The following is a 72,089-nucleotide window of genomic DNA, read 5'->3' on the forward strand; positions in this document are numbered from 1 at the left end:
GGTTGCGATCAGTACACCACGTGTCATGGCGCAATCTCACGATAAATAACGCACGCATACACTAGTACTTACACATTCACTTGTATATAGTTCTTAATTATAATAGTTCCAATCCACAGTTGTTTATGAGCAGATGTTATTTGGTTTATAGGTAAATATTAAAGGTTATATGTACACATTAGTGAGATCTAAGGTTCAGTCACAGGAAACATGTCATGTCTGGTATCATTCTAATGCCCTATTCATTCGCAGACGTTCGGTTCATTCGCCTAAAGGATCGCACCTTGCGTATGCTAGTTATGGATGATAGGGAATAAATGATTAGAATAATATTGTCTGTCTACTGCTAATAAACCGGTTTAAACTAGTTCTTGGCGAGAACGTTAGTATTCATCATCTGGAGAGTTGACCCCCACCCTTGGAAAGTTGAACCTCACCCTAGGAGGGAGTTGTTCGAACTGACCTATGGACTGCATTACACTGGAACTTCCTAAAGCCTGAACCTATGTAAACTTGCCAAGTCATCTGTATTGTATTTACTGTAACACCAAATGTATATATATTGCTCCCTGGAATCAACTAGTCAGTCCCTCTGACCACAGTCTTCAGGACTGAAGGTCTGTCTAGCTGGATCGAGCAGAGCACAGCAGAGCGCAGCACCGTGCAGCGTATGTATCATGTATCGGTTGTACTTATTTATTGAACTGTAATACTTTTGCTTTTGATAAATAAATTGCTTGTACATTGGAACCACACAAATCGCATAGACAATAATTATTGGAAAACGATGAAATTACTTTAATATTAGCTACTATCATACTATTTTTAATAAATACATTTTCCGTATATGATAATATTACTACATAGAATCTACTTTGTGCTACTTTCTCTTTTTTCTTTTATTTAATCCACAATAGAAGATGCTACACAACAGCTTTTATAAAGAAGCTGCATAAAACCTATCTAAAGTTATTTATGGTGGTTTAATATTGTTTTAGTAGGAAAATCTTTCTTCTACGTTCCATGAGTTCTGGTTTATTTAAGGTCAGCGCTAGGTTTATTCCTATTGGATATAGGATTGTAAATACATTTTCGATGGGCTCCATTAATGCTGGCATTCCAAAAAATTGTAATAAGATATAATCCTGCTGGTACTTGATCCTGGAGAGACTCAGTAGCATGTATCCCAGGTGACGGATCATTGTTGGAGACTTTGTGGAGCTAAAGGCACTGTTCTCCACATGTGATGGAAATGCCAAATAATATTTGGCTTTTGGAATCTCACCTTAGATGTTATCCACCAGGCTACTGGAGTATGCGTCCCCAGAGACTCTTTGATATTTTTCCTCAATCAACCTGTCCTGCAGCTCAGAAAACCCACTGATAGATTGCTCATGCAAATCTGCCAAACCTCCAAATTCTCATAGCCAGATCCTGGATGCAATCCACTTGAAAACTGAGTTTCTCAACCATATTTGGTACATCTCCTCCACGGAATATATTACAGCCCTTCTCAACAACACCTTAGCTAAATACCACTCAACCTGGAACCCCTTGTTTAACCTCTACTAATCACGCAGAATCCAACAGGACAAAACACAATAATATATATGGAACGGAAATGCACACTACTGTCCATGCCCAAGAATTCCAAGATGGCACCCACCACCATTGCAACTTGGACAGTGCCAGTGGACCAGAATTTCCCCAGCACCACTAGAAGCAAATGAAGGAGTGCACCGGATCCAGGTATGTGATACGTAGAGTCCAGTGCATGACACTGACTTGTAACTTTTTAATTTCTTTAGATAAGTTCTTTATTGATATTCTCAGACACTTAATAGTACATGAAAATATGTTTATATATGAATACAAACCTTATTGTGAAATATATGGAAATTAGAAGCCCTTGAAAAATTTGTGCTCATAGGAGTACATAGCCACAGGCTAGACCATGGAAATCCAAGGCGATGTCTATTATTCCTATATTTCATTGCAGGAGGTATACTATGTTATACCTCCTGGGAAATTATTGGAGTGCAATAATACAATATGGAAGACGGGGTGTCCGAGGTGATGGCCAGAAGTAGAGACCCTGCACTCTAAGGCGCCACAAGATTTCCATAGTGCCATATAGATTGCAAACAGAAACTAGACCATAAAAGTTATAACAGCACAGAACAATAAACAAGTACTACTAAGACTTCAAAAGCTCAAAGCAAAGCCAGTATCAGTGTAACTGGAGTAGAAGAAATTAGTAATGAGACAGAAGGGAAGAGGATCCTGCTCCTAAGAGCTTATGACCTAAAGGGAGTGAAAACATACAACAGGCACAAGAGGGGATCAAGGCAGGGGAATTGCATAGGAGGGATGAGAGAGGATGAGGTGAGAAAGCATAGAGAGATGGTTAGGCAGATGGTTTAAAGGCTTTTAAGAATAGGTGGGTCTTCAGTGCCCCTTTGAAGGTGCACAGACTAGGGAAGAGTCGGATATGACAAGGGAGGTTATTCCAGTGGAAGGAGGCAGCCAAGGAAAAGTCTTGGATTCGGGAGTGGGATGTGGTGATGAGAGTGGAGGAGAGGTGAAGTTTGTTGGCCAATTGCAGGGGAAGAAAGGGAGTGTATATGGAGAGGAGGTTAGAGATGTAAGAAGCAGTGGAGTGAGAGAGGGCCTTGTAGGTGAGAGTGAGGAGTTTGAAGAGGATTCTGTAGGGGAAAGGGAGCCCACACAGTAAATACCCAGGGCCTGATTCATTAAGGATCATAAATGAAGAGGTATCTTATTTCAGTCTCCTGGACAAAACCATGCTACAATGCAAGTGGTGCAAATTAGTATTCTCTTTTGCACATAAGTTAAATCCTGACTGTTTTTTTCATGTAGCACACAGATACTTGATAGCTTATTTGTACACTGAAATTTTAAGTTGATATCTGTGTGCTACATGAAAAAACAGTCAGTATTTAACTTATGTGTAAAACAGAAAACTAGTTTGCACTCCTTGCATTGTAACATGGTTATGTCCAGGAAACTGAAATAAGATACCTCTTCATTTAAGATCCTTAATGAATCAGGCCCCCAGTTATTGACTTGTACAATTGAGCATGCTAGTTAGCTAGTTGGCACAGTGGAATAGCACTTATATAGGAATAGCACTTATATATAAGAGACTTAGAATATTATTTCAAATTCTACAACAGAATTAGCTTTTTGAAAAAGGGAAAAAATTAAAACATTAAACTAGGGAAGATTAAGAGGATGTAACATCCAGCTGTTTGCTTCTATTGAAGCACTAGGGAAGCAAACACAATTTTGAAATTCAGGAAACTGGAAAAATCATAGCTAATGTGATTGTGGAGTTAGCTGTTTTAAACCCTTGGATTGAAGAGGAAGTTGCAATAACCAGCTATTTGCTTTCCTATCAGCACTAACACATATATACACAGCACACTGACAAATAATTCTTAAATGTAAGAGAGTTAGAAAACCATACCTATTGTCAGAGGAGAATTAGCTTTTCGGAAAACTAAAAAAAGATGACAAAGAATAAGGATATTGAAAATCTAGATGTTTGCTTAAATGGTAGATTTAAGTCAGGCAGATCTCAACAAACACAATATTGAATTTTATGATATTTGGAAAACCATGGCTATAGTGGCATAGATAATGGTGCTGGTGACTCAAGCGGGCCCCATATTTTGGATTCCCTCCTGCAGACAGAGAACTACATATCCTAGCATGCAGTGGGAAGGAGGAGCTTGTGAAGAAGCAGTTATAAACAGCAGTTGGAATTCAGAGGTGGACTCAGAGGGACAGACATCCTGGGAGTGGCAAGTAGGGCACGGAGAGACCCCCTGTATGTCAGCCAGAGTGAAGATCCTGAGGAAGCCTGAGAGGTCTGGAGGAGAATGGAAGAGAGCTGGAAATGGAGAGATAAAGCATTACTGGCCATGTGTGTAGAAAGGAGCCATTCTGGAATACAGAGGCTGGAACAAATACTGATAAGTAACCCATGATTATGTCACTTTTGATGTGACTGGACTGAGCCATTCTTTATTAGTAAGGTAGGGAACAGGTGGGGAGACCTGAAGAATATTGTGTTCTGCCCTATTGCTGGACTGATATATAATAACAAGGGTGAAGAGCAGGGACAATCAGCTAGGGGAAAGAGAGTTATATTGGTGAGGACCTGCATAAAATTATTTTCTACTATCTACTGCATGTGAAAAGCCCCATGTATCCAAACGTTGTGGAACCTGTGTTATCGAAGTGACTACATAATCTTGTACAGGTGAGAGAGGATGTAACAAAAGTGTAAAAAAAATGCCACCGTAATTGTGGAATAATGACAGTCTATAGCAACCAAGTGTTGTTTGAGGAGAACGATATAAGGAGGAGCATAAGAGGTCCAGGACTGTGCTTTGTTCTAACTGGCTGCTAAAAGTCTGATCAAATTAAGAAAGAGAAGAAGAGAATTGTGTTGACACTAACTTGTAGCAGAAACAGCATAATTACCGTTATTTGCCTGACTTCCAAATGTATTTTCATGCTATGCGTTTAGAAAGTTCAAGTAGCTGTGATAGAACTGTGAGTGTAGTTCTGGCATTAAAGACCAACCTGGTGTGATAATTTTTACTTACTGTGTGACTGTGATCTAGTGTAGGGGGCAGAGGATTCCTTGATCTCTCTCTGGAGTTGTTAGCTCCAAGACACTACCCCACGAAGAGCTGACAGTACTTGAATCAAGGTGGAGACACTGCACGATACTGAATAAAAGGTAAAGAGTCCATTTGCAGACAGGAAACACAAAGACTACTACACACATAATAGCCATGAAAGGAGGTGTTACAAATTAAAGTAACCTTAGGAATTAGAATAAAACTTGCTGAGTAATTAAGTTGTTATATTTTATATATAAATGTATACTTATTTATTATATAAGCACCACCACTGTTAATTTTCCAGCTCCTCCACATGAACCTCTGCATCAAATCTCTCTTTCAGTGGCTCTAAACTAAATTATCATGTCAGCCAGGGAGATATGAAATCAGCTTTTCCAGTTTTGCCAATCACTGTACAATGGCACTTTGTCTCAGAACAATCCAATTCACAAATTATATAATTAGTTCTGCTTGCAAATACTTTTTTGAGGATGTAGAACTATTCTGGATGTATATCTATTCTGATATTATTATTATTATTATTATTATTATTATTATTATTATTATTATTATTATTATTATTATTTATTAAGTAATATTATACAGATGTCACTGCTAAAACTTAATTTTTGTCCCTGTGCTAGGTCTACCACTGCCAGACAATATTATGTTTAGAATGTTCCAATCACCAGTTCACATTCACTAGTTTACATCAAGTTATCAAAATGCTTTTAATATTTAAAGCAATAATTTATAGCACCTCTCTCTCTTCCTATCTCACGTACTCTTATATTTTGCTTTATTTTCTAATCCAGGAAGTGCAGGTAATCCAATTCAATCTGAGGCACAAATTGGATTTGTAAAACTCAGGTGTGTCAGATGAACCTGAATCTAAACATCTTTACTTAGTTTTGTATCCAGTCACAAAGTTGTGTCTTGACAGAGTACACAGGTCTGCAACCAAAAAGCTGTTTTCATAATTTTATCTGATTCTTATGTTTTTTGGTGCGCTGAATTCGAAAATGACCACCGTTTTTTTCCTGGGACGTCAGGTTTTTTCACAATTGAAATGTGCCTTGGTCAAACAGGTAGCTGGAAATCGCTAAATTTCAAATTCATCATACTTGGGGAAAAAAAACTGAACATGGAAAAACAAATTTATTTTCACTGCCAGTGCTCCCAAAAACATGAAAATACATGTTTATTGGTCCTGATGGTGATCACTGCATTGTTGAGTGTGTTTGCTAGAGGGGTTGATGGCTCAGTTCCACATTCAGTATGATTCTTCTGAATGGAGGCTTTTCATTGACTCTTCAAAAAGAAGCTTAAAAGCAGTTTTACTTCACAATGGTTGCCGTTATGCGTCCATTCCTGTTGCTCATTCGGTGTACTTGAAGGAGACTTATGAGAACTTGGCGTTGGTACTCAAGAAAGTGGGTTATCAAAACCAAAACTGGTTGGTATGTGGGGATTTAAAAGTATTGTGTATGCTGCTGGGACAACAGGCTGGGTACACCAAATACCCTTGTTTTCTATGTTTATGGGACAGTAGAGACTGACAAAATAACTGGAAGCAAAAAAATTGGCCACCAAGAAGTCTAGTTGTTGGTGAAAAGAATGTTCTCAGAGATACATTGGTACCCCCTGAGAAGGTTTTATTACCACCACTCCATATAAAATTAGGATTAATGAAGCAATTTGTTAAGGCACTTCCCAAATATAGCGAATGCTTCAAGTACTTGGGATCCAAGTTTCCAGGTTTAACGGAGGCAAAACTGAAAGAGGGAGTTTTTGTTGGCCCTGAAATTAGAAAACTCATATCCGACAAAGACTTCATCAGTTCAAGGACTCCAACTCAAAAATAAGCATGGGTTGCCTTTACTGTGGTCATAAAAAACTTTTTGGGAAACCAAAGGGACCCAAATTACAAGAAAATGGTGGAATTTTGTCAATATTCAGCAGCATGGTGGGTTAATTGGGGCCAAAAACAGTGGTAGCTGTGTATATTGTGAGGAGTTTAATGTCTGACTGAGGAAAATTTGATGGAGGAAGAGAACAATAATGCTAGCATTCATGTATTTTAAATATATTAGACATAATTCTAGTCACACAACTTGAAACATGCATACAAAACAAAAAGAAAGTTGTCAGCGCTTATCCTTTAAACTGCATATCTCTGTGTGTCTAGCAAAATGAAAACATGAGGTATTAGTTCATATTTTGATCAAAAGACTTAAGCCTGCATCCCAACATCAAGGGTACCTCATTATATGCAGGTCCTACACTGACCTATATGCTTTAAACACTATTAAAATGCAGTTAAAATCAGATGCACTTACCTCCCAGTTATAGGGGTTTACATGTAGCAAAGGCTGGCTTGTGAGCCACACCCAAATGTGCCTTAAATAGGCTTGATGGACAGCTGCTATGACAAAAAGGCAATATTTTGAAACAAAACCAGAGTCCTTTGATCAAAATATGAACTAATACCTCATGTTTTCATTTTGCTAGACACACACAGATATGCAGTTTAAAGGATAAGCGCTGACAACTTTCTTTTTGTATTGTATACATATATGGGCATTTATATTGCCACGCAGCTGGTCCAACATACAATATGGGATATACCGAGCGCGGGCTTATTGCCAAGCAGCTGGTACCATATATAATGTGGGATATACCGAGCGCTGGCTTATTTTTCTCTGGTTTTGTTTGAAACATGCATGTAGTGTACTCATTTATAGTAAAAGTAAATTAGGCTGGGTCACTTTAATTTACTGAAAACCCTCCTCCAGTCCTCAGCAAACCCATATAGAGAAAAATAAGGAATATAGAAATAGTTACAGTGAAGTATCTAAAGTACTGCCAATATCATCAGATAGACATTTAAAAGTTGAATTGTAGCTCCTCAAAACTATATATTATATAGTGCAATTACAATGGTTCATGAGTAAATTGTGATACATTTAAAAATGATATTTTATGATATTTAAATAAAAAATTGTATTAATGGGTATTGTGTTTACCTTAAATAAGTATAAATATATGGTACCATTAGCTAAAAAATTCTAAATTTATCTTTCTGTCCTAAAATGTTATTTATATACTTTTAAATAGCATATAGCATGCAAATCTTCTAGTTTAATTGAATGGAACAAACTCTTTGTGAATACTTTTTTTTTTGATCATGCTAACAGGAATAGACATTTTTAGACAAGAAAATTAATGGAGAATTGGATGCACTTTCAGCTGTAAAATTCCAATCATCCATGACATTAAAAATAGTTTCTTATGAAACACAGTTTGCAATTACATTTTCTTTACTTAGCTATTTACTAATATATTTGCTTATTTCAAAACAGGAATTATGTCAGTTCCTTCTTAAAAATAATTACATACAAGACACCTTACTTAAAATATTAATATGTTCATGCATAAAAAATGCTGGCATGATTGAAACCCAAAAGATTTGAAAGAGTAATTAAAAAGGAAATCAAGCCTCCACGTTGTGCATCAAAACTGCTTTCACCCAAAACTGGAAAAGTAGCATCAATGTACAGAAACACAAATTATTCTAGATTCTAGAATACCTCAAATACTGATACAAATGTATGGAAAACTGTTTACAATGATAAAAAGCCATTAGAAAAATAATTGAAATAAAAATATGGATTTCACTTGTATTTAGTTATACATTACAAAAAAACACATTATATGTACAAATTATAACACACAGATATAAAAATAAAGAAATATAAGTATAAATGTCACAACAATCGGATTCTTCAACAATAACCTTACAATATATCACAAGCTTACATCATGTATCCAGATGTTCTTATTCCTATTTTGCGGTTTTTATCCCACCTAGTCCTTCACTGTTTATTATTCTCTAAAACTTACATTGAGGAATATTAGCCCAAGTTCAATAGCCAATTTAAAATAATCTCATTATCATCAGTAAGCAGAATCCGGACATAAGCAAGAGACAATCCTGCAATATGAAATTCACAATCCATTCACTGCTTGTATTAAGATTCAATCAGCAGATGTCAAAATAATCTTGTTACCATTGACCATCAATAACTGGACATTAGTAGAGTATACCCTGTAGGCTAAACATCCTGTCCATGCAGCACTGATGTTGGAAAGTAAGCAGGATGAGTTTATCAATTTATTGCTTATGATATGACTTATTAGACAGGCCAAAAGGTGATCTTTTTAACCTTCTCTTTACAGTTCATGCTATTTCAAATATAGATCCCACAATATGAATTTCTCATCCCTGTATCCATCCAAAATTATAAGGGGAGACTTGAAAAAGCAAATGCAAAGGTACGTATGGTACATGTACCCAAACTAGAGAGGTTCCCAGTATTAACAAAGCAACTTTAGTAGATTAGGGTAAAAATTATACTGAGAAGTGGGCAAACTTCAATGTGATATTTAGACAGCACAGTAACAAGTTTCAATATAGTTGGAAAGATATGAAAAAGATAGGCAGCGTAAATGAACTAGCTATACAAAGTCTAATGTAAATTAATAATTGATATGCAGTTGCATGGTAAATAATGTTGCACGACAATTGATGGTTTCTGTGCAATAACATTATATAGAAATACATGCAGCAGACTGCCACCCTGGGAACATAGAAGGTAAAACAAAGGCCAGATAATTAATTAAACCAATATCTTCTCACAAAAAGAGATAAAAATAATAATAATAATAATATAACAACAAAAATAATATATACTATTTTGTGAAGTTTGATCTCCCAATGACAAGTGTTAATTTAGCTTAGAATAGTTCTGCCTGCTTCTGAAATATACATTATGTCATGGACTGTAAATGACAAATATAAGAGATCACTAATTTTAAAGTTCTTTAAGACATACTCCACTGGGAAACCTACATGACAAGCCCCAAAATCAGTTATTTAAGTGTCACTTTGTGGGATATGCTTTTTTAACTCCAATCGACACACACCGAACACCTCAAGTTTTGCAGATTTCTGTCTGTGGAATCAGATAGGATTATTACTGATATAGCCAAATACATTAAGTAACCTGTGCATAGAAATACTGAAAACATGGGCTGTTGGAGGTGCATGAGGGCTGGAGTTAAGAAACACTAGCTTCCATTACATTCCACTTACTCAGGAGGAGTACCACATCTAGTTAGACCCCTTAGGCAGATTTAATTTTGCATTCAGTCCATGCAAAACATCCAGTATCAACATCCATTAAGCAGATGTTACTCATGTATTCAGTTACTCATTGCAATTTTTATAGTATAGACATTGGGCCTCATTTACTCTTGAATAAACTAGCTAATACAGCAGGAACATCTGCTCCACAGGTGTACTAAGAAAATAAATACAATGTTTTGCCTTAGCTTTAACATGCTCAACAAATGATATCTATGGAAAACTATTAAAGTCTCTATAAGTGTCTATGAATCACTCTAAATACAAGCAGTTCACTAGTTGGGGTGTTTGTAATCATCATTCGCTACTTACACATGCCCCTAGCCACCCCCAAATACAAACTTTTTTTTTCCAACAGTATCTGCGTCCCAGTCTGAATCCATACACAATTGCTCAAACACACCCTTACTGTACATTGTATACATTAGAACATTTCCCCTCCTCAGTCTTGACTTTTTGGGTGTAAGGAATAGTTAGTAGCAAACTTTTACATTATATTATCCGAATTTAGGGGCATGTGAATCACTTCACGCTCAAACTATCAGAAAGAAAATTCTCTACATACAGTTATTTATATTTTATTTTAATAGATAAAATTAATTCAGCCTACATCCATGCAATATGGGAAACAGCTAATGCCGTGGTGAGAGGGTCAGTTATCTGGCCAAAGCTGTGTTTGATACAGAATCTCTTTGCATTGCCAATAAACCACTTGAATCTAAATAAAACTGTCAGCAGGCCATATGTAGACAGATACAATGGTTTCAAGATGATACTGAAAAATAACTAGCTTACAATAAGATTTTTTTGGGGAGAGAAAGCTGACAGGTAGCTGGTGCGAATCTGCATGGAAACTTCTACAGATACACTTATTTTATCCATCAAAGACACTAATGGTTATCCCTTGCTTGATTCCTTTTAATATCAGGTATTTTGGACTTTGCTGCAGGAGACACGCAGGTTGCAGTCCTCAAAGAGAGTAAACAGCAAAGCAATTAGATGAATGGGTGAGTCAGACAATCTGTGTAAAACCGGGTAAAACCGTGCTGGCAGGAAAGCTACCAAAGGGAGAACTTAGTCAGGCAGTCAAAGTCAGTTACAGGAACAGATCATCAAAACCAGAAGGAAGAACCAGAAGCAAGTCAGGATACAGCCAAGGTCATACACAGGAGCAACAGGATACAATAGGACACAGGAAGCGCAAAGTAAAGGGACCCAATACTCTGGCACCCTAATGATGCCAGAGCCGAGTAAAAACAGAGGGAGGAAGGAACTTAATTACCGGTGATGGGAATCACTGCCGCCGAGACCAGAAATAGTGTGCGCAAAGCCATCCAGCGGGTGGCTGGAGGATGCGCATCTGGTTGCTGCAGAAGCAAAAGCACAGGGACGGTGCCTGACAAAAAATAACCTTTTCACCCAGGTGTTATATGTGTTACAACAGTCTCCAAGCAGTACCCCAAAGTAGATAATTTCAAATTTTAATATCTTGGTTAGCTCTTTCAGTGTTGCAGACACCCTGTAAAGATGGCAGGCGGCCAGTTCCTTATTTTTCAATATTTAACCTCATAACTTGTGCAGTCAATTCATATTTAACTTAGAAAATCTCCAATACAACATATGTCTTAGACAGAGCCTGCTATAGGAGCCTTGGATATATTAAATCCATAATTGTAGGATCTCAATAAGCGGTTCCATAGCATAACTTGTGGGATTCTGGTCTTGCGCTTGCCCACCAGGGGCCTGAGCCATTAAGGAGAGCAAGGCAAAAAGAGGAGCAAATGTCCTCCCTTTATTATTTTGCACATAGGGAAAATACTGGCAGTTTTTTTCAAGTAGCACACAAATACTTGATAGCTTTATTTTTACATTGAAATTTAAAGTTGACCTCAGACATGTCCTATCCTAACTAAAAATCTGTCCTCCTTCCAATGCAAAATGGTTTTGCCCAGGTGAAAACTTACTGCTTTATTATGTTTTACTCTTCTTAATGACTCAGGCCCCAAGAGAGCAAATGCATATGTGTGCATAAAGACTTGAGCGCATCTGACACTTGCAACTATTTATGGTGAAAAGGCTACGAAAGGCAGATAGAAACATGGAGGTGGGGGTGGGTAGTCTGACTTAGGCAGAGTATGGGAAAGGTGTGTATACGAAAATGTGGTTCATTCAGACCAGCAATTTTGTGTATCTATGCCTATAACGAGGCGCATCTTTTGAACCTGCTACAGGGCAGTTGTAAATACACAATGGTTATCTGTCTAATCTAAATCTAAACATTGTGTAATCACTTTTGATTGTTTGATTGTGAAATCACCTCCACAGCTGAACTAACTTCCTTTATTGATCATGGCAATTTTACATGATTAAGCAAATGCTTTGTGGTAGTATTAGGAATAGTCTCAAATAATTTCACTTCCTGGAAACCAGAGGTAGCTATTGTTTTTGAACTTGCCCTTAACATTGCCCTCATAAAAGATGACCTGTACTATCTCTGAGGAATCCATCTTGGATCCTGTTTTCTGTTTGGGTCTATAAAAACACTCCCTGATTGAAACTTTGTCTGAGTATTCTGCCTGCTATACTCCTGCTACCTGCTCTTGTACCTTGTGAGATATTGATAAACCACCTTTGTACTGACATGGGCATATGTCAAACAATGTGCTTGTGTAACAATCTAGGCCAAGATCTTATTACCCTCATTGCTTACTGACCTTGGCTTATGACTGTCTGCCATTGAACAAACACACCAGTATCATGACCGGGAGTTTGTGTGGTCTGAAAGTGGTTCTGTTAATGTATGTATATGGCCTTAATTTTGTTTATACTGATTATTGCAGGAGTGTCTTTCTAGAAAAACAATGGTGCACATTATTTATGCATAGTAATTTTGTTTGGGTAGGCTTATGCATTTCTGTATTCTTACTCTACAGCTATTGACACTTTTAAATTTTGTACTTTAAAAACATATATCTATCTTGTAAATATTGTGGCAAGAGCCCGCTACTGCAGAAGCACACGCAAACAACTTCTTTCTTTTTATGGTGCTTTATTGTCAGGATGGTAAATGTTTGACACCGTATACTTGCACAGCAATACTTGGAGACCCTAAACGCTAGCTATAAATAGTCCAACTCTCTCTCAGGATCAGCCAGCTTACCCAGCGTTGATCTCCCTGCACAAATGATATAAACAAGCTTTTATACCTGATACTCCTCCCCCAGCCTTAGCTTGATGGACAGGTGACACACCCACCTTCTCTTTAAAAGGAAACGCCCATCACTGCCTCTGTAATTCTGACAGACACACATCCTGTCTGTTTGCTGAGAGGAAGGATTTCAAGTCATGTAAGTTAAACCAAACTTAAACCATTGCTTTGCATACATAGGTCTTTAATCTACTTCCCTGCTTTCTTTGCATATTGCCAGCTAAATGCCTCTTTTTGTTGCAATATGTAATTCTCTTTTTCCACCCCACAACATTTTTGTGATTTCTAAAATCAACATGCCTGGATTACTCCCAGCAGTAAGTTGATAAAGTCTCAGATTTATTTTTGTGATTTCTTTCTCACTTCAAATTGGGTTGTCACATAACATTTGTAATGGTGACTATATAGAGGAACTGGTGTAAGAAATATAAGAAATCTTACAATTGCCAAATAAACATATTTAATAAATATATTCCAAACTGTACTTTAAGGTTACTTTTAGAACAACCAACAATATAATCATTGGACAAAATCAACTACAGTAATGTAGTGTTCCATGAGAATAAGGCTTACATAGCAAGGAGTGAATCAGGGTTCATATAAAAGAGTGTGGTGTTATAACATAGTTCGGTACACCGTAAAAACACAGTTTTCGTGTAGCAAAAAGTTAATTGGTAATTGAGAATAGTGTTTATTCACAATTGAGTGTAACTGACACCATGCACCTACTTTCTTTATGGGTTGGCTTTAGTTTAAATACGCCTTCCATAAACATAACACATTTGCTTATAATGCAGAGCTGGACAGCCTTCACACAATGGAATGCTGAAGGACTTATTCTCTGCCCTTCGACACTAGAGTTTAGACTCTCTGGGAATCATGAAATTAAACTACTTATACAGTATGTTTCAGACCTCAGTAAATCCTCACATTAATAAAACATTTTAATAAATAATTGACAACATTGGTTTGAGATATTTTTGGCAATGTCTGGAAAGCAGCCTTAAAAGCTCCCTATAATATCTCAATTCAAGCTAGAAATACATTTATGCAAACCTTGATCCTACATAGAGAATATATGTGCCCTGTTCTATAGAAGCATTTTTGACATTGGTAATTGTCCTAGGTGTGATAAATATGAGCGTTCATCAATACATCTTATTTGAGGTTATAATCATATAAAACTTCTTTCATCAACATTATTACATATATTAATTCCCTGGTCTCCACTGCTAATGAGCTAAATTCTCTTGATTGTTAACTGGTTTTTCTCAACCTGGAGATACTAACCGTCTTCAATACACCATTGGTAATCCTTACACTCTACACCTTGCTCTATTTTACACTCATAAATGTATAATGTTTAGATGGATATCTTCTGAAAAGATGTGTAATGGAATACTTGATTCCGACCTTCCCACTATTGCCGCTTTAATTTACATACAGGTACTGTGACTGGATCACTGATAAATAACTTTTGGTATGAACTTATTTAAGGAAATAGTGCAGGGCGCATATTTATATAATTGCATATTTTTTGTATTATATATATTCTGAGATAGGAAATCGTTATTTCTGAGACCAGGGTAGAAACAGTTTTTTCCTGTTTTCACCTTACTAAAGAATATGCCTTGTTTCTGATGAATATATCTGATACAATAGGCCTTTGTGGATGGAAGTCTTAGGTGTATTGGGATGTATTTTGTATGGAAGTGTCATTGTTTGGGATTTGTAGGGTTGCTAGTGGAAACCTCCAATTAGGCATATGTGGAAGGGAGTCTAGCATGTGTCTGAAATATATAAATGCACTGACTTGTACACTGAAATGTGTTATTCTGATTTTCATCTGACCTGATCACACTGGTATCTTCCACCAGAGCAAATAAACATCTTGCTTCAAGACCTGCTTGAAAACATCTTCAATATTGATGTATTCTTGTGATCTGCAGATTAGACCGAAGGTCTAATCCGTTCTCCGGCTGTCTCTGAGGTTTGGACCCAAGCGTTTACAGTACCACCACTCTGCCTGCTACCCAACAGCCCTGGTCAAAGTGATTGGCCAGGGGGAAATCCATTCACAGCAACCCGGCTCCATAGTAAGAGGTTTGGAATTACCAGCCCGGGTACACCAGCAATGAGGTACACTAGCAGCATCAGTTACCCAGAAGGAACGTGGTTCTGAGTGCCATAGAAGAAGCTCAGCATTGTAAGCCCCTCCTACTGTGGCAAGAGGGCGCATTTGGGATAACAAAAGGGAATGGTGGCAAAGTAAGCCCAGCCAGTTCCCAGCAACAACAGACAGGGTGGCATAGGCGATCCATCCTTTCACAGGTACTATAAACTATAAGTCCAATCAAATGTGGTTTAGGTGGTTCTCTGTGCACTATGTGCAAACTAGAGTATTCTTATGTTTGTTCCTACTGTCTACTTACAATAGGAAGTGTGCTGAAACTTCTTATGTAATATACATATGAAAAGAGACTACAATCCTTCAATATTTATATTCTTAAGAAAACATGTTCCCCAGAATATCCCATTCTCTTTATTTAATTTAAAATATTTACACCTTAATTGAGCTTACATCTGTGTATTTTTCAAATTTACTTAGTAACTGATAAAAATAAAAAATAAAAACTATGTATGGTGCATGAAATGGCCCATCTCATACACCCATAATCACAGGCCTGTTCACACACATGGAGAAAAAAAAGCTTTTTATTTGGTGGACTGAATAAAATTGGCCATAGCACAGAATATTTCCTTTTGCTCAATGTCAACACATTGGCAACAATCTCTCTCTAGTGTGTCACACAAGTAAGATAGATAAGACAAAAGGACCACATGCAATTGTGCTTTAGATAACATAATTTACAAATTGTAAATATTTATATAGTATTTGAGTAGATGGAATCATATAGTGTAAACAATCTATTCATAGTTTACTTTTATAGGATTAAACAAGGCTTTTCATATATGAGAGCGTTTAAATATTGTAATTTGTTAGATTTCATTTTTTCATCACTCCAATATGTATAAATTCTAAAACCTATTAGCATTGTGCCTAGGAAAACAATTTTCTTTGATCTTTAAAAGCAATTTACTTTAGTGAAAAGAATCCAATATACAGTGTCCAAGAGAAAATCAATTAGGATAGATTATTTCTTCTAGACATTGTAAATCTAAATTCTGTATTTGCAACTGAATAGAAATACATGGAAAGATTTGCTAAATCATAGTAAAGTAACAATGGTTTGGTCTTTGAAAAAAGTACTGGATGCAAAAAAACAGGATGGTAGCATTTACAGTGTAATAAAAAAAACACATAAAAACACTTGTGAAATAGCAGCCCAAACACATTCATTTTTTAAATATCAACATAGAAGAATCTGAAGGACACTTAAAGAACAACATTGTTTGTTTAAAGCAATAAGAAAATATGACCCAAAAATTGTCCTTCAGAGAGAAAAGATAAATATAAAAAATACTTAAGGTTGCAGCTTCAGTCCACAGACACCTACTATCTAGAACACTACATAAAAAACAAAAGGGATTATTGAGCGCACACCTTATTTAACTTGTTAATAAGGGCGCTTAAAGCTTGAAATAACCTCTAAAACACATTTATTTTACAACATTCATTAATATATGGAAAAAATGGAAAAAAAATTACTTCAATATACAAGCAAGATATTAATACATTCCTACTTGTAAAAGGAAATTCTATATTAACAAAATGGTGCAGGGGTCTTATGCATTATAGTGGGGCCACAGGATGTCTAGCCCTTGCGGTGGCCATGGACATTAGGTAGGGCACACTTTTCATTTTGGGCCCGAATTGTGTTGTTTATTTAAATGCACATAAATCGAGCATACTCACATCTGAAATCAACTAGGAGCAGATCTAAAGATACATCTCTTGTCTTGCCTTCTTTCAAAACTTCGGTTGGTAAAGCAGATGTACATAGAATCTGGGAAACAAAGTAGAAGGAAACAAGGATGCCTGATAGTGTAGTATTTTAAGGAATATATTCCAATAGGTGTAAGTAAAAGGTGTACCAGATGCTTATCAATTCAAGATTCTGGGTTGTTTCTCTAAGATCATGTACGTTCACTCCAGTCTTGTATAGAAGGAAAAAGAATTACCAAAATGGTGTAGTATTTTCAGACCAAGAGTAAGTTTAATTTATTATATACCTAGCAGTATTTTTACAAATGTCTGTTTTTATCATGAGTTTAAAAATATGTTTCAAAATGACTATCTTCTGAAATAACTGTTCTTTTAAGTAATACCTCTTGTGATTACAACTAGGTTATAGGATCTCCAATAATGGATTTTATATGTTACTGCGTATGAATAGAATATACATAGGTGGCATCACAATATTAAAGGATCTAATACATCCTTTTCCCATTTCTAATATGGTGGTTATATCTGTTCGTGGTAATAAATGGGCCATGATTTCCTCAAAACAAAGGTGTCCACCACAATAAGTAAATCCAAAGCTTAAGGGCCGCTATATAAACACATACTATTTCCCCCAGGCACACACTATGGGCCTGATTAAGGAACTTAGGCAATAAACTGAGTAAGTTTTCTTACTTAAGTTTTCTGGACAAAACCATGTTGTGATGCAAGGGGTGCAAATGAGTTTAATATTTTACAAGTAAAGAAAATACTGTCTGTTTTTTTCATGTACCATGCAAATATGTGATGGCCTATTTGTACACTGAAATTTAAAGTTGTGTGCTACATAAAAAAACAGACAGTATTTAGCTTATGTGTAAAATTGAAAACTACTCTGCACTCCCTGCATTGCAACATGGTTTTGTCCAGAAAACTTAAGTAAGAAAGCTTACTCAATTTCTTGCCTGAGTTCCTTAATGTATTAGGTCCTATGTGTTTCCTGGCTAATATATTGATCTTATAAATTCAGACAACTGAAGCAGACAACTGAAGATCCTTTAATTAGACGTATACTTGCAGTCACGATCAAGCCGAACTTGCGCAATAAGTGCCGCATAGCGTGCATACGCATAATGACATTCATTATAAATAAATCCAATATTAGATCATATTCTTCTGAGGAAGTCTCAATAGACAAAACACATTGAGGTAGAGTGGCACATACTAGCAACGTCATTTGTAAATTTCTGTATCCAGTTTAGTAGAGCCTTTTTCCTGACATCTTATCCATGTGAGTGGAAATTAAGGGCTCTCTGTGGATTACAGAAAAGCGATTATGTTTTTATATATTGTGAGTATGCATTGCATTCTGTCAATAAATTGATGTTTTTCCTAAAATACTACACCATATGGGATTTTTTGTCTTTCCTATATTGGTTGATGGACTGAACCAGATGTGAGCAGTACTAACCTGGCAAGACAATATACAGATAAGCAAGATATTCAATTTCTCTGGTACGCATACATAAAGATGATTTGGTCTATATAGAACTCTTGGGGATAGATTTACTAAGAATCAAATTTGGTGACAGTTTAGCGGTCCAAACCACCTCATTTACTATAGGGTGGCTTGAGGCTTCAATTTAAAACGACTGGCGATGTTTGGCAGATTGAAAAAGCTGAACCGCCAGCTGTTTGGATGAAACTGCCATCCAAAAGCCAGGACAGGACAGTTTTAATACCTGCTTCAGAATGGCTGGATAGCTTAAGCATGCTGTTTGAACTATTTTGCCATTCAGAACATAAGATAAGCACCACTTACATTTAAATTAGGTTGCCAATCATTAGGTATTGATTAAGGGGCAAAATTAATTAAATAATAACTTATGAGGGGAAAAAAAAATTAATATATTAATGGGATAGAATTATTTAATTATTATATTATTCGGACAATATGTAATGACAAATTGGGCAATATAAATAATTATATCCACCATTAACAATCAATTAATAATATTATACATAATATAATGTTATAATAGTGTCCCTTTAAAGAAATATAAAAAAGAAAAATTCCCCTATAAGTTAATATTAAATTCATTTTGGCCCTTTATCAATAAATAATGATTTTCAATGGTGCTTTCTCTTATGTTCAGAATTGCAAAATAGATCAAACAGCATGCAGTTTGAGCAATTCGCCACTCACAACCACCTCTTTTATTTTGACTGTTTTGCGACGGCTTTGAAAACCCCAGCATAGTAAATCCTCTTGTTTGTATGTTAATCATTGTTAAAATCAGGATAGCGGTTTGTAAAGTGGTGGTTTTGAAAATGTTTATTTCTGGCCATTTTGACGGCGGTTTGGGCTTTAGTAAATTTGACGGTTTCAAAACAGCCGGAAAAATAGCTGAAAGGCGGCAGTTTGAGCAAACCGCCCATTAGTACATCTAGCCCTTGGTCTGAAAATACTGCATCATTTTGGTAATTCTTTTTCCTTAAGACTGGAGTGAACATACATTATCTAAGTGAAACAACCTAGAATCTTTTATCGAGGAGCATCCGTGAATTATATATTTGCTATGACTTTTACTTACACCGATTGGTTGTTTGGAACAAATTCCTTAAAATACTACACTATCAGGCGTTCTTGTGTCCTTCTTTGCTTCCTAGATGATGAATGTTTTGAAGTGAAACATTTATATATATATATATATATATATATATATATATATATATATATATATATATATATTTATTTATTTATATTGTAACAAAAGGAGGCATTTAGCTGGCAATATACAGAGAAAGCAGGGAAGTAAAACATTGGCACAGTTATGTACCTAGGTGGAGATTAAACCAGGTAAAAACATATGTGTAGTTTAAAATTGGTTTACTTACATGATAAAAGCTGCTTCCTCTCAGCAAACAGACAGGGTGGGTCTGATAGTCTAAACAGAGGCGGGGATGGGCGTTTGCTTTTAAAGAGAAGGTGGGTGTATCACCTGTCCATCAAGCTAGGCCTGTGGGAGGAGTATGAGGTATAAAACCCTGCTTGTTTCATTGTTCAGAGAGATCAACGCTGGGTTAGGTGGCTGATCTGGACAGAGAGCTGGACTATGTATAGTAAGCGTTGAGGGTCTCCATAATTGCTGTGCAAGTATACGGTGTCAAAACATTATTACCATCCTGACAATAAAGAACCATAAAAAGGAAGAAGTTGTACGCGTGTTCTTCTGCAGTAGCGGGCTCTTGCCGCAATATATATATATATATATATATATATATATAATACATTGACTATGTGCATAGGCCCCTTCACCTCCTCGTTCCACCTCTGAAATTGTAGGCTGTACTAACGGTGCTCGAACATGAATGGGATGTTCCTGCTTCCACTGGTGTATTGTCTGATTCTGGGCATGTGCAGCATGATTTTATGCAAAATATGGCACATATCAGCATTTACGTTCCTTAATGGTCAGGTCCTTTATGTTTATTTATTATTTTATTATTAGCCTCAATAACACAAATTTTAAGTCATTTGCAGTCAATTTTCACCACTTCACAGGTCCCAATATTATTTTCATACATCCACTATTAATGCAGCTGGTTTTAGACAGTTACCTGAGGACTTCTGTCCCGGTTACCAAATTCTATCACGACACCATTTTACTAGAAAAGCTATTCCACACCTCTAGCAAAAGGTTCGTAAAAATTTAATTATTCGGCTACAAAATGTCATTCTACCCATTGTACACTTAACCACAGATATGTGGACAAGTGCAACTGGGAAAAATAAAGATTATATGTTTGAGACAGCCCACTGGGTTGGTGATTCGCCTTCACCAGCAGTACCAGCAGCAGCATGGACCCAAGAACATGACATTTTTTAGAGTCAGGCTATTCTGTGTATAATCTGCTTCAATAAGAGGCATATTATTATTATTGTTATTGTTATTATTATTGTAGATTTATAAGGGAGGCACAGTGCTCCACAGCGCCGTACAGTAGGGAAGACAAGGACATACATAAAACAGGACATACGTTAAACAAGAACAGACAAGGCAGACAAAATAAATGGAGACAAGAAATCAAAGTGTATGGAGGACCCTGCTCATTAGAGACCTTACATTCTAAAGGAAAGAGGGCACATCTGAAACAAGAGGTGCGAGTGTGTCTCCGAGTGAAGATTGGGATAGTTGTGAGGGTGCATTAGTATGAATAGAGTTATCGAAGATAAGGTCACCTCTAAAAAAGAGATGGGTTTTCAATGAGCATCTAAAGATTTAAGATCTAAAGAAGGCGGGAGTGAAAGGTGGTTATCAGAGACGAGGCAAGGCGCAGGTCAGAGGTAATACCGCTGGAGTGCAGACACTGTTAGCTTGAGTTAAGTAAATCCCCTAATTAGACTTTTTTAAAAGCAGCAAGAGAAATTGAATGAGAAAATGAAACAAAGCAATTCCGCTAATTATGTTGGACTTGTAGATTAAGTACTTTATTCGCTTTGCCAGGATCCAAGAGTTATCAACATCTTGAAATCGGATCATTACATTTTGGCAACTTTGTTTGATCCTAGGTTTAAGAGCTATGTCTTCTCTTTATTTCCAACTGACCCAGATCTCAAGAGATGCAATCAGCCCCTGGTCAGCAAGCTGACAGCTCAAGTGGTACATGACACAATGACGTCTCTTCATTAAGATTTTTTGGAAATTGCTGCTAGGAAACAGCTTTGCCAAGACACCCAGTGGTGATGCAGATGAGTGTGCACAACATTTTGACATTTGGTCTGATCTAAAAGAATTGCCCAAAAATCATGACAGCTCTTCCATAAAATTAACTACAAATTCCAAGAGGAAGGCCATTACCGGCAATTTACATCAAAGTACATAAACTATTGTGATAGTGGATTCCAGCGGGATGAATTAGTATTGTTTGAGGATGATGTACACACTGATGGGGGTGAATATGATGACAGTGTAGATTGCAGGTGCTGAAACATAGCTGAGAGAAGGGAGATAGCTGATGCTTGTATGCTTGGTAATATTTTGGGTAGAATGGCATTTTGACAATTTTATGTTTTTCTACAGTAAACTTTCACCTTTATTAGAGAGGTGTTTTTTTCTTTAAAAAGATACAAGCATTTTATTTTCATTTTTGCTTCCCTGACTAAAAACCACTATGCACTTGAACATAAGCTTTAGCACATGAGGTAGAGGGATTAGTATAATCATGACTAGGACTGGAGAGGGACAAAAACAATGTGACTGAAGACTGAAGAGTGACAAGAACACTGCCATCTCTCCTATTTCTGGGTGAGCTATGGCACAGTACAATATAACTGAAGATTTTAAAGAACACTGCCAACCCTATTATTTCTATTTCAGCAATGACAATTAGCTATGGAGATGTCCTGTTGGTGTGTGTGCTATATACAGTGTGACTGCAGATTTAGACCAAGACTACCAGCCCTATTAATTCTATTTCAGCAATGATAATTAGCAATGACTCAATGGAGCTGTCCTGTTGGTGTGTTAGTTAGATAACACAGTACAATGTGACTGCAGATTTAGACCAAGACTACCAGCCCTTTTATTTCTATTTCAGCCTTGACAATTATCAATGGAGCAATGGAGCTGTCCTATTGGTGTGTTAGCTAGATAACACAGTACAATGTGACTGCAGATTTAGACCAAGACTACCAGCTCTATTATTTCTATAACAGCAATGACAATAGCAATGGAGATCTCCTAAATGTCACTGGAGACTTTGAAGTACACTGCTACCCCTCCTATTTCTTTTCTAGCTATGACGCTGCCCATCTGCTCTAGAGACTGCCAAGAACCGTGCTACCTCTTCTGTGTCCCTCTGCAACATGGCGCTGGATCGCCGTGGATCCAGCGATATCCGACAACGTAATGATGACGTTTTGCCTTGTTTTCAATTTCGAGGGTGCGTAAAAGTACTAAGTCGAGCCGGTACTCGGATCTGCTAAGTTTCAGTGTGTTCAGTTCTCGGGGAACCGAGCCTGAGCATCTCTAATTAAAATGTATGAACAATGAGAATGTTTTTTATTACATCTGCATACTGCCCCTTAGAGTTACAAAACATATCTCTTTTACACACAGCAGCAATGGCTGCTGTATTTCCTATTATTATTATTATTATTATCCTTTATCTATAGGGAGACACACGATTTCTGCAGTGCTGTACATAATAAAAACAGTAGCCCATACAGGGTTAAACAGTACAGAACAAAAAATGAATAACACCAATACCCCAAAAGCTCCAATCATAGCTTCAACAGTGAAGTTGGAGCAGAAGAATAGATTTAGAGATGGGGAAGACGGTCCTGCTCATAAGAGCTTACTTCCTAAAGGGAGGGCAAACAGACAACAGGCACAAAGTGGAGTCATTGTAGGGAATCTAGCGCAAGAAGAGGGGAAATGGGCAGGGAAGAGAGAGGGGATGAAAATAAGCATGGAGAGAGGGTTAGGTGGATGGCTTTGAATAAGAGGTGAGTTTTAAATGCCTGTTTCAAGGAGCCAGGGCCTGATCAACCAATAGACTGATCAGTCTGCAGCCTGGAGTGCAGGATCCTGGGGGCAGGTGCAGCACCGACTGAATTACAACCCTTCTCCTCCCTCCACAATCTTTTTTCTAACATTCGCTGTGGGGGCGGAATGGCCTGACAACAAATGCAACTGCTGTCAGCTGCCAGTTAGTACAGCCACAGTTCTAAGTCTGATCTTGCGAGATTATCACATCTTGTGAGACCAGACTAAGAACGGACCACAGACACACTGACAGGCAGCTGACAGCAGTTGTACTTGCTTGTAGGCTGCCTGTCCTGTCCCCAATCAACATGGAAAGGAAGAGAGAGGAGCAGCGCCTGATTAGTGAGAGGAAGGTAAGTGACAGGTACTGGGTTACATTAATTGACAGTGGGGGGTGATACAATTGCAGAAGGGGGCTATAAACATTGCCGAAAGTGGCTATAAAAATGTCTGAATGGGAAAACAAAAAGTCTACAGGGGGCTAGAAAATGTCAGAAAGGGTCTGTAAAAATGTGTGAAGGGGGCTATAAAAATGTCTAAAGGGGGTTATAACATTTCTGAAGGTGGCTATAGAAATGACAGAAGGGGGCTGTAATAATTTCTGAAGGGAGCTATAAACATGACAGAAGGGGACTGTAAGAATGTCTGTATGGGGCTGTAACTATTTCTGAAGGGGGCTATAAAAATGTCTGAAGGGGACTGTAACAATGTCTGAAAGGGGCTATAAAAATGACAGAAGGGGACTGTAAGAAATAGCAGAAGTGGGCAGTAAAAAATGACAGAAGATGGCTGTAAAAATGTCTGATGGGGGCTGCAGAAATTGCAGATTGGGGTTGATGAAATGGCTAAAGGGGCTTTTAAAGAATAGAGCAGTTTTGTGTGTGAGGGTGGGCATGATCTCTATATTGTTTGGTTATCACAAGGATGGTTTCTGTATTGTGTGGCGGATACATGCTTGGTCTCTGTGTTCTCAGTTGTCATTAGAATGCTAGAAAGATGGGGCTGGTAGATGTTAGTATTTGATTATAGATCTTTGACAACACAATTTCATATATTTTATTGTCTATATATGTCTGTGCAATGGGGTAGTTTTATCTGGCCATAATGGAGTGTTGTGTTTCAACTAAAGAGGTTAGTAATTCAGGGTTTGTTAACATTTTGCATTATAATATAATTTCTGCATAACAGGACCCCAACTTTCCAGAAGCCAGCTAGATGTAGACAAAGCTGCAAGTACAAGCAAGAGAGAACAACAGGTAATTCAAGTTGCAAGAACAGGTAAGGTAAGAGAATTTGAATCCTGGAGAATACACCTGAACAATTATATCTAGGAGCATTTCTATACACCTGAATATTCATGAATGAATCCCAGATATATGCCTTATATGATATGCTGAATGTCAACATATTGCTCCCTATGTGGATTAATTGGTTGTTGTGCATGTGCAACATGATATTTTGTTTGTTGCTGAATACAAATGTAAACATTGGGAGGTGGGTGTCGCTTCTGGTGTATTAGCCTAGGATGGCCGGAACCCTTAATCAGGCCCTGAAAGGAGCACACATTAGGGGACAATCGGATAGAGTGAGGGAGGTCGTTCCATTGGAGGCAGGCAGCATGGGAGCAATCATGGATTCTAATGGGAGCAATCATGGATTCTAGAGTGGGATAAGGTGATCAGAGTGGAAGAGAGGCGACTGACATTGGCCAATCTCAGAGAGCAGGATGAAGTGTGAATGGAGAGGAAGTTGGAGATATAAGGGGCAGTAGAGTGGGAGAGGGCCTTGTAGGTGAGGGTGAGGAGTTTGAAAAGGATTCTGTAGGGGAAGTGTAAGGCAAGGCAGTGAGCGGAGGCAAAAGAAGAGTGGCGTGAAAGGCAGATAAGTCTTGCAGCCACATTAAGTATCGAACAAAGGGTGGTGAGTTGGGAGTGGGGGAGGCTTGTGAGGAGAAGATTACAGTAACCATGACAGAAGATGAGGAGTGCCTGGTTTTGGTGGCATCCTGAGATAGGAATGGCTGGAGAAGGATTGTTTAGCGATGGAGAGAGCAGAGATATAGAAAGAGAGGATCAATTTAAAATGAAAGAAGATGGATAGGGAGTGTGATGTCCACCAGAGGAAATATTTAACAGCATGAATGCACTGAAGGAAGCTGGTGAATTTGGAGTGCTAAGGTGTGGAAATAGCAGGCGACAGTGGACAGAATAGGCAGGGGTGACAGCATTGGTGAGGGAGTGGTCGTAGAGGTTGCTAGTTCAGAACAGACCAGGATGAAAAGAGGGGAGAGGAGAGTTTTGAGAGAGGAGGAGAAGGAAGAAGGGTCTAGAGCATCAAGATTATACCTAGTAAGGGTAGTTTTAGGTGGTTGGGGTGCAGTGAAAGAATGAAGAAGAGGAGATGGTGGTGAGAGAGTGGGAAGGGAGAGTTAGAAAAGTCAGAGATAGCACATAGGTGAGAGAAGAGGAGGTCAAGTGAGTGACAGTAGGTAGGGGTTGAGGTCCACTGAATAAGGCCAAAGGCGGAAAAAAGGGCAAGAAATTTGATAGAGGCAGGGTTGGTGGGGTTTTATGTAGATATGTTAAAATCACCTAGTATGATGGAAGGGAGGTTAGAGAAAAGATAGTGGAAAAACCAGGCTGCGAAGTTGTGAAAAGAAAGTGGTGCCAGGTGGGTAGTAAATGACTGAGACACGGGGGTAAATGAGGAAGAAGAGACAGATTGAGTGGACTTCAGAGGACGAAAGAGAGAGGGAAGGCACAGACAGAATGGCCAGAAATGTACAGTTGGGGGATAGGAGGAGGCCCACTCCACTTTGCGGAGAGGGTGAAGGAGAGGCCCCCATGCAGAGTAGCAGGGGAAGCAGTGTTAGTGGAAGTGAACCAGGTTTCAGTAATAGCAAGAAGGTTAAGAAAGTAGGAGATGAAGAGGTAGTGGATAGAGGGCAGTTTGTTACAGATGGATCTGGAGTTTCAGAGAGCACAGGAGAAGGCGAGAAAGGAAGTGGGGAGATATGGTTGAGACTGATAGGGCTGTTGGAGCATGTGGGAGGGTTGAAGCTGGCATGGGGAAGGGGGCTAGTGGATAGGATGGGTATAGGACAGGAGCGAGGAGGTGAGGGAAGTTGGAGGAGAGAGAAATGAAAAAAGGACAGAAGAAATGGGAGGCGTGGTCAGAGTGTAGAGACACATGAGGAGCATCAATAGGCAATCAGTAGAGAAACAGACTTAATAATAAAACTAAATAAGGACAAAATAAAATGCAAGGAAATAAAATTAGGTGATGTTATAGAGAGTGCAATACCAGGCAAACAGGAAAAATGCACAAAATACAAATGGTGAGTGACCACAGGTACTGATGGGTCTGGGTAGAGAGTAACCACAGGAGCAGGTGTATTCAAAGGGTGGTAGAGGGTGATTGTAATGGATTAGCTGGATTCGGTACTAATCCTGATTAGCGTTGGCTTACCTGAGGTGCGGAATCTAACGAAATACCCGGTGTTCACCAAGAACAGCCACAAGGCAGGATGGACATAGCTGCCGGGAGCCGCAGGTCATGGTCCTCAGGCTCGCCTCAAGATGTAGTATAGCGGGTGGAGCAGCAAATAGAGAAGATGTAGTCAGACAGCCGGTGCTGGAAGACGGAGTACAGAATAGACGGGCAGGCTCAGCGTGAAGGAATCCGGGTTCGGTACACAGACTGGTACAAAGCGGAGGCAAAGAAACGTCAGAAATTCTGTGTTGGGGTCACAGGCAAACAGGAATGGTCAGCAAGCCAGGTCGGTACACAGGAATGGCAGAGAAACTAGGCAAAAACGTAGAATCGTCATACAATCCGAGTCAGGGTCACAGACAATCAAGGATGGTCAGCAAGCCGGATCGGTACACAGGGACAGTAGATCCAGAAAGTTGAAACAGGCAGGGATGGCACATAGGAACACTCACAGGGGAAGCAGGCACAAGGATTCCAAAGGAGAACAGGAGCCAGGAAGCAGGTAAGCTGCTCTAACACTCACCAAGCATCAGAGTGAAGTTTAAATACCTGCAGGGATTTCAAAACACTCGCACTGAGTTGCGGTCATGTGACCACCGAACCCGGAAGTGCGGCTTCCGGGACAGACGGTGCGGCGGGGGAATGAGGAGAAGGTAAGTTCGTGACAGTGATGAGCAGGAGCACAGGATTGTCCAGGGGAAATCAGGCGAGTCCGTGGAGGAGAGTTCTGGTGAATCTAGTGAGCAGAGATCAGGTGATTCTAGGGAGGAGAAATTAGGTGAATCCAGGGAGAAGACTTCAGGTGTGTCTAGAGAGAAGAGATCAAGAGAGTCCAGGGGGGTAAATGTATCATGGTCCGGGTTTTTCAACTTGCCGGAAATCGGCGAGTTGACAGCTAAAATTTAACGCGGCGCTGGCTTGTAAAGGCAAACTTGCCATTACAAGCCAGCACCTCTTTAAATTTTAGCTGTCAACTCGCCGGACCATGATAAATTTACCCCCAGGAGTTCAGGTGAGTCCAGGGAAGAATGGAATCCAGGAAATAGTTCAGGTGAGTTCATGAGTTCAGGTGAGTCCAGGTTAATGGGGAGAGAATGGGATCCAGAGGTAGTTGAGGGTGGCAGGGAGGTTAGATAGTATAACCACAAGGATAGCAACGTGTGAGGGCCTACAGGTGGTGAGGGCCTAGAGGTAGACAGTGAATGTAGTGGGTCAGATGGTGGCTGTAGTGGTGGGTGGTGGGACAGAACGGGGAACAGGGATCCTAGCAACCATGTATTCCCTGCTCCCACCATTTTGGAACTACAAGTCACATTATGTAGCATGTTAAAATATGTTTTACAATGTGTTACAATGTTAGACAATGTGTAGACTATTGGAAGGTAATACAAGGGATATGTTTGAAATAGATCTTCACAATTAACACAAAATTTAGTATAATTGAGGGACTCAGATGCTCTTATTAAATCAGGGCCCACCAACCACTGCTTGTGGTTTCCCTAGTACGCATCAGAAGACAGAATACCTACCATACCAGATGTTCTCAGGTCTCCCATCCTGTTACTTACCTGGCTCCACCCTGCTTGGTTTTCAAGATCGAAAAGTTTGGGCAAAACCAGGGTGGTAGGAGCATATTTCCTATTTCCCACATGCGTATCTGTGTAGGGATTAATGACCATTATGCTGTGGGTGTTGGTAATTAGGTGTGCCCGTAAGGACCAAGTGTACCTTTCTAGGTATAATTTGATCCATATTGTGCCAGTCCTATTTAGTTAATTGATAGATTGAAATCTACATTAAGTCCTCTAGGTGTTAATGTTTTTAAATTATATATATATAGCTTTTGCTTTATTTTTCTTAATGAATCAAGCCCTTTTTTAATCGGGTCCATATATATTACTGTTATTGCAGATTATTATTCTGTTATAAAAATAACTTAATTACAATAGTATAATGGCAAACTACACATCTATGAATACAGAAACAAGTCTGTTGCCTAGTAATAAGGTTGTTTATCACTACCAAAGACATCAATTGCACTTTTGAGTCACATGCCACATAGAGGGAAGGTTGATTACAGAATTAACATGTTCGGTATACAAATATTAATATAGTTATTTATATTGTTTGAACACAGTTTTATTTTAATTTATAGCTCTTTGAATTTTCTGAAGCACCTTTGAGTTTTATTAATAGTTTATCACCTCTAATATGTATAATAAATAATACACTATACAGTAAAATATAATTAATGATCACAATACAATTTGAAAATTAGTACAATTGCTTTATTAACAATTACTAGACAACAATAATAACAATTATAAAGAAAATATAATCACAATACACTCTTATAACAGAACATAGCGTGTTTGGTAAACATCAGATCAGTTCAACTTAATTAACATCTGCAATCTGTTAGACCCTAATAGTTTATATTGCAATACATTCTCACAGTACACATAGTCTATGAGTCTATATTCTTCTTATTCACCAGCATGGCATAGACATATAATATAATTCAGTCCCCATAGACAATACTTTATGGACAAGTAGACCAATAAATGAATAATAGGAGCATAACCGCATTTCAATTGGCTGGGAGATACGCCAAATCCCTCATTCTTTTAGATGGGTCCTGAATCAGTCTTGTTGGTAACAGCCTAACAGAATTGTGCTGCTTAACGATTGTTATATTATTTAATAGCCATTAAACGCATATATTTTGAGACAGGTAATTGGACTTATTAGAGGATACCATTATCTATGCCCTTTCTGTCGATGTAAATTATTAGAACTTAATTGATATTACTATGTGAAATATTTCATTTATTATTATTATTATTATTATTATTAATATTTATTTATAAGGCGCCACAAGGCATCCGCAGCGCCGTACAGAGACAAACAAAATCACAATACAATGGGAGACAGCACAGTACAGTAAACACAGCAACTCAGTACGCTCAATGCACAGCTAGAGAGGGCAGGGAAGGGGGAGGGAGGATCCGCAAACGACGGGGCCCAAGAAGGAGGGCGCGGAAGACAGGGAGACCCCCAGGGGGGAGGAGGGAGCGAGAGTGGACGTGGGGTGGAGGACCCTCGAGGAGGAGGGCTAAGTAGCTGGAGAGCAGAGTTAGAAGTGGTGGAAACAGGAGGAGAGATGGCCCTGCTCAGAGGAGCGTACAATCTAAGGGGAGGGGTGGACAGACAGAGAGACGCAGGGGAGAGAGGGAGAGTAGGGGGACAGAGGCAGAAGATAAGGTAGGAAGTTAAGTGGGAGACAGAAAGGCTTTAAGAAAAAGGTGGGTTTTTAGGGCCCGTTTGAAGCTGGACAGATTAGGGGAAGTTCTGATGGAGGGAGGGAGCTTGTTCCAGTGGAGGGGGGCAGCGCGGGCGAAGTTTTGGATACGCGCGTGGGAGGAGGTTATAAGGGGGGAAGAGAGGCGACGGTCAGAGGCAGAACGGAGAGGGCGGGATGGAGCATGAATAGAGAGGAGGGTGGAGATGTAGGGCGCAGTGGAGTTGGCGAGGGCCTTGTAGGTGAGTGTGAGGAGCTTAAAGAGGATTCTGAAGGGGAATGGGAGCCAGTGAAGGGCTAGGTAGAGGGGGAGACAAAAGAGGAGCGGCGAGAGAGGAAAATAAGCCTAGCTGCAGCGTTAAGGACGGATCGAAGGGGATCGAGATGAGAGTGGGGGAGGCCAGTGAGGAGGAGGTTGCAGTAGTCCAGGCGGGAGATGATCAGAGAGTGGATAAGGCATTTGGTGGCATCTTGGGAGAGGAAGGGCCGGATGCGAGCGATGTTGCGCAGCTGGAAGCGGCAGGATTTAGCAAGAGAGAGGATGTGGGGGCCAAAGGAGAAAGAGGAGTCGAGGATGACACCAAGGCAGCGAAGTTGGGGGACAGGGGAGATAGAGGTGTTGTCGACAGTGATGGAGAGGTCAGAAGGGGATGGGGTATGAGAGGGAGGAAAAACTATGAGCTCAGTTTTGGCAAGGTTAAGTTTGAGGAATCGAGAGGACATCCAGGAGGAGATGGCAGAGAGGCAGGCGGACACCCTAGAGAGGAGGGAGGGAGAGAGATCAGGAGAGGAGAGGTATAGTTGAGTGTCACCAGCGTAAAGGTGGTAGCTGAAGCCGAAGGAGCTGATGAGTTCACCCAGGGAGGAGGTGTATAGAGAGAATAGTAAGGGTCCCAGAACAGAGCCCTGAGGGACCCCGACTAGAAGGGTGGATGGGGGGGAGAGAGACCCAGAGGTGGTGACAGAGAAGGAACGGTGAGAAAGGTAAGAGGTGAACCAGGACAGGACTGGGCCGGAGAGGCTGAAAGACTGGAGGGTGTGAAGGAGGAGGGGGTGGTCAACGGTGTCAAAGGCTGCAGAGGGGTCAAGGAGGATGAGAAGGGAGAAGTGGCCCCTGGCTTTTGCAGAGAGGAGGTCATTGGTGACTTTAGCCAGGGCAGTTTCAGTGGAGTGGAGGGGGCGGAAACCAGACTGGAGAGGATCAAGGAGGGAGTATTCAGAAAGGTAGGAGGTGAGACGGCTGCAGACGAGCCTCTCGAGAATTTTGGAGGCAAAAGGGAGAAGAGATATGGGGCGATAGTTCGAGAGAGAAGTGGGGTCGAGATTAGGTTTCTTAAGAATGGGGGATACAAGAGCATGTTTGAAGGAGGAGGGGAAGATGCCAGTGGAGAGGGAGAGATTAAAGAGGTGAGCGAGGTGGGAGCAGGTGGTGGGGGAAAGGGAGCGAAGAAGGTGGGAGGGGATGGGATCCAGTGGGCAGGTAGTGGGGGGGGAGGATAAAATGAGAGAGTGGATTTCCTCGCCGGTGGTGGGACGGAAGGAGTGGAGGGGAAGGTGGTTGGGGGGGGGAGGACAGAAGAGTGGGAGGGGTGGAAGAGAGAGTGGAGGAGGAGATTTCAAGTCGGATGGCCTCGATTTTAGAGGAGAAGAAGGAGGCGAAATCAGAGGCAGTCAGGGAGGAGGGGGTGGGGGGAGGGGAGGGGGCCAACTTACAATTTACAGCTGTAAATCGGATATAAACTAAAAGAAAAACTATATATTGAGCCTCATCACTATAAATAATTGGGATCAGGAATACTGATACAATTGATAGTGCGTAGCAGTATTAGACTATTATTTTAAACTATGTTTGCGCATTTAATGCACAGATACACTTGTATATGCTTGTATATTTCGCTATTATTTATGCAATCAGGAGGTTAACTTACATTTAATGAATTTATTTTTTTTAATCAGGTCTTACATCCCAGAGTGCCCCTCCAGAAATATATATCTTGCTTCTGTCTGTATGCTAAGAGGTATGAGTTGACCAGAAGGAAAATTACCAGGAGATTTATTTTTGGCACGTCTCATAAGCCCAAGCAAATAATTTCACGCCAGTATTCACTGATGGCTACCACACAGAACGGGACAATAGTTTCTGGGTTTTAGTAGATTTTACAAGAATGGAGTACTGAAAGCACTGCTTTCCTAAGACCTGCAGAAACAAATAAAAGTTCAGAAGGTGTTTCTGGAAAAGCAAGGTCTTGCATTTGTGATAAATGCTCAGAGATTGGATTCTGGTTCAGAAGTAAACTTCGGGATCGAGCATCAGCTTTGAGGTTTTTATAGTCAGGCCTGGATGTATAAATAAAGTTGAATCGGGTAAAAGACAGTGCTTGACGTATTTGTCTAGAATTTGATCTTTTAGCTGAACCACTATACAACACATTTTTGTGATCTGTAAGAACTGTGATGGCATGACTGGCTCCTTTTAATTAGTGCTTCCAGTCTTTGAAGGCAAACTTAATAGCAGGAAGTTACCTGTTACCAATATCATAGTTGTATTCAGCAGATAAAAAATGGCTATCATGGAGATTTTATATTCTGATTGCTCTTCTCGCTTACACATACCCAATTTTCAGCTAGTTAAAAAAAAAGATTTTTTCCATTTTATACTAAAATAGCCCAAGTAAAAATGACTGCATGAATTGGTTCCAATTTAATATTCCATCTACTTTATACAACATTTTATCCTCTACTACAATCCAGTACTGCATTGCTTTGGAATATTAAATAAGATAGGATAACAATGATATTGAATAACTTCAATAATTTTACCAAAATAGCTAAACTTTGTAAGTGTAGTTATCTATTTGAATGTGGTCACCTTGTCACAGTAACTGATCAATGTGATTTTTTAATAAATGGCCAGTAAAAACCTCATTTTTTTGTACCCAAAATTTACCTATTATAACACAAAAATTACTCATTTTGATTAGTATATTTTATTGTGTAAAGTGTGCACCTGCAAACTTCACCCCATGTAGGACATAATGTTCTTTTTATCAATCCAACACATGACAGAAAATTTACAGTCATGTAGTATATTTTTTAGAACGCTATCCTGACCTGAAGTGGAGCCCCAATCCACAGCAGCAGTGGAGGAGGGGCCTCAGTCTCAGGCAACAGTGGAGAAGGAGCCCAGTCCCTAGCTGTGGTGGAGGAAGAGATGGAGTGGCAGGAAGTAGCTTGGTCTCCTCCATCTTAGATTTGGCAGTTATTGAGCTGGAGGATCAGCCATAAAAATATATCAAGCAAGGTAATTATTGTGTATTTAGTATCATAAATAACATTAAATTCTTATGTGTTGTGCAGACACACATTCATAAACAAAAGCAGCTTTCCCTTTTATCCAGCTCATAATACACACCTGCAAACCCCTTCTCCAGCCCTCCTTTCTTGTGTTACAAAGTGCTACTTACCAGGGTACGGCGCACTTATCTGACCTCCTCCGCTGGACCATCTCCAGATGCTGATGAACTCTTCTTGTTGGCAATACATTCTCTACTGTTGGCCATACCTAGCACCCATCCAGAGAACTGGGACCTGTGGGGAAGCAGTAAACCTCCTTCTGGGGGTCCCTGGTAAACAACTTCATCTCGTTGGACTGCGCGCCTCCGAGGTGGGTGGATTCAAACCATGCTGACTGCAAGAATCCAAATTGTTTCTTTGAGTTTTGTGACATTAAAATTCATTAAAATAGATTCTTCTCCCGAGGAAAAGCCCTCGCCTGAGGAAATGCTCCAACATCTCTTGGTCAGAGTGGATCAACAAGATTTTATCCAAGTCCAGTTGGTGCAATACCTTTAAGATCTCTATACTCAGCTAGATACTCTACAGAATAACTTGGCTAATCCTCCTCTGGCTGTAGCTGCATGTCCTGCTGCAGTGGTTGTGCCAACACCGGCTTCCACTTGCAGCTACCGTTCCCACCATGTGTGATGGAGACCATAAAATCTGTCATGTCTTATTTTTTAATCAGTGTTCCATTCAATTTCAACTTCATCAAAATTTCCCTATGGAATGAGCAAAGGTCTCTGTCACAGTAACTAGGATAGGTGCCCTTCAGATCTGCCTGCCTTGGCACTACTCTTCCCAGAGTACAGGTAATTACCACTGCGGACAGCGGATCTGGATTCAATGGTGCAATGGGCTGCAGAGCTATGATTACTACTGCAGACAGTGCAGCAGGTAACAGGGATGTGAAAGTCTGCGGACAGCGGTGCCAAGCTGAAAGGAGCAGCAGAGAGAAAGGAAATACTGTGAGCAATTGTGCAGCATACAATATTGCAGAGAGACACTTGGAGAGCACAGGGAGCCAGGTTTAGAAAGAACAGACACCAGGGAGCTTCCACAGGTGTTTTAAATATCCTACCAGAGTGACAGGCCATTGAATGAGAGACAGAGGTACTAATAGGAGATCGGATCTGTGCATGGGCAAACCCAAATCCAAGATGGCGGCAGAGAGCATGAATCGTGGTGCTCAGCTCCGAAGAGTCCAGTGTGTGACAGTTGCATTTATTATCTGTTTTTTGGTTCAGGTTATAGTCTGGGCCTCTCCCCTATGGGAACTAAATGACCCAGTACACCAAGACTATGCCTACTTCATAGCTTCATTTTGCAGATTATTCAATGAATGTGTTCTTGCTGCCTCTGCCACTTCCAGCATCCAACGGCTTTGCCAGAGATCTCACTCTGTGGGACAATATGTATTTCAATTCCGCACCCTTCTTTCCGGATTACAGTGAAATAATGAGGCTTTAGTGGCAGCTTTTGACAGGTGTTATTGGATTGCATAAAGGATGTTTAAACTTCAAAAGAGCTTTGTATGTCCCTTGATGAATTGATTTCTTTGTTTAACTGGGTGGACATCCGATTCCGTGAAAGAGTTGTGGATAAAGAACCTGCTCACCAGTGTTTAAGCTAGGATCCAGTTTCAAACACTTGTTATTTTGAATAAACCTATGCACACCGGTTGTTCCCAACTTTCTACTGAAGAATGGGAGAGAGGATTGAGGAATAATTTCCATGTTTATTATGTCAACTCTGGTCATCTCCTTGCAGCTTGTCCAAAGCCGTCGGGAAGTGACAAGTCCTAACCCGCTCAGGCTTGTCAAAATACACTCCTACTTCTCATAATTAAAACATCTGTTCCATTTCTGTTATCCTCCATTGCCCATAAGGATTGCAGACCACATCTGCCTCTATTGGCTCAGGAGCTGCAACGAACTTCATGCCCTCCACCCTGGTGAACAATTGGTCTTGCCCAACCTTTCTACTGGAAGTTCTCCTGTGGTCATTATGGCCCTTGAAGGCAGTCGCATCTCCAATGGCATCCATCATCAAATTTCTCCCTTAACTCTTCAGGTGGGAGCCCCATACCGGGAACAGGTTTTGTTTTTTATCTTGCCTTGTACAACCAGCCCTGTTATTCTTGGCCTTCCCTGGTTTCAATAACATTTGCATCATATGGACTGGTCGTCCTCCCAGATACTGACTTGGGGTCCTGCTTGTGTGTCCCATTATCTACATACGGTTACTCTTCCTCAAGCTTTATGTGCCCACTCTATGGCTGTCACTCCATCCCTTCCAACACAATATTCAACTTTCAAGGACATCTTCAGCAGAGACCTTGCCATCTCATCTCCCATGGGATTATCCTCTTAAACCTGTTTATCCGATCTCTCTCCCAGAGACTCAAGCCATGGCCGAGTATATCAAAGAAAACTTGCAGTGGGGATTCATTAGGTCCTCATCTTTGCCAGCCAGAGCAGGCTTTTTCTTTGTAAAGAAAAAGGTCTAGTCCTTGCATATCAAAGGAGGCAACATTTTTTCTGAACTTCATCTTAATGATGCCTACAATTTGATTTGCATCCATGAAGGGAATTAGTGAAAACAGCATTTAGTACTAGACATAGTCACTACGAGTATTTAATGATACTTTCATTCTTTCACCAGTTATGTTTCAGAACTTTTTTAATGAAATTTCAGAGATATTCTCTACTCCTGTGTGGTTGTCTGTCTGGATATCTTAATTTTCTCTAGAGATCTTGTCTCTCACCCCCTTCAAGTCTCTGAAGTCCTATCTCGGCTATGAAAGAATCAGCTCTACTATAAATTGAAGAAGTGTTTTTGAAACAAACTCAAATGTCTTTTCATGGTTATATTGTCTCAGGCTCTAGTCTACAGATGGATCCAGAAATAGTCTTTACCATTCTGGAATGGCCACAACCCATAGGGATATATGCTATCAAATGATTTATTGGCTTTGCCAATTGCTACAGGCAATTTATTCAGGGTTTCTCCAGACTTGTCACTCCCATCATTTCTCTTACTTGCAGGGGCAGGAACAGATTTAAAAAATTGGTCCACATTGGTGTCTAAAGCATTCAAGTCCCTCAAAGTGGCCTTCTCATCAGCTCCTGTCCTCCTACCTTGCCCTTTTTCTTGGAAGTCAGTGCCTAATCTGTTTGCGGTAGTAGCCGTACTCTCAGAAATTCTCCTCAGGGAAGTTGCACTTGCGTGAGTTCTTTTCTCTAAAATGTCTTACTGCTGAAAGAAATTATACCAGTGACTAGGAACTTCTTGCCATGAAACTCGCCCTTACTGAGTGGAGATACCTTCTTGAAGGTTTCGGCCTACTGTGGCCATCTTTACGGATCTATTGTACATTCAATCTGCTCTCAAGCCTTTGAAAATTAAAAAAAAAAACACACACACAAGGAGCCAGTGAGCCATCCAATTATGGAACCCAAATTCCTCTTCTCTACCTCCGTACAACCTCCTGTGACTTATCCTCCTGGCGGAACGTAGTTCTTATACAAATTTTGGAAGAAACTCCTACAATGCAATTCCTTTTGGTTTTCTGGACATCCCGGTACTCAAAAACCATGGAGTTCATTGGAAGGAGCTAATGGTGGCCAACTCTCCGCTTGGACATGAAGGAATTTGTTGCAGCATGTGTGATCTGTGCTCAGCACAAGATTCCTTGTCAAGCGTTCTAAGGCTCTCTACTTTCTTTGCCCATTCCTGTGAGACAGTGGACCCACATTGCCATGGATTCACTGGTTTACTGTAAATAGTGAAATACTCTCGGGGTAGTGATACATTTCTTTAAAATGGCCCACTTCATTTCACTTATTGGTCTACCTTCAGCTTCCGTGCTAACAAAAATATTCAGAGAGATTTTCCATCTCCATGGATGTCCTCAAGAGGTCCTAAATTTTGTGATATCTTTGTAAATCCTTCAATAATCATCTCAACTTCTCAGCAGAACATCTTCAATTCAATGGTCAAACTGAGAGACTAAACCAATATTTGGAAAACCTTTATCAAAATTTACTGCTCTACCAACCATGATAATTGGTCAGACTTCAGTGGTCAGAGATTGCACATAGCAATCTTTTTCATGAGTCTATCTGCTGCTTTTTGCTATGCACGTCTAGTTGCTATCCAATAACGATTGTCTATTGCCAATATGTGATTCCAAGGTATAATGTGATTTAATAGCCAAAAGTAGCAGAATAACAATCAGAATAAAATAAGTACAGCCATTACTTATCGCAGGCGCCATGGATCCAGTGTACAGTCATTCAGGTCTGAAGGCTGTGGGCAAGTAGACTGTCCACTAGGTCAAAAGCCCCTGCTTATATAAAGTCAGTGAATACAGTAAAACAATGCAGATCATGTGGCTTGCTTCTATAGGTCCAGGCTTCAGAAGGGTCCAGTGTAATGCAGGTCATAGGCCAGTTCAAAATATCCAAAGGTGGGGGTCAGCTCTCCAGGGGATGCACTCTGATTTTCCCGCCAAGAATCCAGTTTAAACTAGTCTATTTACATTACAAAGACAATATCATTTTAAACATTTATTCCCTATCATCGCTAACTAGAGTATGCAATGTGCGATCCCTTCAGCGAATGAACCGGACAACTGCGGATAAATAGGGGATTAAAGTGTTACTAAACATGACATGTTTCCTGTAACCTGAACCTTTGATTTCACTAACATGTATATAACTTATAATATTAACCGTAAACATTGCTACATTTTGACATAAATAGCTATGTGTTGCAACTACAATTAGTGTGTGCTAACTACAAATGTGTATGTTCGTGTGAATGCGTGTAAATGTGTAAAACCTGTTGTTGTCACGTGTTGCGGCTGGATATGCTTCTCCATGCTATACGCATAAGTTGCAGACACAGACAATTAAGTTGTTATATATTAATTGAAATTACTTTATCCAATTAGCTGACTTCGAAACATTGTACATGGAATTCATCCTTTAGTTCCTAGATTTACTATTCTGCCTCCTACTGAAGCAGCTGCAGTCAGTTTTTTATGTCAGGATATTTCCAGCACTTGGTTGAATGTTATGAAATACTTCAAGAAGTCCTCCAAGCACTACAAATTCTTTGTTGACAAGAAAGGCTGGACTGTGCCTGCACCAAAGAAAGGAGTCATAGACTGATTTTCTATTAGAAAATTTTGCCTAAAAGCACCATGTGTGAATGCACCCAAGTAAATTGGACCCTTTAAAATACTTCAAGTAATCAACCTTGTGGCATTCGATTCGAAATTACCACTTAAACTTTGCATCTTTATTACCTGTCCTTATTGGGGCCACTCATTACACTGGTCAACAGCATTTTTATGACCAGTTTTTGGTGCTCATTCTAAATATGTAATCAGATTTTCCAAATTGGCTACAGTTTTCGAGATATGAGGGGTCACGCAAATTTGGCGAAAACCGATGATTTAGCGTGATCACATGCGTATGATCGTAAATAACACATAGGTAATTGCACAAAATTAACACATTTTATTTTTTCTGAAGCACACACAAAATTTCTTACAATAATTACAACTAATAAGTTAGAAAATCCTATTAAAATCATCTGTAATGCAAATATTCAATCGTCAATTTTCTTTTATCTTTCAATAACGTTGCCTGTAGGATTTTCTTTTGTTCTGTAACAGTCACGCTGGAGGTTCCAACAGCAGTACGCCCTCATATGCATGTCCCAACTGCCTTGGTATCTCTCCTCCATCACCTTGAGGTCCTGGTGAAACTACTCCCCTAGTTCTTCACTAAAATCACCAAGGTTGTGTCGGAATTTGTCTAGGTGGCTATGCAGGAAGTGCACCTTTATGCTCATATTAATTCCCAAATTTTTTAACTGTGTGAGCATATTTCTTACCAGTTTTTCATAATTTTCTGCTTTGCTATTGCCCAAAAAATTCTTAATAAGTGAAACAAAACTGTACCAAGCAGAAACTTCAACATCATTCATACTTGGTAAGAAATTTGGGTCATTAACAAGTTGCCGGATTTGTAGGCCAATTAATATTCCTGATTTGATTTTCTCCATACTTAGTTGCGGAAATGATCTACATATGTATATGAAACAATTACCATCTTTCTCTAACGCCTTTGCGAATGGCTTTATTAGACCTAATTTGATGTGTAGCAGTGGTAAAAAAATTTTTTGCCTGTCAACCAACTGCTCATTGATGATGCTCTGCACCCACAGTCATTGTTTCCCTTGGAGGCCCCGTTACTCTACTGGAGTGCTCATGATTTGCCTTGCTATCCCAGAAACACATGAAGCAAGGGTACCTGGTGTTTCCACCCTGCTGCCCAAGCAAGAAGCTGACCATTTTTAAATCTACACAAATAGACCACTGGTGTTCCTGATAGTTTAACTTCTGCAGGTCTTCTTTGACAATATCATATCCTTATTTCATTTTTGTTAAGCGAGAAATTGGAAAAGAAAGCAATTCATTTCCATTGTGCAGCAAAACACATTTCAAGCTTCTTGCTGAGCTATCTATGAAAAGCCTCCAATCTCCTGGCTCATATTCAGGTTGACCAATTTGAAGAACTAGTTCAGAGATGTTATTGCAGTAGGCAAGCTCTTCACCTTGACTGAAATAGGGAAGGAGATCCTTCTCTCTTATACTGTAATTTGTAATTTTCACATTGTCTTTCAGACAGTTCTTCTCCTTCAGTCTGGAAGCTAAAAGTTCAGATGCTTGCTTTGAAAGATTTAAATCTCGTACCAGGTCATTCAGTTCCTCCTGAGAGAAAGGCTGAGGTATCGAGGTACATCCTTCAAATTCATTTCCACTGTTCTCCTACAACAGTACCAAAGTCATTAATTTCTTCATCATCAGAACATGATGTCAGGGTGGTAAACACTGGCACAGGAACATCTTCCCCGAGAGGTATAAGTCGTCTGGTATGATTCCAAGTCAGGGTAATCATACTTGAGCTTCTTGTACAGATTAAAATCTTGAACGTTGAAAGCACAGAAATAACAGTCACCATTGTGGTTTTTTTGTCTCTCTCCAAATCATGGGCACACCAAAGCTTAAGCTTTTCCGTTTACAATTTTTCCACTGTCATAGGTCCTCTACACATGGTTTGCAAACCTTATGTGGTGCCCATGCCTTGTCCCGGTCTCCTAATTTGATCCCAAAATATGCCAAATAAACTTGTTTCACAAAGTTGGTGATGGGGTTTCTTTGTTTCACAAGAATATTGCTACCACATATGTAGCAGTATATGTCTGGGTCATTCAAACAGCTTCTAAAGGAGGAATTCATTTTTTCCGAAAAAAACAAACAAAGTTATATTGACATTATTTATACGTTTGACCAAAGTGTAATAAGCTGCAGAACATGTTATGTTAAAGGTAACAATAATTTAAAAAGACAACCCAAAAAAATACCCACGTATGGATATCAGCAGTAACGTAAATGTTGTGAAAAAAGCACTTAGGTGCTAGAATAGTACCTCACATATTTCGAGAACTGTAGCGAATTGGGAAAACAGATTACATTTCTGAAATCAGCATCACTGATATACCCCAAATCCATTTAAAGTACCTGGGCAGCAGAAGACAAGTTAAATTTTGTTAAGCAGTGTTATCAATTGCTTTTTTCTTCATTTTGAAGTCAAGCAGATCCTTTATTCCAGATGTTCGAGGAACAATTCAGTAATTGGTGTATTGGAAGGACTTTGGAACTGAAAAATGATCTTGGGTTGATTCCTCTGATAGTTATGCACCTACTCTTTTGAAAAAAATTAATAATAAATTTAACAACAAACCCAGTTTAAGGTGTTCGGAGCCGCGGTGGTGTTCGGGGTGGTTACTATGACGCACCAGTCCTTCTGACATTCTTTCTAGGTCTGGTGCGCTTACCTAGCCTTCTCCACCAGGATTCCTCCAGGTGCTAATACACCATGATGCTCCTGATGGTGGCAGCCATATTGGATTTGTCTTTGGAGAATAAGGGGGAGAGTAATTTAATCAACCAATGGCTGAATACTGAAAATTATACAAACTATTTTAGGCCTCATGAATAGGTTAGATTGTGCCAAATCTTGAAGTCCTCTAGCCTTTAAAGCTGCTGGTATATTTGGCTTCCTGATATTCTGCTATTGTGGTTTTATGGCATCTTTCTATCTTGGTATTTTGCTATCCTGGAATATTTCATCCATGTTCATCCTTCAGGCTTATGGCTTCACAGTCTTTTGCTTCTCAGTTAATCATGATATCCTATATACGAGTCTGTTCAATTGATCCTGGTATCTGGCATCATATGCTTCTCGGCTGATCCTGGTATCATGTATCCATGTCTGCTCTAATAATATCTGGTATCTAACTCCATTTGCTGTGCATCTATTCCTGGTATCCTGGTATTGTTACAGACTTACCGCTCCACACTACAGCTCTCTCTGCTCACGGAGCTGCACCACTGGGTATTGGTGGTCACATGAGACCCGCAATTAGGGGTGGGAAATTCAACTTGTTAAGGTATTTACTCTTCCCTCTGGCACTTGGTAAGTGTTAGAGCAACGTGTATGCTTTCTGGCTCCATTCTCTTTGTGGATTCCTTGTGCTACTTGGTTCTTTGCCTAACTCCTGCGTACCAGTGCTGCCTGTTTGACTATTCTGGGTCTCCTGCATTCGTGTACTACCCGGCATGTTGACTGTCTGCTAGTGACTCCTTGTGTACCAGACCCGGCTATTCTGACTTTGCCTCTGACACGCGATCGTGTACTGAACCTGGACTCCACTGACTCCGAGATCATCTGCTGATTATGTACCGTGCCTTCTGATTGTATACCAGATCTGGCTTATTTGACTGTGTGATTTCCTTTGCACTACCTATTACTATTACTTGCTTAATCTCTGCTAGTGCCACATCTAGGGGCAGACTAGTGGACTGCGACCCTCATGCTCTCGGCAGATAAGTCTATTCAGCCTTGCAGCACTTCTTGGTGAATACAGGGGAGCTTGTTAAACTCCACACCTCTGGTCAGCCAGCGCCAGTCTAGATTAGCACCAGATCCTATTATCAACGTTACAGTTTGCTCTGCCCATGGATCCTGAGAACAATCCCTCTCCTAGGTTCCTACTAGAACACCTTGTAGGAAGAGTAAAAAAACAAGAGGCTAATCAAGAACAGCTTCTGCAATTTCTCCATGGTCTATCTGATCATATTGACACTGTCACGGGCAATAGGAGTCTTTACCCAGGGATCACCAGGTGATGGACTTACCAGAGTAGTATAGATGGTAATATGGTACTCTGGTAGCGGGGTGATCACGGAACAGGAGACAGCAGATGGTAGAGAATGCTCGAGGAAAGTCTATGACTAGCAGCACTGGTAATATACAGATAGTAGTACACGAGGAAATGAATGGACAAAGGAAACGTGAGGGTAGTTAGTGGTCTGCGGTAGCAAGTTGTACCACTGCTATAGTGAGGAGGAATGTCCAGCAGCAACGAGGAGGTGATGAGAGTCAGCGGTCTGCGTATAGCAAGTTGTACCGCTGTCTATGTGAAGGAATGGAATCCAGGTGGAGGTATCCGGGAAGTCAGTGGTCTGCGTTAGCAAGTTGTACCACTGCTATGTGAAAGGATACTAGAAACAGGTGACTCGGGAAACAGGGATCAGTGGTCTGCCTCTAGCAAGTTGTACCACTGAATATATATGTGAGGAGGAGCACGGGGAGAGAAATGCAATACAGAGTATACACGGGCACACTGAACTTGATCCCACGATGATATGCACAATATAGTAATGACTGAACAGCACTGCACAATAATACAAAGTCACAGGAACTATCCGGCAAAAGGTAACACAGTCAAATGATGGCAATAGTCTCAGCGGATAGTAAACTCCAGGGAAGAACAACTCAGTCCAGCAAGATATGCAATACACCAGCACAGTCAATGAGAAGTATGCATACCGTGGTTCAGGAGCAGGCTGTCAGACAGGAGTGCAGAGATACCTGAACGGCTGGAGGCCGGCAGGATGTGAAGTCCCAGGAGGGCAGAAGCGGTAATCAAGTAGGTGCAGCGCACAGGTAGGTAGACCAGCGGAGATGGGAACAAATACTCAGGAAGTAGTAATATATAGAACTGGACACCTGGAGAACACTGACATGTAGAGATGGTCTAGACGAGATGTAAGCGAGGCGTTGATCCGATGCAGACAGGCGAGTTGACACAGGCAGGAACACTGTAGAAGCACGGAGAGCGGATCAGCTGCCTGCAGACACGAATAGAACTGAAGGGTAGCGGCAAGCAGGACACTGCAGGTACACGGAGGCAGCGGATAGGAATCAGCAGGTGCAGTCTCGATGAAACACGGGAGAGTTGAGATGAGCTGAAACTGTTGAGCACGGAGACAGCGGATAGGAATCAGCTGATGCAGTCTCGATGAAACACAGGAGAGTTGAAGTGAGTTGATAACTGTAGTGCACGAAGGCAGCGGATAGGAATCAGCTAATACAGTCACGATGAAACACAGGAGAGTTGAAGTGAGTTGATAACTGTAGTGCACGGAGGCAGCGGATAGGAATCAGCTAATACAGTCACGATGAAACACAGGAGAGTTGAAGTGAGTTGATAACTGTAGTGCACGGAGGCAGCGGATAGGAATCAGCTAATACAGTCATGATGAAACACAGGAGAGTTGAAGTGAGTTGATAACTGTAGTGCACGGAGGCAGCGGATAGGAATCACCTAATACAGTCACGATGAAACACAGGAGAGTTGAAGTGGTCTGGAAACCACAGGAATCAGCAGCGCTGAATACACGAGGAAACACAGGAACACCTTCAGAGGCTCATGGGAATGAGACTCCAAGATCAGGCAACGTGGTATTGAACACAGGTGCTTTAAATAGGGAGTGTTGCCTGATCAGCCAATTAACTAAAAGGAACATGAACTGAAGGTTTGAAAGGGCTGCACATGCGCAGACCCTCAGGATGGTGGACGGCCACGGTTCCTAAATACACGGGAAGAAGCACTCACAGTCTGGTGAGTGACAGTACCCCCCCTTTTAAAGGTGGGCACAGAACACCTGGAACCGGGCTTGTCCGGATTTTTGGAATAGAACTTCTTAAGAAGAGCTGGAGCGTTGAGGTCTTCAGCTTTGATCCAAGAACGCTCCTCAGGACCAAAGCCCTTCCAATGAACGAGGAAACGAAGAACTCCTCGCGAAATTTTTGCGTCCAATATATGAGTAATCTCGAAATCTTCCTCCTGATGAACTTGAACTGGCTGAGGTGCTGAATGAGGGACCGAGAAACGGTTGATGATGAGAGGTTTGAGCAAGGACACATGGAAGGCATTGGAAATGCAAAGATTCTTAGGAAGTAGAAGTTTGAAACAAACTGGATTTATCACTTGAATGATTCTATATGGACCAATAAAACGGGGAGCGAATTTCATAAATGGGACCTTCAAACGGATATTTTTGGTAGATAACCAGACACGGTCTCCAATTTTCAGTGGTGGAATAGCCCGCCTCTTCTTATCTGCAAAAGACTTATATTTGGCAGATGTCTTCTTTAAACAGGTTTTGACCTGAGACCAAATATTTTTGAAGGTCTGACAAACAGTCTCTACAGCAGGAACTTGGGTGGGAGGGAGGGCAGGAAATTCCAGAAAAGGCGGATGGTGACCGTAAACCACAAGCAGTTGACTTTTTGAAGATGACTCCTGAGATCCATCTTCAACGTCCGAGGACGTCACGAACGCCCGATGAGGAGGAAGGCGTTCAGACTGAACCTTATCGCACAGATCCGTAGATGAAGGATCCTGTGGAGGAGGACCTGGTGGAATAGACGACTGCTGTATTTTACATGGAACAACTTGAGAGAGACAACGATGATGACATTCAGCTCCCCAAGACGTAACTTGAGAAGTGTGCCAATCAATCTGGGGAGAGTGACATTGAAACCATGGAAGGCCTAATACAATCGAACTTGTAGTAACAGGAAGAATTAAAAACGAAATCTCTTCATGGTGTAGCACACCAATCTGAAGCGTTACTGGAGACGTACTCTGGGTGATGAGACCATTGATGAGACGTGATCCATCTATAGCAGTCACAGTAATCGGTGTTTTCAAAGTAATCACTGGTAGGGACCATTGATTCACTAGGGATTTAGAAATGAAATTTCCTGCTGCTCCAGAATCAATCAGAGCTTGGGACTCAAAGGATTTGGTAGCAAAGGAAATCGTAACATCAAAAGCGCAGACTTTTAGTTTCGTAGAACATGGAGAGGACTCCAGGGACCTTAACTTCACCTCTCCAGAACTAGTTAGGGCCTGGCATTTCCCGATTTCTTAGGGCAAGAATTGAACATATGTGTGGAATCAGCACAATAGATACAGAGTCTATTCTTTACTCTTCGGTTCCTCTCCTCAGAAGTTAATTTGGAACGTCCTATCTCCATGGGGATCACAGGAGATGAAGCTGGACGAAATTGAGGGGTTGAGCGAAGAGGTGCTTTAACTGAAGTTGTTTTTTCAGATTCCCTTTCACGAAACCTCATGTCTACACGATGGCAGAGGGAAATCAAATCTTCTAATGACGTAGGTAGCTCTTGGGTAGTCAGTGCATCTTTAATTTTATCGGAGAGCCCCTGCCAGAAGGCGGCAATTAATGCTTCAGTGTTCCACTGAAATTCAGAGGCTAATATCCTAAGTTGAATGACGTACTGGCCTACTGTACGAGAACCCTGACGTAAACGGAGAATGCTGGAAGCAGCGGAGGTCACATGACTTGGTTCATCGAACACACTTCGGAACATAGAAATAAATTTGGCACTATCTTGTAATACTGGATCGTTCCTCTCCCACAGAGGGGAAGCCCAAGCCAGCGCTTGTCCTGAAAACAATGAAATAAGATAGGCCACTCTGGAACGATGGGTAGAAAAATTTTGAGGTTGGAGCTCAAAATGAACTGAGCATTGGTTGAGAAAACCCCTACAAGTTTTGGGGTCTCCATCATATTTTGACGGAGTAGGCAGGTGAAGCGTGGAAGCCGTAGACACCTGGGATGGCACTGGGGAAATGGAGGAAAGCACAGGAGTTTCAACATTAGCTGTAACATTCTGTCCAGATGTTCCTTGGGAGGCTAACGCCTGGTAACATTGTAGTAACAGCTGTTGGCGAGCATCCTGTTGCTCTACACGGGTAACCAGATGCTGCAGCATCTCTTTAGCTGTAGGTTCCGAATCTGGGTCTGTCATGGCCTGATCTTACTGTCACGGGCACTAGGAGTCTTTACCCAGGGATCACCAGGTGATGGACTTACCAGAGTAGTATAGATGGTAATATGGTACTCTGGTAGCGGGGTGATCACGGAACAGGAGACAGCAGATGGTAGAGAATGCTCGAGGAAAGTCTATGACTAGCAGCACTGGTAATATACAGATAGTAGTACACGAGGAACTGAATGGACAAAGGAAACGTGAGGGTAGTCAGTGGTCTGCGGTAGCAAGTTGTACCACTGCTATAGTGAGGAGGAATGTCCAGCAGCAATGAGGAGGTGATGAGAGTCAGCGGTCTGCGTATAGCAAGTTGTACCGCTGTCTATGTGAAGGAATGGAATCCAGGTGGAGGTATCCGGGAAGTCAGTGGTCTGCGTTAGCAAGTTGTACCACTGCTATGTGAAAGGATACTAGAAACAGGTGACTCGGGAAACAGGGATCAGTGGTCTGCCTCTAGCAAGTTGTACCACTGAATATATATGTGAGGAGGAGCACGGGGAGAGAAATGCAATACAGAGTATACACGGGCACACTGAACTTGATCCCACGATGATATGCACAATATAGTAATGACTGAACAGCACTGCACAATAATACAAAGTCACAGGAACTATCCGGCAAAAGGTAACACAGTCAAATGATGGCAATAGTCTCAGCGGATAGTAAACTCCAGGGGAGAACAACTCAGTCCAGCAAGATATGCAATACACCAGCACAGTCAATGAGAAGTATGCATACCGTGGTTCAGGAGCAGGCTGTCAGACAGGAGTGCAGAAATACCTGAACGGCTGGAGGCCGGCAGGATGCGAAGTCCCAGGAGGGCAGAAGCGGTAATCAAGTAGGTGCAGCGCACAGGTAGGTAGACCAGCGGAGATGGGAACAAATACTCAGGAAGCAGTAGTATATAGAACTGGACACCTGGAGAACACTGACGTGTAGAGATGGTCTAGACGAGATGTAAGCAGCGAGGCGTTGATCCGATGCAGACAGGCGAGTTGACACAGGCAGGAACACTGTAGAAGCACGGAGAGCGGATCAGCTGACTGCAGACACGAATCATCATCATCATCATCATCATTTATTTATATAGCGCCAACATATTCCGTAGCGCTTTACAATTGGGGACAAACGTAATAAACTAATAAACAAACTGGGTAAAACAGACAAAGAGGTGAGAAGGCCCTGCTCGCAAGCTTACAATCTATGGGACAATGGGAGATTGACACATGAGGTTAAGTATACATTTTGCATCTTGGCCCAGCCAGACTGCAAAGGTAAGGTGACTCATAAGCTAAATGATCCTGTCACACAACAATGTTGGTCCGGGGGTAGTTGTCTTGTGTGAAATTGTGTAACAGGCTAAAGGTAGTGAGGTTAAGATGGTGGTTGAGGACTATTATAAGCTTGTCTGAATAGGTAGGTTTTCAGAGAACGCTTGAAAGTTTGTAGAACAGAGGAGAGTCTTATTGTGCGAGGGAGAGAGTTCCATAGAGTGGGTGCAGCCCGAAAAAAGTCCTGTAACCGGGAATGGGAGGATGTAATGAGGGTGGATGAGAGACGCAGATCTTTTGCAGAACGGAGTTGCCGAGTTGGGAAATATTTTGAGACAAGAGAGGAGATGTATGTTGGTGCAGCTTTGTTGATGGCCTTGTAGGTTAGTAAAAGTATTTTATATTGGATTCGGTAGAAGACAGGCAGCCAGTGTAGAGACATACAGAGTGATTCAACAGAGGAATAGCTATTTGCAAGGAAAATCAGTCTTGCCGAAGCATGCAAAATAGATTTTAGGGGTTTGAGTCTGTTTTTGGGAAGACCAGTAAGGAGGGAATTGCAATAGTCAATGCGGGAGATGACTAGTGCATGAATTAAGGTTTTAGCAGTGTCTTGTGTGAGATATGTGCGGATTCTGGAAATGTTCTTTAGATGTATGTAACATGATTTAGATATAGAGTCAATGTGGGGAACAAAGGATAGGCGTGAATCAAGGATTACACCTAGGCAGCGAGCTTGTGGGGTGGGATTTATGGTCATGTTATCAACAGAGATAGAAATGTCAGGTATGCTCTTGTTGGCGGGTGGGAATATTATTAACTCTGTTTTAGAAAGATTAAGTTTGAGTTGACGAGAGGACATCCAAGATGAAATGGCAGAAAGACAGTCAGTTACACGGGACAACACAGATGTCGAGATATCAGGAGAGGATAGATAGATTTGGGTATCATCCGCATAGAGATGATACTGAAAGCCAAAGGAACTTATTAGATTTCCAAGAGAAGCGGTATAGATAGAGAACAGCAGAGGACCTAGCACCGAGCCTTGTGGTACTCCAACTGATAGGGGAAGCGGAGCAGAGGTGGCTTCAGAGAAATTAACAGTGAAAGAGCGATTAGAGAGGTAAGATGAGAACCAGGATAGAACTGTGTCTTGAAGACCTAGGGATTGCAGCGTTTGTATGAGAAGAGAGTGGTCAACGGTGTCAAATGCAGCCGAGAGATCAAGGAGAATTAGGAGAGAGTAATGGCGTTCAGTCTTAGCAGTGATCAGATCATTAACAACCTTGGTCAGCGCAGTCTCTGTGGAGTGTTGAGAACGAAAGCCAGACTGAAGAGGATCCAACAGGTTGTTTGCGGAAAGAAAGCGTGTGAGGCGAGTGTAGGCAAGTCTCTCTAGAAGCTTGGAGGGGCAAGGGAGCTGAGAGATGGGACGGTAATTTGAGAGAGAGTTTGGGTCGGAGTTTTGTTTTTTTAGAATAGGAGTAATCACTGCATGCTTGTATAGTGATGGAAAGATGCCAGTAGAGAGTGAGAGATTACAGATTTGAGTTAGAGGTGAAATGAGCACAGAAGACAGGGATCTACCAATTTGCGAGGGAATAGGATCAAGAGGACAGGAGGTAGAGAAGGAAGATAAGAAGAGCGTAGAAATTTCCTCTTCATTTGTGGGGTCAAATGAAGAAAGGGTGTCAGAGGGTAGTGGGAAGGAAATGAGCTGATGGCTTGTTGAGGAAGAGGATACCATTTCTAGTCTGATCTTGTCAATCTTGTCCTTGAAGTAGGAAGCAAGATCCTGAGCACTGATAGTAGATGGAGGGTTCGGGGTGGGAGGATTGAGAAGATGATTAAATGTATTGAAAAGGCGTTTGGGGTTAGAAGCCTGAGCATAGATAAGAGATTGAAAGTATGTTTGTTTTGCAGTGACCAGAGCATTTCGATAGGAGTGGTAGACAGAAGTATATGTGAAGAAGTCATTAGAGCTTCGAGATTTACGCCAGTGACGTTCTGCTTTACGGGACAGTTTTTGAAGATTTTGTGTTGCTTTGGTGTGCCACGGTTGACATCGAAGTCGACGTGTAGTATGAAGTGTCGCTGGAGCCACTTGATCAAGGGCCGTTGCTAAGGTTAGGTGAAAATGAGGTACTGCCATCTCAGGGGATGAGAATGTAGAGATAGGGGAGAGAAGGTGTTGGAGAGAGGTGGAAAATTGTTGAAGATTAATAGAATTAAGATTTCTACGAGTATGAGGAGGCTTGGTTGAGTTAGACAGTAGAGAGGTTAGAGCAGTGAGGAGAACTGAAGGGTAGCGGCAAGCAGGACACTGCAGGTACACGGAGGCAGCGGATAGGAATCAGCAGGTGCAGTCTCGATGAAACACGGGAGAGTTGAGATGAGCTGGAACTGTTGAGCACGGAGACAGCGGATAGGAATCAGCTGATGCAGTCTCGATGAAACACAGGAGAGTTGAAGTGAGTAGATAACTGTAGTGCACGGAGGCAGCGGATAGGAATCAGCTAATACAGTCATGATGAAACACAGGAGAGTTAAAGTGAGTTGATAACTGTAGTGCACGGAGGCAGCGGATAGGAATCAGCTAATACAGTCACGATGAAACACAGGAGAGTTGAAGTGAGTTGATAACTGTAGTGCACGGAGGCAGCGGATAGGAATCAGCTAATACAGTCACGATGAAACACAGGAGAGTTGAAGTGAGTTGATAACTGTAGTGCACGGAGGCAGCGGATAGGAATCAGCTAATACAGTCACGATGAAACACAGGAGAGTTGAAGTGGTCTGGAAACCACAGGAATCAGCAGCGCTGAATACACGAGGAAACACAGGAACACCTTCAGAGGCTCATGGGAATGAGACTCCAAGATCAGGCAACGTGGTATTGAACACAGGTGCTTTAAATAGGGAGTGTTGCCTGATCAGCCAATTAACTAAAAGGAACATGAACTGAAGGTTTGAAAGGGCTGCACATGCGCAGACCCTCAGGATGGTGGACGGCCACGGTTCCTAAATACACGGGAAGAAGCACTCACAGTCTGGTGAGTGACAGACACACTACAGAATGCCCTGGCCACACCTGAATTTTCTGCATCTACACCAGAATCTTCTCCAGCAGTTGCCGCAAGAGACTCCCAATTATGCATTCCCAATCCACCTAAGTTTGGCAGGGATCCCAGGCTTTGCAGAGGGTTCTTAAATCAATGTTCAATACAATTTTAACTCATACAAGGAAACTTCCATTTCAAAAGGGCTAAGGTAGCCTCTATAATATCGCTTCTTTCTGGTCAAGCCCTTGTCTGGACTTCACCCTTGTGGGAGAGGAATGATCCTTTGTTGCACAGTTATGCCAGTTTCTTAACTATGTTTAAGAAGATTTTTGATGAATGGTAGAGTTTCCTTCGCAGTTAATGGGATATTATGTCTACACCAAGGTACCCAGACTGTGAGACAGTATGCTGTCCAATTTAGAACTATGGTGTCTGAGCTCCATTGGAATAATGAGGCCTTTGTTGCTACCTTCTGGCATGGTCTTTCAGATCGAATAAAGGACAAGCTGGTTTCACGGGAACTTCTTACTACACTCAATGAATTGTTTGAGCTATGCTGCAAGACTGACCTTTGTTTCAAAGAACGCAATTCTGAGAAAGAACAGTCTCATTGAAGCACTAATCATCTGGCTCCAAATTTCAGGCACCAGTACTTCCTCCTGAGGAACCTATGCAGTTGGGAAGAACTCGTCTGATGGCTGAAGAGAAAGAGAGGAGATTTCGGAATAGACTTTGCTTTACTGCAGGGAGAGTGGTCACCTCTTAGGGCCCTGTCCCAAGCACCAGGGAAATGACAGGGCCTATCGAGATTTAGAGAGGTATCTCAGAGCAGTTCCAGTAAGATTTCTTTACCCCTGATTCCCACTTTATACCAGGATATTGTGCATGTTTTCTGTGAACAATAAGCCACTAAACTACCTTTTCATAGAATCTGGGACTGTAGACTTGACCTCTTACCTAGGAAACCTATTCCAAGGGGTCATGTTTTTCCTTTATCCATTCCTGAATCGAATGCCATGGTAGAATATGTCTAAGAAAATCCGAAGAGAGGATTCATCCATAAATCTATCTCCCCCACAACTTTTTCTGGCTATGGTGAGAAGAATAATAGTCAAAACAGGGACAGAGACCACCTTATTTTTCTGGGTTTTTTTGTACTGTTGTGATATTTATATTATTTTTTAATGATTTACTGAAATTTGAACATTAGAAAAGCTAAATGTAAGATTTGAAAAATGACACCAGAAATCTTCTCAAAATATGTTTTGCACTTATAGACAGTGTTAGTAGATGAGTCATCAGTAATTGCGTCTGAAAAATTACACAAGTGCAAGCCAAAACATAAAGGTACACAGAGGGTTAATTGTTTCATTGAAGTGTTAGGAGTGTTAATAAAGTATGTGTATTTTCATCTAAAAATAGGCTAATTGAAATATTGTCACTGAAAAAGATGACAAATACCACATTCTGCATCATCACAGTGGCGTTTCTTGTGCTGGTTGCATATGCAGTATTAAAGTAATTTCATCGTTTTCCAATAAGTATTGTCTATGCGATTTGTGTGGTTCCAAAGCACAAGCAATTTATTTAGCAAAAGCAAAAGTTTAGCAGTTCATTAAATAAGTACAGTACAGCCGATACCTGATACATACATACATGCGCTGCTCTCAGCTGCGACAGTGCTTCATTCCAGAAGACTGTGGTCAGAGAAACTGTTTAGCTGGTTCCAGGGTGCTGTATATATACATTTAGTGATACAGTGAAGACGATAAAGGGGACTTGGCATGTGTCCATAAGTTCAGGCTCCAGGAAGGTCCAGTGTAAAGCAGTCCATAGGTCAGTTCAAACAACCCCCTCCAAAGGTGGGGGTCAACATTCCAAGGGTAGGCGTCTGCTCTCCAGATGATGCATACTTAGTTTTCCCGTCAAGAACTGGTTCAAACTGGTTCAAACTGGTCTATTAGCATTACACAGACAATATCATTCCAATCACTTATTCCCTATCATCAATAACTAGCGCACGCAATGTGCGATCCTTTCGGCGAATGAACTGGACAACTGCGGATAAATAGGGGATTTTAATGATACCAAACATGACATGCTTCCCGTGACCTGAACTTAAAATATCACATACATATAACCTTATAATATATAACTATAAACAACATAACATCTGCTCATAAACGACTGTGGAATGGAACCATTATAAATATGAAATATATACATGAATGAATGTGAAAGTGCGAGTGCGTGCGTGCTTTATCGTACGATTGCACCATAGCACGTGGCGTACTTATCGCAATCGCACGGTAAAACAATATTAATCAATATACTTTCTTTCATCCAATTATACGACTTTGACAGCAGAGAAGGACACAATTAAGGCTTATGTATGTCCAACATAAACCTGGCACATATGCAATTGTTGTGGTCCTGGACACTTTTTCAGATGCGTCCCACTTTGCACACTATGCAAAATTATTTTTTTCGTCTTCAATTTATGCCTAATTTTTTAACAAAATTGTGTATAAGACTACAGCAGGTCCTTAATTCAAACCTAAATACTGTAACTAGATTAGATGAACAGGTGCTATTTCTGTGGTAGATGGTAGTCCAAGGTTTTGGTACCACTGGCCAGTTTCATTAAGTAGAAAAAAATAAGTCCAGGAAAACGTAATAAACACCTTGTCTGTCCAGCACTAACTAAACATACATCGTTCCTGACTATCAAGCTAAAAAAAATCATGAAAAGTTCCAGCATATAAATATTTGCAACAAGTATCAGGCTCCCCTATAGAGACTCTGCAGTCCCTTCCCCCCACGTGGAGCAGACTGATCTGACTTTTAAATACATCTCATAGGTGCGACCATTAATCTGCAATCAGACGGACAGAAAAGAAGACACAGACTGGGCCTTGTAAATGGAGCCCACTCTTCTCTCTCCATTTACATCCCAGGGACCCTTACCAGCTTCTCCCTAAAGCCGAACACACTCTTTTGGGAAACTCCTTCCCACCCAACACAATCTCCCTTTATTTTTTAAAACATGTAGGTCATAAACCTGGTACAAACATATCTACCTAAGAACACTATTCCAGTGTTTTTGTCACAATACATAACAGACGGTGGTAACAGAAAAAAATATTAAAAACCTATAGTTTGCAAAGTACAGTAACTCAAAATTGTCTGAACTCATTCCATTGAAAGTAGAAAACATGTCAACATGACAATATAACAATGCAGTAAATGACACTATTAGAAATATAACAGTTCTACTTTTTTTTTACTCATAGCAATATCACTAATACACAGCACCATTTTTATTTTTTTTATTTGTATTCATTTATTTACTGGCTTGTCATTAGACTTTTCATTATTGCAGCTCTAAAAGCTATTACAGATATTTGGATACTGCAAGAAATCCCAAAAGTATATACTGTATAAGGTTTAATAAGTCATTTACGGGTATACTCAGCAAACATCATTGACTGAATTCTCGGAAGTACTAGATAACAATGTTATCCATTTAAGTTTGTAATGATTGCAATACAGAATTTAAATCTGCACATTCTCTATCAACACAGGATCTGTTAAAATCAATTTTGAAATTAGAACTTTAGTTTTTTAAAGCATTTATAAAATTAAACTGCAATATACTTACCACCATATTGGTAACACTGCATTAACTAGAATTCACATTAAATCAAAATAAGAATATATTAAATCCTTAACAGGGAATTGTCACATCACAATACATTAAATATAATTTACCAGCTAGGTAATACACTTTGGTTATGGTATAGTGGATTCTTAGGATGAACCAAATTAGTGCTGGGAGAACAGAGACACAGAGTCTAACAGAACCCCTGGAATTCACAAGGGACCTCCTAAAGGAAGCTTGGGCTTAGCTCCTGGTCCTCAGATCTACCTTGGTATGAAAGGCTGGTAGCACGCCAGATGGTAAAGGAAGTGTGGTGCTAAAGCCAATATCAGATGAGGGGTCAAAAGTAGCCATGGTCAGTAACACCGGAGAGCACAAGCTAATACCAGAACACTGGAGAAGGTAGGGAAAGAATTTCCTATGCTGAAAATGCAAACACAAATAAGACTGACACTAAAAAGGTGACAATGAAAATCCTAACAAGGAGGAAATACTTAACTTTATAAACAATGACAGAGAAGAAATCCAGACTGGTTAATACCTACATAGAACAAATCCAGACACATAAAATACTGACAGTGTGATTGTTGACAGTGAAAATAACGACAGTCACACTGCCAGCTTAACTGGCTGTGTGAGCAGGTCCGCTGGCATACAACCACAGGACCTGCTGCAAGTAAACAGTGTAAAAATAAATAAATAAATAAATTAGCACTAGGCATAGATAGCTAGGGCTGGTGGTATCATAGCAGAGGAATACACAGCAGGGGGGGGGGGGCCTTCCTTGATAACAACCAACCCCAAACTGGTCAGCATGGGACTGGATTCACTAGAGAGTGCGGTCTGCAAACAAAATATGCCCCTCCCCTGTAGTAATACCCAGCTCTGTGCTGCCAGTTCTAGTGTTCTCAACATTCTTGTGTGTTGGATGTGGGATAATAAAGTGTGTAAAATATGAGGGGAAAAAAAGTGTTTAAAACACTATTTTAGTTTGTGGGACTAAAAGTCCAAGACAGCCCGGGATGCCATTATTTAATATCTTCACTGTATAAACAATTAGCAGTTAAATGTTGTGGTCATTGCTGTTATTTGAGCAAGCTGGGCCCAATTCCAGCCACTTACATTTCTTTAGGCATGGATATGATTATTGTAAATAAATGTATTTTAGTCAGGGGCACATGTACAGACTGCAATATTGCACCTCCGCCAGACTAGTGGTCAAGCTGGGACTGTCTCCAGCCACATACTGTTTTTTAGACATGGATACCAATAAAACATAGACACTTGTTAATAGTATAATATCTTATATTAAAATTGACTTGCTCTTGACATCTTCGGCATACCATTAAATGTGCCCTTATTTATTTTTTCTAGCAGTTTTGTAGAAAATGGGACTGTGTTTGTTTAACAAATGCTGCCTGTAAGTTGGATGGCTGTTCCATTTTACTCCTAGGAACATCCTTGGTCATACTGTTCTTGTAAAAGCCGCTAGGCAAACCAATGTAATTTTTTATTTGTTATATTAGAAATGTTTTAGAATGTTTTGTTAGAAACAATGTTATGGGTTATAGGACTCATTGGGGGGTATTCAATTGTCCATGGGTTCGAGCGCGAAAAAACTATTACCGTTAATACGGTAATCTCTTGCTGGATTTCTGAAATCCAGCGAGTAAATTACCGTATTAGCAGTTTTTCCGTGCAGGATTACCGTTATACCGTAATAACGGTAATCCTGTGCGGACCGCTGGATTTTTGGCAATCCCGCGGACAATTGAATATGCCCCTTTATGCTTTAATTATGCTGGTGGATGGTCCGTAACAACGGTAGTATCAGTAAGGTTTTTCTACCCACAGACGGTTTAAAAAGCACTTCATGGGTAATTTTCAGCACAGTTTGTGGCAATCATGTGCTAACCCCATTACTGGCCCATTGTTTCATCTCCAGTGGTCCCATTGCCTTACATTTTCCCTTAGCAGACTTCCAGCTGCCCTTACAGTGTTGGGGGTTACCTAGCTCATGTCACCTGGCGGAAGTGGGAAGGTTTGTCTAGGGAGACGTCTTATCCTATGAGAGGATATCTCAGGGCAGGGGGGCTGTCAGTTACCATGGTCACCTGGGTAGGGGGATAAAAAGGAGCCCTGAGAGTCCAGAGTTGTGTTTTGTTTTAGGGTAAAAATGACCTAAGAGCTGATGCCATCATGACTTCATTGAATTTGCATGCACTTGGAATATTTTCCAGTCATCAACTTTGGTTACTGTAATCTGACATTTGCCAGACTCTGTTACCTCCTTGGTGAATGTATTTACCAATGACATATGCTGTTGATGTTCCTAACTTTTACAAATACCTTCAGCACTTAAAGAAATTTATTTGGATTTATACCTGGTTTCGGTCTAAATGATATAAAGAACCCCACACACTTGCAATACTATTAGAGAAAAACAAAACAAAATGTAAACACTTTGGGCCTGATTCAGCAAGGCACGTATCTGCCAATTTAGAGCGTATTACATGGAAAATGAATCTGTGCATGTCCAGAACCGGTACATACACCAGTAAATTCAGCCCTTTTCACTCCTTCTTTGCATGCCAAGGACACTTACAACAGCCTACGATTTTAGTAAGTGAACATGATGGGGAAGGTGTCTTTTGTCTAGGGATGAGCGCGCTCGGATTTCTGAAATCCGAGCCCACCCGAACGTTGCGGATCCGAGTCGGATCCGAGACAGATCCGGGTATTGGCGCCAAATTCAAAAGTGAAACTGAGGCTCTGACTCATAATCCCGTTGTCGGATCTCGCGATACTCGGATCCTATAAATTCCCCGCTAGTCGCCGCCATCTTCACTCGGGCATTGATCAGGGTAGAGGGAGGGTGTGTTAGGTGGTCCTCTGTGCTGTTTAGTTCTGTGCTGTTTAGTTCTGTGCTGTTTAGTTCTGTGCTGTTTAGTTCTGTGCTGTTTAGTTCTGTGCTGTTTAGTGCTGTGCTGTGCTGTGCTGTTTAGTGCTGTGCTGTTTAGTGCTGTGCTGTGCTGTGCTGTGCTGTGCTGTGCTGTGTTCTGCAGTATCAGTCCAGTGGTGCTGTGTGCTGTGCTCTGTCCTTCTGAGGTCAGTGGTGCTGCTGGGTCCTGTGCTGTGTCCTGTTCAGTCCAGTGGTGCTGTGTCCTGTGCTCTGTGCTTCTAAGGGCATAGTTATTTCCCCAATATTCCCCTGTGTTTAAAAAAATAAAAAAAAGTTTTTTTAAAAAATACCAAAAACTACTTTAATATTTTTTAATTACCACAAAATTTTCACAACCAATCCTGCAGTATAAGCCCATTGGTACTGCAATATTACCAAGTTCACACATTCAGCAGTAAAAGTCCAGTGGTACTGCAATATTACAAAGTTTACACATTCTGCAGTATCAGTCCAGTGGTGCTGTGTCCTGTGCTCTGTCCTGCTGAGTTCCGTAGTGCTGCTGGGTCCTGTGCCGTGTCCTGTTCAGTCCAGTGGTGCTGTGTCCTGTGCTCTGTGCTTCTAAGGGCATAGTTATTTCCCCATTATTCCCAAGTTTTTAAAAAATAAAAAAAAAGTAAAAAATAATAAAAAATTTAAAAAAAAAAAAATATATAATAATTATAACCAAATTTGCAAAACCAATCCAGCATTATAAGTCCATTGGTACTGCAATATTACCAAGTTCACACATTCTGCAGTATCAGTCCAGTGGTGCTGTGTCCTGTGCTCTGTCCTGCTGAGTTCCGTAGTGCTGCTGGGTCCTGTGCCGTGTCCTGTTCAGTCCAGTGGTGCTGTGTCCTGTGCTCTGTGCTTCTAAGGGCATAGTTATTTCCCCACTATTCCCAAGTTTTTTAAAAATAAAAAAAAAGTAAAAAAAAATAAAAAATAAAAAAAAAAATATATATATAATAATTATAACCAAATTTGCAAAACCAATCCAGCAGTATAAGTCCATTGGTACTGCAATATTACCAAGTTCACACATTCTGCAGTATCTTGTGCTACATATAATGGAGACCAAAAATTTGGAGGATAAAGTAGGGAAAGATCAAGACCCACTTCCTCCTAATGCTGAAGCTGCTGCCACTAGTCATGACATAGACGATGAAATGCCATCAACGTCGTCTTCCAAGCCCGATGCCCAATCTCGTAGTACCGGGCATGTAAAATCCAAAAAGCCCAAGTTAAGAAAAAGTAGCAAAAAGAGAAACTTAAAATCATCTGAGGAGAAACGTAAAGTTGCCAATATGCCATTTACGACACGGAGTGGCAAGGAACGGCTTAGGCCCTGGCCCGTGTTCATGACTAGTGGTTCAGCTTCACCCACGGATCTTAGCCCTCCTCCTCCTCCCCCCCCCTACAAAAAATTGAAGAGAGTTATGCTGTCAGCAACAAAACAGCAAACAACTCTGCCTTCTAAAGAGAAATTATCACAAATCCCCAAGGCGAGTCCAAGGGTGTTGGTGGTTGTCAAGCCTGACCTTCCCATCACTGTACGGGAAGAGGTGGCTCGGGAGGAGGCTATTGATGATGTAGCTGGCGCTGTGGAGGAACTTGATGATGAGGATGGTGATGTGGTTATTGTAAATGAGGCACCAGGGGGGGAAACAGCTGATGTCCATGGGATGAAAAAGCCCATCGTCATGCCTGGTCAGAAGACCAAAAAATGCACCTCTTCGGTCTGGAGTTATTTTTATCCAAATCCAGACAACCAATGTATGGCAATATGTAGCTTATGTAAAGCTCAAATAAGCAGGGGTAAGGATCTTGCCCACCTAGGAACATCCTCCCTTATACGTCACCTGAATAACCTTCATAGTTCAGTGGTTAGTTCAGGAACTGGGGCTAGGACCCTCATCGGTACAGGGACACCTAAATCCCGTGGTCCAGTTGGATACACACCAGCAACACCCTCCTCGTCAACTTCCTCCACAATCTCCATCAGATTCAGTCCTGCAGCCCAAGTCACCAGCCAGACTGAGTCCTCCTCAATACGGGATTCATCCGAGGAATCCTGCAGCGGTACGCCTACTACTGCCACTGCTGCTGTTGCTGCTGTTAGTCGGTCATCTTCCCAGAGGGGAAGTCGTAAGACCGCTAAGTCTTTCACCAAACAATTGACCGTCCAACAGTCGTTTGCCATGACCACCAAATACGATAGTAGTCACCCTATTGCAAAGCGTATAACTGCGGCTGTAACTGCAATGTTGGTGTTAGACGTGCGCCCGGTGTCCGCCATCAGTGGAGTGGGATTTAGAGGGTTGATGGAGGTATTGTGTCCCCGGTACCAAATCCCCTCGAGATTCCACTTCACTAGGCAGGCGATACCAAAAATGTACAGAGAAGTACGATCAAGTGTCCTCAGTGCTCTTAAAAATGCGGTTGTACCCACTGTCCACTTAACCACGGACATGTGGACAAGTGGTTCTGGGCAAACGAAGGACTATATGACTGTGACAGCCCACTGGGTAGATGCATCCCCTTCCGCAGCAACAGCAACAGCTGCATCAGTAGCAGCATCTACAAAATGGCTGCTCATGCAAAGGCAGGCAACATTGTGCATTACAGGCTTTAATAAGAGGCACAACGCTGACAACATATTAGAGAAAATGAGGGAAATTATCTCCCAGTGGCTTACCCCACTTAGACTCTCATGGGGATTTGTGGTGTCAGACAATGCCAGTAACATTGTGCGGGCATTAAATATGGGCAATTTCCAGCACGTCCCATGTTTTGCCCACACCATTAATTTGGTGGTGCAGCATTACCTCAAGAGTGACAGGGGTGTGCAGGAGATGCTTGCGGTGGCCCGCAAAATTGCTGGACACTTTCGGCATTCAGCCAGTGCCTACCGCAGACTAGAGGCACATCAAAAAAGCTTGAACCTGCCCTGCCATCACCTCAAACAAGAGGTTGTGACGCGCTGGAACTCCACCCTCTATATGCTGCAGAGGATGGAGGAGCAGCAAAAGGCCATTCAGGCCTACACAGCCACCTACGACATAGGCAAAGGAGTGGGGATGCGCCTGAGTCAAGCGCAGTGGAGACTGATTTCCGTGTTGTGCAAGGTTCTGCAGCCATTTGAACTTGCCACACGAGAAGTCAGTTCCGACACTGCCAGCTTGAGTCAGGTCATTCCCCTGATCAGGCTGTTGCAGAAGCAGCTGGAGAAAGTGAGGGAGGAGCTGGTAAGCCATTGCGATTACAGCAAGCATGTAGCTCTTGTGGATGTAGCCCTTCGTACGCTTTGCCAGGATCCGAGGGTGGTCACTCTTTTAAAGTCAGAGGAATACATTCTGGCCACCGTGCTCGATCCTCGGTTTAAAGCGTATGTTGTGTCTCTGTTTCCGGCGGACACAAATCTACAGCGGTGCAAAGACCTGCTGGTCAGGAGATTGTCCTCTGAAGAGGACCGTGACATGCCAACAGCTCCACCCTCATTTTCTTCCACATCTATGGCTGCGAGGAAAAAGCTCAGTTTTCCCAAAAGAGGCACTGGCGGGGATGCTGATAACATCTGGTCCGGACTGAAGGACCTGCCAACCATTGCAGACATGTCTACTCTCGCTGCATTGGATGCTGTGACAATAGAAAAAATTGTGGATGATTACTTTGCTGACACCATCCAAGTAGACATGTCAGACAGTCCATATTGTTACTGGCAGGAAAAAAAGGCAGTTTGGAAGCCCCTGTACAAACTGGCTCTATTTTACCTGAGTTGTCCCCCCTCCAGTGTGTACTCGGAAAGAGTTTTTAGTGCAGCGGGGAACCTGGTCAGTGAGCGGCGAAGGAGGTTGCTTCCTCACAACGTTGAAAAAATGATGTTTATAAAAATGAATAATCAATTCCTCAATGAAGTACAGCACTGCCCTCCAGATACTACAGAGGGACCTGTGGTTGTGGAGTCCAGCGGGGACGAATTGATAATGTGTGATGAGGAGGAAGTACACACTGTAGGGGGAGAGGAATCAGAGGTTGAGGATGAGGACGACATCTTGCCTCAGTAGAGCCTGTTTAGTCTGTACAGGGAGAGATGAATAGCTTTTTTGGTGTGGGGGCCCAAACAAACCAATCATTTCAGTCAAAGTTGTTTGGTAGGCCCTGTCGCTGAAATGATTGGTTTGTTAAAGTGTGCATGTCCTATTTCAACAACAGACCTCTCAACTGCAGCTCATCCCTCCTCTGCGGGGATAATGTCTCCTGTGCTCTGACACGTCACTCTGTGTACTCTCAGCCTCAGGATCTGACACTACAGCTACCATGCCTCTTGTAGCAGCCCTCACTCCAGGGCCTCTTCCATGTGCAGTGTCCCCCTCTCTCTTGGGTTCACTATAGTGACATGGAGTTCTCCCCCTCATCCAGGGCACACATTCCTTGCCCTGGCTCAGTCACCACGCTCAGACTTCCAGGCAATGCTGGGGGAGCCTGGGAGCTTCCACCCCAGGTCCCCAGCTACAACTCTCCTCTCCTGTGTCTTCTCTCTCTTTCTGACACTTTAAAGATCGTGCCTTTAAATGAAAAAGTCAGTCTTCATTGCACGACTATGTGCAAGTGCAACAGGGACATTTTTTTGGGTTTACAAAGTCAAACAATAACACTACGACCCTGTCTGTCTGGGGTCTGTCAATGACGAATTGTCTGGAGCATGTTTTGAGGAGGTATTGTGGCCCCGGTATCAAATTGGGTACCGGGGCCACCCCACTATGCAGTCCAGATACTTGTTTGGTGGAATTCCGACACGTGGAGGGTTTTTTAATTATATTGTGGCCTCGGTACCAAATTGTGTACCGGGGCCACCACACTACGCAGTCAAGATACTTGTTTGGTGGAATTCAGACCAGTTGAGGGTTTTATTATTATATTGTGTGGACCACTCTATCTATACCACACTACAACTCTATACCACTCTATTTCCTACTTTAATTCTATTTAATTCTATTTCCTACTTTAATTCTATTACTAATTAATTAACATAAAGAGGAACAAAAAAAAACAATTTTACCAAAAGTATAATATGACTTAGACTTACAAACACTACACTTGAAAGATCGTGCCTTTAAATGAAAAAGTAAGTCTTCATTGCACGACTATGTGCAACAGGGACAGTTTTTTTCTTTACAAAGTCAACTAATAACACTTGGACCCTGTCTGTCTTTAACATACTTGATGGGATCTCAATGACGAATTGTCTGTAGCATGTTTGGAGGAGGTATTGTGGCCCCGGTATCAAGTTGGGTACCGGGGCCACCCCACTACGCAGTCCAGATACTTGTTTGGTGGAATTCTGACACGTGGAGGGTGTATTTATTTTATTGTGGCCCCGGTATCAAATTGGGTACCGGGGCCACCCCACTACGCAGTCCAGATACTTGTTTGGTGGAATTCTGACACGTGGAGGGTGTATTTATTTTATTGTGGCCCCGGTATCAAATTGGGTACCGGGGCCACCCCACTACGCAGTCCAGATACTTGTTTGGTGGAATTCTGACACGTGGAGGGTGTATTTATTTTATTGTGGCCCCGGTATCAAATTGGGTACCGGGGCCACCCCACTACGCAGTCCAGATACTTGTTTGGTGGAATTCTGACACGTGGAGGGTGTATTTATTTTATTGTGGCCCCGGTATCAAATTGGGTACCGTGGCCACCCCACTACGCAGTCCAGATACTTGTTTGGTGGAATTCTGACACGTGGAGGGTTTTTTAATTATATTGTGGCCTCGGTACCAAATTGTGTACCGGGGCCACCACACTACGCGGTCAAGATAGATAGATGCGTATCATAGATAAAGTACATTCAGTGGTGTGGGGCAAATTGAAAAATATTCAAAATGCACTGACATTATCAAAAACAAGAGGTTGTCACACGCTAAAACTCCAACATGTATATGATGGAGAGGATGGAGGAGCAGCCGTATGTGTAGTGTAATGCAGACCTGTTGAAGGTTTTTTATATATTTTATTGTGGTGCCCAGTGCCCACTCCTCTAGGCAGTCCAGGTACATTTATTGGTGCGATTCATAAAAGTTCAGGGTTTTTAATATATCTTGTGGTGACCCACTCCTCTACGCAGTCCAGGTACATTTATTGGTGCGATTCATAAAAGTTCAGGGTTTTTAATATATTGTGGTGACCCACTCCTCTACGCAGTCCAGGTACATTTATTGGTGCGATTCATAAAAGTTCAGGGTTTTTAATATATTGTGGTGACCCACTCCTCTACGCAGTCCAGGTACATTTATTGGTGCGAATCAAACAAGTTGATGGTTTTCTTATTATATATATTGTGGTGACCCACTCCTCTACGCAGTCCAGGTACATTTATTGGTGCGATTCATAAAAGTTCAGGGTTTTTAATATATTGTGGTGACCCACTCCTCTACGCAGTCCAGGTACAATTATTGGTGCGAATCATAAAAGTTCAGGGTTTTTAAGATATTGTGGTGACCCACTCCTCTACGCAGTCCAGGTACAATTATTGGTGCGAATCATAAAAGTTCAGGGTTTTTAATATATTGTGGTGACCCACTCCTCTACGCAGTCCAGGTACATTTATTGGTGCGAATCATAAAAGTTCAGGGTTTTTAATATATCTTGTGGTGACCCACTCCTCTACGCAGTCCAGGTACATTTATTGGTGCGATTCATAAAAGTTCAGGGTTTTTAATATATTGTGGTGACCCACTCCTCTACGCAGTCCAGGTACATTTATTGGTGCGAATCAAACAAGTTGATGGTTTTCTTATTATATATATTGTGGTGACCCACTCCTCTACGCAGTCCAGGTACATTTATTGGTGCGATTCATAAAAGTTCAGGGTTTTTAATATATTGTGGTGACCCACTCCTCTACGCAGTCCAGGTACATTTATTGGTGCGAATCAAACAAGTTGGTGGTTTTCTTATTATATATATTGTGGTGACCCACTCCTCTACGCAGTCCAGGTACATTTATTGGTGCGATTCATAAAAGTTCAGGGTTTTTAATATATTGTGGTGACCCACTCCTCTACGCAGTCCAGGTACAATTATTGGTGCGAATCATAAAAGTTCAGGGTTTTTAATATATTGTGGTGTTGTGGCCCCGGTATCAAGTTGGGTACCGGGGCCACCCCACTACGCAGTCCAGATACTTGTTTGGTGGAATTCTGACACGTGGAGGGTGTATTTATTTTATTGTGGCCCCGGTATCAAATTGGGTACCGGGGCCACCCCACTACGCAGTCCAGATACTTGTTTGGTGGAATTCTGACACGTGGAGGGTGTATTTATTTTATTGTGGCCCCGGTATCAAATTGGGTACCGGGGCCACCCCACTACGCAGTCCAGATACTTGTTTGGTGGAATTCTGACACGTGGAGGGTGTATTTATTTTATTGTGGCCCCGGTATCAAATTGGGTACCGGGGCCACCCCACTACGCAGTCCAGATACTTGTTTGGTGGAATTCTGACACGTGGAGGGTGTATTTATTTTATTGTGGCCCCGGTATCAAATTGGGTACCGTGGCCACCCCACTACGCAGTCCAGATACTTGTTTGGTGGAATTCTGACACGTGGAGGGTTTTTTAATTATATTGTGGCCTCGGTACCAAATTGTGTACCGGGGCCACCACACTACGCAGTCAAGATAGATAGATGCGTATCATAGATAAAGTACATTCAGTGGTGTGGGGCAAATTGAAAAATATTCAAAATGCACTGACATTATCAAAAACAAGAGGTTGTCACACGCTAAAACTCCAACATGTATATGATGGAGAGGATGGAGGAGCAGCCGTATGTGTAGTGTAATGCAGACCTGTTGAAGGTTTTTTATATATTTTATTGTGGTGCCCAGTGCCCACTCCTCTAGGCAGTCCAGGTACATTTATTGGTGCGATTCATAAAAGTTCAGGGTTTTTAATATATCTTGTGGTGACCCACTCCTCTACGCAGTCCAGGTACATTTATTGGTGCGATTCATAAAAGTTCAGGGTTTTTAATATATTGTGGTGACCCACTCCTCTACGCAGTCCAGGTACATTTATTGGTGCGATTCATAAAAGTTCAGGGTTTTTAATATATTGTGGTGACCCACTCCTCTACGCAGTCCAGGTACATTTATTGGTGCGAATCAAACAAGTTGATGGTTTTCTTATTATATATATTGTGGTGACCCACTCCTCTACGCAGTCCAGGTACATTTATTGGTGCGATTCATAAAAGTTCAGGGTTTTTAATATATTGTGGTGACCCACTCCTCTACGCAGTCCAGGTACAATTATTGGTGCGAATCATAAAAGTTCAGGGTTTTTAAGATATTGTGGTGACCCACTCCTCTACGCAGTCCAGGTACAATTATTGGTGCGAATCATAAAAGTTCAGGGTTTTTAATATATTGTGGTGACCCACTCCTCTACGCAGTCCAGGTACATTTATTGGTGCGAATCATAAAAGTTCAGGGTTTTTAATATATCTTGTGGTGACCCACTCCTCTACGCAGTCCAGGTACATTTATTGGTGCGATTCATAAAAGTTCAGGGTTTTTAATATATTGTGGTGACCCACTCCTCTACGCAGTCCAGGTACATTTATTGGTGCGAATCAAACAAGTTGATGATTTTCTTATTATATATATTGTGGTGACCCACTCCTCTACGCAGTCCAGGTACATTTATTGGTGCGATTCATAAAAGTTCAGGGTTTTTAATATATTGTGGTGACCCACTCCTCTACGCAGTCCAGGTACATTTATTGGTGCGAATCAAACAAGTTGGTGGTTTTCTTATTATATATATTGTGGTGACCCACTCCTCTACGCAGTCCAGGTACATTTATTGGTGCGATTCATAAAAGTTCAGGGTTTTTAATATATTGTGGTGACCCACTCCTCTACGCAGTCCAGGTACAATTATTGGTGCGAATCATAAAAGTTCAGGGTTTTTAATATATTGTGGTGACCCACTCCTCTACGCAGTCCAGGTACATTTATTGGTGCGAATCAAACTAGTTGATGGTTTTCTTATTATATATATTGTGGTGACCCACTCCTCTACGCAGTCCAGGTACATTTATTGGTGCGATTCATAAAAGTTCAGGGTTTTTAATATATTGTGGTGACCCACTCCTCTACGCAGTCCAGGTACAATTATTGGTGCGAATCATAAAAGTTCAGGGTTTTTAAGATATTGTGGTGACCCACTCCTCTACGCAGTCCAGAAAGATACCTTTTTGCAACGTTTTGGACTAATAACTATATTGTGAGGTGTTCAGAATACACTGTAAATTAGTGGAAATGCTTGTTATTGAATGTTATTGAGGTTAATAATAGCCTAGTAGTGAAAATAAGCCCAAAAACTTGATTTTTAAACTTTTTATGTTTTTTTCAAAAAAAATCCGAATCCAATACCTTAAATCCGAACCGAGACCTTTCGTCAAGTGTTTTGCGAGACAAATCCGAACCTCAAAAATAACGAAAATCCGGATCCAAAACACAAAACACGAGACCTCAAAAGTCGCCGGTGCACATCCCTAGTTTTGTCATAGTCAATTTACAGTAAGGGCATTCCAAACTCAGGAACACAGAACCACATCCGAATCAAGACAAGGGCTTATCAAAGTTACTTGCTTTTTGTGCCGTATCTCTTGCTCCAGCTACAGGGCTAGTCTAAGACCTTATCAGTAATGTTGACAGTCTCGTATGCATGCTATAACATGTGTTTGCAATCAAAAGTAAATTTAAAAATGTATTTTATGTTCAGTAGATATTACGAATATCCTAATATATTTTATGGGGGAAAAAATATTCAGCAAATTTATTATCCACATAGGTATTAGACGTATTCTGCAGTGTCTTGTGTAGTAGAGGAGAAAAGACCTACACCCAAATTCATCATCGCATGTATCTACAGAATGGTTCCTTGTTGAATTTGATAGTATGCAGAGCTCATTTACATGCGAGTTTAAACAAACTCTTGTTGTGCTCACCATGGGGGACTTGATGAATCCAGCCCTTTGTTAAAGTTGAAATTCTGTAAATAAAACTGATGTGTAACTTTAATCCAAACACTGTGACAACACTTTTGCAATTTACAGAGCACTCACTTACTGTAATTTGCTCCAAAACTTTAGGATCATAAACCCTCTAAAAAAAATCTATAAGGTGAGGAAATTATAATCATCTCTCCTGGCTTAAGTTCCCATTGCCAAAAACACTAAACAGAAGGCTGTGAAAGAGAACCTTCTGAAGCCACTAAGAAACATAGGGAGAAGTTAAAATATGCAGTCCTTCATATTCCAAAGCCATCCAAGAACATTTGGTTGAGCTGAAACTGCTGAACCACTCAATGCAATACTTGTCAACTGAATTGCTCCACAAATGAATACAGGCTGTATTCTGAGAGACAATATGGATTTATTGACAGTTGATGATGCTACACATGAGACCTTGTCTTTCACTGGGGCAGATGTGTGTTCCACTCCCTATGCAGCCCATTTTAAAATTTTCTGATATTGTGCTCCCACCACAGCTCTTTGATACCTAGAAATGTGGGATATCAAAGAGAACTGAACCATTTGAAAATGAGATTAAATATATGAATGAATTGATTTCCACATTAATTGGCAGGGTTGGAAATATTGTGGAAGATGTCTGTTAATCCAGTGATCCATCCAACAGTTTCCCCAGATGAGGTTGACTAATAAGAAATGCCAATATAGCTCATACACATTAAAAACCCTCCACTGTAACTGAGAATTACCAAAGCACCATTATAAATGACCAAGGAACACCAACTACAGCAACCTGCAACAAGAACAGGAGACCTTTAAATGGGATCCTAACATGTAACATAGCACTTTGCATCCTGGACTCTGTACAGCTTAATTTCCGTGTATAACTATGGAACACAACCGATGATGAGCGATGCTCTGCAGTGAATTGACAGGTCTTGACTGTGAGATAAGCTGAGCCAATATTTTGGTGAAGTGATGAGCTACAGAGAGCAATAGCACTGATATCCACACATGTGTTATAATGCTGGAAAAGGACCAATGATGATCGATGCTCAGCAGTGTAGCCACAGATCTTGACTGTGAGATAAGTTGAGCCAATATGGTGGGGGAAGTGATGAGTTGCAGAGAGCAATAGCACTGAGATCCACACAGGTGTTATAATGCTGGCACAGGACCAGGGTTCTCTTAACAACATTTTGGGCCCCCGGGCAAAGCAGTGCACCGGGGCCCCTATATATACATATATATATATATATATATATATAAAAAAATGATTATATATATGGGCCCGTCGGAGGCAGCAAAAAAAAAAAAAAAAACCTAAAAAAAAAAAGAAGACAATACTTACCTTGTGGTCAGCTGGCGATCCGGCTCCCTCCATGGTCTCCTCCTCCGTCGCGCTCCGCAATGGATGTCAGGCGGGCATGATGACGTCACGCCCGACATGCACTGTGAGCACCGCACGGAGGAGGAGACCATGGAGGGCCAGCTGACCGCAAGGTAAGTATTGTCTTTTTTTTTTTTCAGATTTTTTTTTTTTGCTGCCTCCGACGGGCCCCCCTGGGCTGTAGGGCCCCCGGGCACCTGCTTATTGTGCCCAATGGGAAAGACGGCCCTGCACAGGACCAATAATGAGCGATGCTTTGCAGCGATAATGCTGGGAAGCAATGAGCTGCACAGGTAACTGCTGAGAAGCGATGAGCTGCACAGGTACTACTGGTAAGCAGTAAGCAGCACAGGCATGGCTGAGAATTGGTGAGCTGTATAGGTAATGCTGAGAAGTGGTGAGCTGCACAGGTAATGCTGAGAAGTGGTGAGCTGCACAGAAATTTGCTGAGAAGCAGTAAGCAGCACAGGTATTCTGAGCTGCACAGGTATTGCTGAGAAGTGGTGAGCGTACATGTAATTGCTGAGAAGCAGTAAGCAGCACAGGTATTCTGAGCTGCACATTAATGCTGAGAAGTGGTGAGCTGCACAGGTGTTGCTGAGTAGTGATGAGCTGCATAGGTAGTTGCTGGGAAGCAGTAAGCAGCACAAGTATTCTGAGCTGTAGAGGTACTCTGAGTAGCAACAAACTGCACCATCCACGATGTAAAGAACAACAGGAGTCAGAGGAAATGCTTCCTATCATGTAGAGAGATCTGATGATCTGACACCCCTTAAAGGGAGGAGGGCTCTTATAAAGGGAACTCACTGCAGATGATCCAATCACTGCAGAGCAGAGGTTTTAAAGGTTCCCAGGGAAACGCATGCGCAGACCACTAGGCAAGATGGCGTCCAATGATAGAGGAATGCCAGTCTGAACAGCAGATAGTGGTAAACAAGGGAAACCAAAGCACACAAGGAACCACAAGGAGCGAAACTGGTAAGATGTGTGATACATTATAATGAAAACTACTGAGAAGGAAAGGATCTAGAAGTCACTATTTCAGGTGGCTTAAAGGCAGGTAAGCAATGTAACAAAGTAATCAGAAAGTCAGATGCTTGGTTGCATTGGGAGAGGAATCAGTAACAAGGGATAGGAGGTAAACACTCTTCAAAGCAAGAGAAATATTAGAACACGAGAACATGCACTAAAACTGGAGGGAAGTAGATTCAGAGGAAATTTGAGAAAAAACTACTTCACAGAAAGGGTAGTGGATTAGTGGAACAGCCTAACATCAGTGGTGGTTGAGGCTAATACAGTAGGACAATATAAATATGCTTGGTATAAAGATATCCTTACAAAGATTAAAGGATCAAATTTGAGGTTACCATAGGTTAAAAATTGGTCAGACTAGATGGGCCAAGCAGTTCTTATCTAACGTCAAATTCTATGTTTCTATGTTTTATGAGTTTTGTGTCATTATTCTTTCCAAGTTGCCTGAAATTGATTTTAAACTTCTACTCACAGACAGCTCACATAGACTCTTAAAAAAAGACATATACAGTACACATAGACCAGAACAAAAGGTGCTCCATTCTAAGCCCGCATATATGAAGTTCTTTGCTCTCGGCACGTCTTCTAATTATGTGAAGAGAACGAAGCTAGATCAGTTAAAGTTTGTACACATCTGAGTGAACCATATGAAAGATTATTGGTCCGCCATGCAAATTTCTCACCAGCACCATAACCAGGCAAAGAGCATTTAAGAAAACCTATTTAATCCTGAAACACGATGAGTTGGGCTTTATCAGGAGGGCTACGCTTTCTGAAAAATGGCTCATTTTAACCAGCAAACTTTCAACATCCAGCCCTGACCTCTTAAAAGTCTATAATTGCTTTCACCTGAGGAGAAATTGTGGAATTTTGCCAGCAAAAGATATGCAAGAGTTGGAAAGTCACATATAAATCTCCCACATACCAACTTCCAGGTTTGTGCCTACATTCTGCCACGTAAGCTGGCTGGCATGCTGTTATACCTAGTGCTTATACTCATGTAAACACCCTGATTATCCATGATCAGGGAAATTTTAAACACCACTATTTACTCACACAGAATCTCCTAGATTATTAATCGCATTCAGTATTAGTTTTTGTTTTTTTTGTTTTTTAAAGTGGTACAATTAAATGCATTATTTAAGTTTTGTGTTTACATGTCTGCATCAGTATCATTAGTCAGATAATATTGACATGGTACCTATACAATTTAATGCACTGTTTGGTACTGTTATTTTATGCATTTTAGCTGTAATTACCTGAGATCATACATGTTACTTTATGTACAATAATCCAAAATACGCACCAGTGTCCTTTCTCACACACCCTTTTTGTATATCTTATAGAATTTACACTAAATGTTATTTAGACATATGAATGGAAGGAGATAAACAATAAAGAGGGAAATAATCTCCAATAAAGTGATGTTTATAATATGTCACATTCACAAAATGAGAATGTTTTCACAGAACTTGGGGCATTTTTTACTTTGCAGGCTGCTCCAAACGACACCAGCTGCATATATCTAATCTATCAGAAACCATCTGGACTAAAACCAGAGAGTGTGTACCCAAGGTAACGCATTTCAAGAAAGCCTCCAACAGGCAGAGCAACAAATATAATGATTATATGGGGGAGCCTTCTTAAATAACATTATCATGTCTAATTATATAAAATCGTATAATAATACAAGATTCAATATATAAACAATAAACAACCTAAAGTCATAAAGCAT

This window comes from Mixophyes fleayi, chromosome 5 (genome assembly GCF_038048845.1).
Source record: "Mixophyes fleayi isolate aMixFle1 chromosome 5, aMixFle1.hap1, whole genome shotgun sequence".
Taxonomy (NCBI): Eukaryota; Metazoa; Chordata; class Amphibia; order Anura; family Limnodynastidae; genus Mixophyes; species Mixophyes fleayi.